The sequence below is a fragment of the Saccostrea cucullata genome, unplaced genomic scaffold (assembly GCF_032062105.1).
Source record: "Saccostrea cucullata isolate Sc308-1 unplaced genomic scaffold, CSIRO_AGI_Scuc_v1 ctg2013, whole genome shotgun sequence".
In the NCBI taxonomy this organism is placed as follows: Eukaryota; Metazoa; Mollusca; class Bivalvia; order Ostreida; family Ostreidae; genus Saccostrea; species Saccostrea cuccullata.
The window spans coordinates 103,056-175,144 of record NW_026926512.1 but is presented as its reverse complement, the minus strand read 5'-3'; the positions used below and the strand labels follow the sequence as shown (position 1 = coordinate 175,144).

Below are 72,089 nucleotides of genomic sequence, written 5' to 3'. Positions count from 1 at the left end.
TTTGAGAAATAATTGAAACCCATTTAGGAAAGGTCGTATCACAAATCGAATTGAAATGCCACAACTGATCATGAGCTGATTAGCACTGGTTCTCTGCCCTTGATTCCAGTCGCTGCCGCTAGGAATTACAAGGACAGGTAACCTCCGCCGCCATGACAGTGGAAAAACTCACTGCTTGCTTCGCGCATGGTACTGCGCATTCCAAAAATAAATAGCATCAATGCTTGCAGAGAAGAATGTTAGGTGGATCCAGCAATTTAAATAACAGAGAAAACAAAGCGTAGGATATATTTCTTGATGAATAGAGCAATTGAATACGGTGAAATTATTCAAACAACATAGTAAGGACTTTATTAACTGTGTATATCATTAACTTACAATATATTGTCACAATGAGCTTTCAAATGTTCCTTAGTGTTAAACATTGTAATCCTCCCTGGTACATACCATAACACATGGAGTTAGAGAGACGAGTTATAGCATTCCCCGTAAACTTTAGAACATAAATAATGATAAAGAACAAGTGTTATAACTAAATCGATGATTTAATTATCATATCAGTGGTAAATATGTAGGTAAATTAATCATGCAATAGATCTTGATTTGAATTATTTTGGTAGGATATGCATATGGGACCTGTGATATCGCTTTACATTTAATGGTTTTTGAGGCAGCACTTCTTTATGGTTTTATAGATGCTTAAAATCCGTCTACTTTCTTTGTTAACAGCCGTGTAGAGTGCAGAGAGAAGGGTTTATTTACTTCAGCACTTCTGGATTTACGCTAGTCTAAATATAGATTTTTTCATCAGTGCTGTTTCCTGTGACGCGATAAAATGGCAGTGGTTACCTGTCGTTGGTTTTTTAGGGCGCTTGCGCCCGTTAACCAATGTCAGGGTACCAGTCTAATGAGCTGATTAGTCTAATAATTAACCTCATGCATAGCATTCGATACTCCATTTTTTAATACCAGGGATCGAATACAACAATACCATCTAATATTTTAATAACAGAAATTTTTTTCACACAAAGTGTTGTTGTCATAATATCTAATATTTCAGTAATGATCTGTAAATCGTCCCGCCCCTAATAATGAAAAATGAGTATTTAGTTGTTCTGCTCAATGCACAGATTGTATATAATTTTTTTTAAATATGTGAAGCTAAAGCTATTTTAGACGCCTTGTAACCCTCATCTTCCTAAAAATGTTTCTAAGGACAGTCCACCTCAGTCCGAAAAGAAAAACAGAAATGTCTTGACAAACAAATAAAAGAAAAACTCCTTCCCCAAATGTGTAATGTACATTAATAAAACCAGGTTAAGAACACTTCCTAGATGATGATATATGATCCATCGGATCTATCCATCCCTTTCAGGCGACCGAAATTCCTCCAACTTTTTATATCTTATTTTCGCACGTGTAGCTGCCCCGTGGGGATCCGGGTTAAAATAGGTCCTCAGTACCCCCTTGCTTGTCGTAAAAGGCGACTAAATGGGGCGGACTTCGGATGAAACCGTATAAACCTAGGCCCCGTGTCACAGCAGGTGTGGCACGATGAAGATCCCTCCCTGCTCAAAGGCCGTAAGTGCCGAGCATAGGCCTAAATTTGCAGCCCTTCACCGGCAATGGTGGTCTCCATATCAGTGAAATATTCTGGAGAGGGACGTTAAACAATATACAATCAATCAATCGGACGTGTAGCTCAGTCGGTAAGGCGCCGGCTTTGTGAACGGGAGGTCGTGAGTTCGAATCCCGGCCGCGACTGACCTAAGTCGATAAAAAGTGGGTAGAAACTGTTCCTTCGCCATGCACTCGGCACTTAGAAGTGAAAGTTGCGGGTCCTTCGAATGAGACCTTAAAAACCGAAGCCCCGTGTCAGCGGAGGCGCTGGCACGATATAGACCCCTCACTGCTCAATGGCCCTGAGTGCCGAGTAAAGATCAAAATTTGAAGCCCTTCACCGGCATACGGTGACGTCTCCATATGAGTGAAAAATTCTCGAGAGGGACGTTAAACAAAAATATACAATTATTCCCAGACAACAATCTGTTCATTATTACTGATCACAGGTAGCCTTTAACATAATACCCCCTTCGAAATAGAACCTTAGCATGATGAATTCGAAGAGTAACCGCCTTTCAAACCGATTTACACCTTGCGTACTTTTGACGGAAATCTACAGCGACCGGTTAGTGCAATATTTATATCCGAATATATTTAATTCAATATTGCATTGTCCATTTCATATGTATATTTAAATAATAAATAAGTTTATGATTTCTTTGGCCTTCACAGGATTTTATAACGTGACCGACCAACTTCAATTCCCATTGAAGTTTATAAACTTATTTATTTCTTAATTTAAGGAATTTTTTTCTTTGTTTATTTTTGTGGGGTTTACAATTTTCTGTCTCGAAAAAGGCATTGGGTGTTTTAAAAATGAAAATAATTCAGTATTCAACAATTTTGTATTAAAATACAATTATCAATCATACTTCATGGTATGCTTTTTTTCAGGATGAGGCTATTAAAGTAGTTCGAGCCGGATAACAAGAGACAAAAATAGGAACTTTCTGCTTAAAGGAGCAATGACACTCCATGGAGGTCACACTGTGGAGAGACTTCACTGAGTCAGACATCAAAGTCGGGGATTTCCTTGAGTTGACCCACTGCCTTGTCACAGAATGCCAGAAGAAAAAAGCCTTAAATACAACAAGGAATACTGTCATCAAGGTACACATCATCTTTGTGCTTCTGAAAGGCAGTTTACATTTCAGGTATTAAATATTTGTTGAACATTGAATTAAAATTTATTTCATGTCATACGAAGTATCAAATGTTATAATGAGCTTTTTATTTGAACTTACAACTAGATTATTAATTTTGAATAGCAATGCGTTTTAATTATCGATACAAATACTGCAGTCGCCCGCGTGGCGCAGTGGTTAGAGCGTCAGCTCTAGAGTCGCTAAGTAAGGAGTCAATCCTTACGTCGCGGGTTCGAATCCCACTGTGGGACGTGGAGACCGGTCCTTCGGATGAGACCGTATAAACCGAGGTCCCGTGTCGCAGTAGGTGCTGGCACGAAAAAGATCCCTCACTGCTCAAAGGCCCTGAGTGCCGAGCATAAGACAAAATTTGCAGCCCTCCACCGGCAAGTGGTGGCGTCTCCATATAAGTGAAAAATTCTCGAGAGGGAAGTTAAACAACATACAATCAATCAATCTATACTGCAGATTAAGAAATGTCTGGTGGAGTGCTGATACTCTAAATCCCCCTAACATGTCCGTTGGAATATTTGCTTATTTGAACTGGCTTGCAGATCCAACTCTCAATGAGGACAAGGATGCATACCTACCTTTTACTGCACTGTATGGTAAGTAGACAACAGAACGTGATCATCCTGGTGGCGGAAGGTGGCACAGATAAAGAAAACAAGGATATTCTCGTTAGTGTACAATATAAAAGTACATGTAACCTTTTTTGTTTCCATGCACCAATCTTAAATCTACACTATTATAATGTCAATAGAATTGGTCATGGCTTTGCTGTTCTCCACTACCTGAGGATGCTTATTCGTTTCATTTTTGCTCATTGTCAGATCTTGAGAAGAAGATTTTCAAATGTCCCCACCAAATTATTACAGTCACTATTTCCTAATTATCCCCCCTTTGAAAAAAAAACTGTTGCCTTTTGTTTGAACAAACTTGAATTTACTTCACCCTAGGATGCAAAGTTTGGAGGGTATTGGTTCAGTGATTCTGGAAAAGAAGATAAAATTGAACACACTTTAGAATAACGATAAGAACGACAGACAATGGATGAATCTTAGTCAAAAAAGCCCTATTGATCGAGCCTTCGGTTTAGGTGTGCGAGAAAGCTGAACACTTTCATATTGTATACACCTGAACATTTTTCACAGATTTCTTTTCCACAGACAAGATGGCAAACTGTGTCCTGAGTTGCATGTTCAAAAAAGAAGTCTAAAAGCCACTGTGTATGTTCTTTCTGACTGATTTATTTTTCCTTTTTCCAGTAGATCATAGCTGAAGTATACTGGGAAATTTTCGCCCCTTTCGCCCTAATCTCATTTGGGCGAATTATTAACGGGGCGAATTCAAAGAATACAGTATAACTTAAACAAAATTATGATGGGGCAATTTTAAAACGGGGCAAAATTGTTTGCAAGTGTGAAAGGGCGAAAATAACCCTGTATACAGTATATATTTCAATTCATAAAATGTTTTAAATACAAGTGTTGAATCCTTTCTCATATTAATTCATAGAAATAGAGATATAATGAATAAACGAAAGAGAGATTTTATTTACCAAAAAGGCCTACCTTGAAAGTCTAGAGATGCAATTTTTAGGACATGCTTTCCGCCTTCATTCAATTCGATGATGAATGCATTAGGAAAATGGAATTCTTCATATTTTCTCCAAAAATGAACTTTCTCTCATTGATGATAAAATCTCAATACTTTAAATATAACGTAATCTAATGACTTAATAACTACATATAAGTACTATGTACTTTTGGTTTACAATCTTCATTGTATCTAAATAATTTATCTATGCAAGTTTCTTTATGTTTCTCACTTGTTCCTTGATCATCATCATCATCTTCATCATTTGGAAACGGTTCGATTTCTTCTTTATTGTCAGTATATAGTTCGATTTCTTCTTCACTGTCAGGAAATGGTTCTACTTCTGTTTCCATGTCATCTTTTTTGCTTTTGCTTGAAATAAAAGCCATATCTAAGAAATTACGAGAATTAATTTTGTACCACCTTGTAGATGTGTGAACATATAACGACTGCAAAATAATATGCATATATACATATAACCCAAACTATTTTTTATAGATAAAAAATCTAAAATATGTATGTATATGACACTAACCTGTATTCCGATAAGAAAGAGTATGGTTTCTTTAGGATTCCTTTTCAAGCTACCAACTGTTAATGGTCATGTTTATGTTTACACTTTCAAAAAGTAAATCAGTTCATTGTACACATTTTCTTAAGCATGGACACGTTAATCATCCAGATCAAGAATAAGCCTAACTTTGGTTAACGTTCCAACGGAAATCGTTCATAAAAGTCTAAATTCTGATGAGAATATTTCGCGGATTTCTCTAAAACTATGAAAAAATGACGTCAGGGTACAATGCGCGTTTCAGTATTCGTAAGGGTTATTTTGGAGAATTCTGTAGCCAGACAAGATGTGGGCAATAGAGGAAAAGGAAAATGTTTACTATGTTATGAAAATTAATACCAGAATGCGGTTTTCCAGAAGAAAACACCTGTGTCCTCCTTTGGAACGACTAGATTTACCATGTACGGAAGATCTGCGGTCGAAGCTTATAAACTGTGATCCCTAGAAAGCCCTTATTTTAAGTACAATCCAGAGATAATTAAGATAATCAGCAACTGACTTTATTCTATGAAAAATTTGTGTTCACGGTTGTTTGCAACACAGATTACGTCACAGCTTGTGGTAACACGAGTTAAAATTTACAACCGTGCCGCACTTTTCTTTCCAAAAAATTCCACGTATTGGCCCTAATAGTTTGACGTTATTTATTTCATCTAATATATGCAGGTTTAATAGAAATTTAAAGTTCAAAATTTTAATACATTAAACATATTGAATGGTGTTGACAGAATACAATTTCTAACTTTCATTCCGGCTTTGCACGTACCGTTTATATCAAACCAGCCAATAACACATATAGGAAAAGGGGTTTTCCAAAGTACAGACTCGTTCAAAAGTACACATATTTATCTAAAAATGCTTTTAAGTAGGCCTACATTTTTCCATCGTGAACAGGTGGAAGAAGTGTTGAATCGCCCGGAACCTAACGAACTGGCACACATACAGGAAGCTGAAGCTGATTTAGAAATTGAAACAGAGGTACCATCTAAAGCTGAAATACTCAAAGCAGTAACAGCCCTTAAGAACAACAAAGCACCTGGAAATGACCAACTGCCAGCAGAGCTATTCAAAGCAGATCCAAACCTTGCAGCAGACATCTTACACTCATTATTCACCAAGATCTGGAATAGAAATACAATACCAACGACATGGTCCAAAGGAAATATCATTAAAGTGCCAAAGAAAGGAGATCTTACCAACTGCGATAACTGGAGGGGCATCACATTACTATCAATACATAGTAAGATATTCAGCAGAATAATTATCGACAGAATTAAAACTGCAATAGATGCCAAAATAAGACAAGAGCAAGCAGGTTTTAGGGAAGGGAAAAGTTGTTGCGACCAGGTGTTTACCCTACGAAATATTACAGAGCAATGTACAGAGTGGCAAAGGCAGCTTATAATAAACTTTATAGATTTCGAAAAAGCCTTTGACAGTATCCACAGGGAAAGTCTATGGAAGATCTTAAGACATTATGGAATACCATCAAAGATAGTAGAACTGATAAAAGCTTTTTACGTGGAGTTTAATTGCTCTATAGGCAGATCATCAGATGCATGCTTCCTAGTAAAATCTGGCGTGAGGCAGGGGTGTGTTATGTCAGCTATCCTATTTATTCTAGCAATTGACTGGGTAATGAAATCAACCTTAAATTGAAATAACACAGGAATAAGATGGACACTCTTTACCAATCTTGAAGACTTAGACTATGCAGATGACTTGGCCCTACTATCACATCTGGAAATGCATATGCAAAGTAAAACAACAAAATTACAGAGAAATGCAGAAAAAATTGGATTAAAAATCAATACCAGGAAAACAGAAGTTATATCATTAAACACCAAACAACCAGCAAGAATACAGGTTAATGGACTCAACAACATTTACCTATCTTGGCAGCATAGTAACATCGGATGGGGGCGCAGACAAAGATATAAAGGCCAGATTAAGTAAAGCCAGAGGTGCCTTCATCAGCCTGAAGAACATATGGAAAACAAATGACATAAGTAGAAGGACAAAATTAAGAATATATAACAGTTGCGTACTGTCTGTCCTACTCTATGGGTCAGAATGCTGGAGAATGACAGAAGGAGACATATGCAAACTCTCTAGTTTCCACAATGGATGCCTCAGAAAGATCATGAGGATTTTCTGGCCAAACAAAATCACAAATGTGGAACTACATGAGAAGGCCAACACAGACAATATGCGAACTTTGTTGACAAAACAGAGATGGCGATGGATAGGGCATGTGTTGAGGAAGCCAGCCGACAACATCACCAAAGTAGCCCTTAGATAGACACCAGAGGGGAAGAGGAAACCTGGTCGGCCAAAAACCACCTAGCGAAGGACAGTTGAGAAGGAAATGAGGTACCACAGGCTAACGTGGGGAGAGTTAGAAAAAGTGGCTAAAGATAGAGAGAAGTGGAGAAATCTAGTCCTTGCCCTATGTGCCCACGGGCATAACAAGGACTAGGTAGGTACATTTTTCCATCGATTCTATAATGTGCATTGCTGAGAATATATTTTCCTTAAGAATGTATATTACAGTGCATTATTTAAAATTGGAATTATTTTGATTATTGAAATTTGGGGTTTTCAAGAAAAAATCCCTTAGTTAGACTCACTTAGACAGCTAACAAGAATTTCTATTATTTGTTGTATTTAGGGCGACTAGACAACTTACATGATTTTTTTTCATAAAAATTGAGTTAGTCCTTACTATCTTAGACAATATTTTGTGTTTAATATGTACTTATTGCCTTAGTTAAAACGCAAGGAAAGATTTCAACGTCCCTGTTATCATATTTTTTTTTATTTAAAGTCATTTATTTAAACTTTTGAATACAATTTATTTTTTTTTTCATCATATTTTATGTTGTTGATTGTGCAGGTGTTCTTTTTTATGTATTTTATTTTGTTTTGTGGTCTTCTGTCCCAGGGGTTAGTCAGGCTCTCTCCGTTTTAGCAGGGTTAGTTGGCGCACGCGTAATGGGGGGGGGGGGGGGGGGGGTTAGTCATGACTGGCACAACTAACCCTACCGCACCATCAATATTTCTCGATGATCCAATATAAAGAACGCACCAAAGTCGATAAATGTGCCTTTCACCATTACTGTTCAAGCATTGTACTCCCATGGATTACACAAACTAGGCCTAGCCGCGTAATTTTTTTAGCTCCTTCATTGATTTCTACAGGCTAACCCTACGAGGATAATCTCTGGCATTTCTAAAACATCGATATTTTCCTTAACCTTTCTGTTTTCTTTATAGAATTACCAATCACCGCATCGACAAAAATCTCTGAATAAAATCTTTAAGCGCTCGACGATAAATTACTTTTCGGAGATAAACAATGACAGCGTCCTTCTCTGATCTTTCTCTATGCACTGCAGACGATCCAATCGTCACTTCCGTTGTGACGTCAGATTCACTCCGGTCACGCTCGTCCTTCTCCGTAACCAAACGAAGTAATTTTGCGGTTACGGAAAAGGACGAGTAGCTCCGAATCGAACTTTAACATAGAAGTGGGTCGTACAAACAAGTTACTGGGTATATGTACGGAGCATTTCATGTCTCTAAAATGTGAAAACATTAAGACTTGCACTGAATATATATTTCAAGGACATGAAAATGGACTGAAAAATACACCCGTACTCTGTAGATTTAATACGAAATGCTATTAAACGTTTACCTTTGTTTTTCAGATTAGAACACAGGTATATCCCTTTTATTCGTTTTCTTCTCCGTTTGTTAACTCGGCCATTGTTCAGTTGTTAGTTTTTTCTGCTTGTGTCGGATTTCTTTTTTAAAACCAGTTAAATTAAGAAGATTGCAAGGCATTTATTTCAAATTTTACTGCACAAGAATGAAATTCTGGATATACAGTGAGGCACTCCATTAAGACAGTAAACGGGTATTACAAGAGTGGTATGTTACTATCATCTTTTGATGCCGAAAAAGACAGGTTAAGAAATGGAAATATGCAACTTCTTCATTCCTTTCACTGGCAATTTAGCGTGCAAATCCCGAGGTTTGGTATCAAAAGTGACGTTTAATCTACTGTTACGTCATCAAGTCGCTAGAAGGTAATCTTTGTATAAAATAATATTGCTATACTCATTTACAGATTGAAACAGATTACAAATATAAAAGATTTAAGTTATAGATGTGCTACAGAGTAAGAATGACATAATTTCCCAGGTCTCAAAGGATATGTTATTAATGTACTTCCAATTCTACAGAAAGATTAAATGCTGAATTAATAGTTTCTACCTATAAATTGATAAAAACAATACTTTACTAAGGTACTGTTTAGTAACTTGATTTTCCTTTTATCTTTCTTTAATGTAACAATTTGTTCTATTTATTTCTATTGGAAGACAGCAGAATATTTAACTGACAAGACTGGGAAGTACTCTTTACGTCGGAATCTAATTATTGTGAAAAGTAAAAATATTTGATAGACAATGACATGCGTGGATGTCTGAGAAAGCAAACAATGGAATGGATTGGAAAACTGATCAACACTTTTCAAACGATCCGGGATTTGAAAATATTTGCCATTTTGAACTGAACATTGCGTAAGAAAACAGATAACGTATATTAGGTAGGTTGAAGATCAACTTGAAACTTTCAACGTACAGTTTATTGTTGGCATTGTCTTATATATCGAATGCATTTTATATAACACATTCCAATCATTACCCCGAAAAATATTGTTTTCTATCTCTATATGAAATATTTTATACCACTTTCAAAAATTTATAAAAATAGAATATAACCATTCGTGTTTTATTTGAAATATACACAGACACAAGACCAGTTTCAAAACATATTAACGACATGTTTAGTCCCCACTATTAAAAAACCGATTCGATCACCCGGGGAACAAACAGGAAAAAAAAACGAACTTCAAATGAAGTCTTACAGCCAAAAGTAATTCATTAACTCTCCATACTGCACACTAAAGAGTTCTGTTTCTAAGGTATTTTTCTGTAGTTAGAGTGATCTGCCATAAGATCTTAATTCTAAAAGATAGAAATTTACAATACATGTATATAACTCAAATTTTAATTAATTCAATTATTCTTATCATTTTAAAAGGCCAAGATAAATTAACTGAACGTCTTATTCACATGTATTTTCTCTATTGAAGTAATTTACAGTGATTTCTATTCATTGATACTGTGTTGTCTTTGAACAGCTTTCCGGGAGGTAAATGCCACGCACCATATAATGAAAATTAATTAAATGAGCACAATATTAACTCTTTATACAATATATTTTTCTCAATGTCCAAAATTCAATATGCACTTGTGTAGAGAGCGTCCTTAAGCAATGATTACATAAACATGGTAACTAGTCGTAATAAGTATCAATAATTTCCTTAATATTCCTTGGGATGTTCCCAGATGATGTAAGAGAAAAAGAAATAATAAAATGATCAGTGGAAACAGTTTCCACCCAATCCTCCCGCCTTCCCTTCCCTCCTGGCACTGCCCTCCTGCACCCTTTCCATGACTTTAATTTGCTCCCCGCATACCAATGGATGCAAATGGTGTTATTAGCAACTGACACAACTTTCCCTATTTGAGGCCACTCCTCCGCATATTTAGGGACATCCATGAGGGTCATGCAACCAGATGAAATACTCCTTAGGTTTTCCTTCGTCGATTTCTTCTTTCCAATGTTAACCTGTAAATAAAGGAAATAATATCTTAAGATAAGCTAATTATAATTTTTTTGTAAGAAAAATATCTCAAGACACATAAATGTAACTATAAATCTGACTGACTGACTTCGAAGAATCAATTGTATAGCAAATGAGGTCCTCTGTATCTTCGATTGCGGTGACTTCAGCTGGCTCTTGTCTTTTTTAGGTCACCTGAGTCACTCAGGTGACCTATTGCTATCTGTTTTTGTCCGTCGTCGTCCGTCGTTCGTCGTACGTCGTTCGTCGTTCGTCGTCAATCGGTCGTAAACTTTTGAACATTTTCAGCTTCTTCTCTGCAACCACTGAACCAATTTCAACCAAATTTGGCACAAAGCATCTATGGGTGAAGGGGAACAAAAATTGTGAATTTCATGATCCCTGCCCCCCTGGGGCCTGGGGGGTGGGGCCAAAACCACTAAAATTAATGCAATCTTCAAAAATCTTCTTCTTTACTCCTGGACATCAAGCAGTCAAACTGTTTGTGTGATTGTAATCAGCGTTGAGTCCTTTACCAAAATTGTGAAATTCATGGCCCTGGGGTCAGGGGTTCTAGTGCTAGGGCGGGGCTAAATAAGTATATAGTGAAAATGCATTATTTCTTTCAAAATCTTCTTCTCTGCTCCTGGGTATTAAATAAACTAACTAAGTACATAGTTATGATGAGCAAGAGTGCCTCTACCAAAATTGTGAATTTTATGGCCCCAGGATCAGGGGTTCTGGTGTCAGGGCGGGGCTCTATTGATTATATAGAGAAAATACATGAATTCTTTGAAAATCTTCTTCTCTGCTCCTGGGTATTAAATAAACTAACTAAGTATATAGTTATGATGAGCAAGAGTGCCTCTACCAAAATTGTGAAATTCATGGCCCCAGGGTCAGGGGTTCTGGTGTTAGGGCGGGGCTCTATTGATTATGTAGTGAAAATACATGAATTCTTTGAAAATCTTCTTCTCTGCTCCTAGATTTTATATAATTTAACTAAGTACATAGTTATGATGAGCAAGAGTGCCTCTACCAAAATTGTGAATTTTATGGCCCCAGGGTCAGGGGTTCTGGGTTTAGGGCGGGGCTCTATTGATTATATAGTGAAAATACATGAATTCTTTGAAAATCTTCTTCTCTGCTCCTAGGTTTTATATAAACTAACTAAGTACATAGTTATGATGAGCAAGAGTGCCACTACCAAAATTGTGAATTTTATGGCCCCAGGGTCAGGGGTTCTGGTGTCAGGGTGGGGCTCTATTGATTATATAGAGAAAATACATTAATTCTTTGAAAATCTTCTTCTTTACTCCTGTGTATCAAATAAACTAACAAAGTACATAGTTATGATGAACAAGAGTGCCTCTGCCAAAATTGTGAATTTTATGGCCCCAGGGTCAGGGATTCTGGTGTTAGGGCGGGGCTGTATTGATTATACATGTATAGTGAAAAAACATTAAATCTTTGAATATTTTCTTCTTTGCTCCTAGGTTTTAAGCAGATGAATTACCTATATAGTTATGAGCAATCCCTAATCTTCAAGAATGGTAAATTTAAAGCCCCCAGGGTCAGTTGTACCATAGTGGGGGGGGGGGAGGAGGGAGGCTGTACTTATGTACTGAAAATGAATGAATTGTTTGAAATGTGCTCCTTGGTATTAATCAAATATTTTTGAAAAGCAAGTATGCCTTTCCAAAAATAGTGCAATGTGTGGATCTAGGCCTAAGAGTCAAGGGTTCATGTGTGGTAGCGGCACTACTGATTATTGCTGAATATTACTGATTAGTTGAAATGCATATGGGTATAAAGTAACCAAACTAAGGAACTGCTAAGTGTATAGTTATGATGACCAGATTGTAAATGCTATAGCATCTGGCTTAAAACATGGATCAAATTCAGTCACTGGGAAGTTGTTGAATAATGCTCAGGTGACCTATAAGGCCCAGGGGCCTCTTGTTTATTGCTAAGCTCTGTGACGATTTCCTCTTCCTCGGATTCATATATTGTCAGTGTCTGAAATCGGAAGAACATAATATATCAATCTATGTTTATTTTAAGTACATCATAAATAATGCAAGGATCTAGAGGTGGTTCGGAATCTGGACAGTTATATATCATTATATGAACATGTAATCAATCAACTAAAATGAGCCTTAGATCCCCCTCCTGTTAGAAAACGCGGGCCCTGTAAGTAAAAATTGTTGTGAATCATACATCGTATCTCCCACAGGAAGAAAGAAGACCTTTCAGTTAATATATAGTCATCATAATTCTCCTTTTTTTCTTTGATTTTAGAAAGGAAACTGCTCTATCAGGACATGTTAAAGTCATCGTCGATCTCACAGTGCTGGGAGGGGTAGGACTGATTGTGCTGGGGGTTGCGGCCAAGGCAGGAGAAGTGTGTCATCAAGTTGATTCCTAGACCAGCTGTCTATGGGATAAATGTTTGATTCAATTTTGCAAATGGTAGCTAGCACAAGATACAGGGGTTGAAGTTGGTTCTGGAGGTACGGAGGGGTACCAGAGGTTCCACTTTGCCATGTTACCATGCTAGCTTTCCTACAAATATTTGACAAAAAATAACACACACCCTAACATACTTTTGCAAAACTTGTAGCATTATTAACACGCAGATTCTATGTGAAAGTTGAAACATTACAAAGACATAATCATTGTCACCAAATATGCAAATGGTCTAAAAGGCTTATACTATATAATTAATTTACTTTTACTAACTAATCTTACCAAATATGAAAATCGCTTAAAAGGCTTGTAAAAGGCTCAAAATGAATTTACTAGAATTATATAGCACATGGGATGTGGCTTGATATGTCGTTAGTATACTATATATAATCAACTCATCACACCATTTACCTCTGACATTGCATATATTAAGGATGCAAATGAACTAAAAGGCACGCATCGTTTCTTCTTACAGATTGTTCAATATTATGTAGTGTCAAAGTTGGGAGAAGACTCTTTAGCTTCAGTTAATGGAAGCAACAGCTAAAAAATCGTTTTAAAAAAGCAAAACCGTTAAAACTTTTCGCTTCTTGAATTCAAATGCAACTAGATATAAAAATTTACTAAATTTCACATGTAAGTCATCAAAATACATTATAATAGTAACACATTCACATTGTTTTTTTAATTTCTGGAATTGGACCAGAATACTGTTTTGAGGGAAATGTATCTTGGTACTCGTCATCCCAATTCTCCCCATTTGTGGTTTCAAAATCTTCGAATTTGAGAAGGGAGGTATCGCCCTTCTTTACATATTTTTTACTTCCTGCATCTCCTGCATCTCTTTATCTACACAGCAGGAATAATGCTTCTCCAGAGATCCTTTAGGAACTTTATGTGAAAAATTAAATTCACATCCAATAAATCTCCTGGAACCAGCAGAAGATTTTTCACATTTTATCAGATGATAGACTAATCTATGTCTTCGAATAACAAGTGTTTTGTCATATGGGCAAATCACTAAGTCACTTGAATCTAAGTATTGAGCCATTTTTCTATTTTTCCTTCCCAAAACTATGCAAATTATTGATGGGTTCTTCCCTATATATAGTTTGTAGGTATATAAATATATGAATAAATTTCCAAGTTAATTAATTACCTTATTGTTTAATGTCATTGTTTATGTCAAATTATGTATGCATATATCAAATATTTGAAATGATTAATGATCCCCAGACTCTAATTATTTTGATGCCTCATTGCACCTCATAATCTGTAAAGGCAATGGCATCAGCTGTTTTATGATATCAGATATGGTCTTCACCAAATCAGATCCTGATTAATTATTAAATGCAAAACATTGAAAACATACAAACATCTCTATTTTTTATTCATAAAACCTCTTGCTTAAAAAACAAAAATATAAAATATAAAACAAATCAGTTATAAACACAATATTATATAAAAAGAATTTTTAAAATTAGAACTGACTTCTTGCTTCAAAGAAAACAATATAAAATAAATGAAATATAAAACAAATCAGTAATAATCACAATATTACATACAAAGATTTTTTATATTAGAATTGACTTCTCGCTTCAAAGAAAACAATACAAAATATATTAAATATAAAACAAATCAGTGATAATCACAATATTACATAAAAAGTTTTTTTAATTAGAATTAACTTTTTGCTTCAAAAAAACATTATAAATATATGAATTTTAGAACAAATCAGTAATTATCACAATATTACATAAAAAGATTTTTTAATTAGAATTGGAAAAGAATTAACTATAACAACAATCTGAATTATCAATGGCTCACAGTTAAATAAAAATCAAAGTTTAGAAAAAAATATTTGACATATAATTACACAGTTAAAGTTAATATTTATTGAAATCCAACATCTGGCTTGTAAAAAAGCTTAATTCTGGAAGACTGGAGAAATATCTCTTAAATTTTACTTATCTACAGTTCATAACAAGAGGCCCAAGGGCCTTGAATCGCTCTTCTGATAAATTGTGTAACCTATCACTTGTATTTGAAGCCTCTAACCCTAAGTATCCTAAGACCCAAGTTGCATCAACTGACAAAGTTTGATGATTCTTAGCCAATTCGGACTGAAGATATTTTAATAAAGCTATAAAAAAACCATGAGTAGTTAACAGTGACCTACTTTAAGATTGAAGTTTCCTGAGGACTAAAGATGCATTTATAGACAAACTAAGATTGAATATTCTAAGCCAGTAAGTATTTGAGATATTCAAAAGTAGGTAACCCTGACCTACTTTTTGGTCGACATTCTGGGAAAATTCAAGAGGCATCAACTGACAAACTTTGATTATTCTAAACCGATGAGTACCAGAGATACATAAATATAGCCAAAAAATGTCAAAAGTAGGTTATCGTGACCTACATTTTGGTTGACATTTTTTTAGAGTCCCAAGATGCATCTGTTGACTACGTTTGATACTTCAAAGCCAATAAATACCTGAGATATTTAAAAGTGGGTCACCGTGACCTACATTTTGGTCGACATTCTCTGAAAAACCAAGAGGCATCAACAAACAAAGTTAAATGATTCAACCGATAAGTACTAAAGCTACTTAAATAAAGCAATAAAATGTCAAAAGTAGGTCACCGTGACCTACTTTTCGGTCAACATTCTCCGAAAACCCAAAATGCATCAACTGACATAGTTTGACGATTCTAAACCGATAAGTACCAGAGTACTTAAATATAGCCATAAAACGTCGAAAGTAGGTCATCGTGACCTACATTTTGGTTGACATTTTTCAGAGTCCCAAGATGCATATGCTGACCAAGTTTGGTAATTCTAAGCCAATAAATACCTGAGATATTCAAAAGTAGGTCACCCTGACCTACTTTTGGTCGACATTCTGCGAAAACCCAAGAGACATCAACTTACAAAGTTTGATGATTCTAAACTGATAAGAACATAAGATACTTAAATATATCCATAAACTGTCAAAAGTAGGTCACCGTGACCTACTTTTTGGTCGACATTCTCCGAAAACCCAAGATGCATCAACTGACAAAGTTTGATGATTCTAAGCCAGTAAGTACCGCAAAGAATCATCTGCTGACCAAGTTTGATGATCGTAGGTCTGAAGGTAATCAAAATATGCCTTATAAACAATTTGAAAACAAATGCCTGCAAAATTCTAAAAGTAGGTCACAGTGACCTACTTTTTCTAAAATATCTTTTAAGGTCCCAAGATGCAGCAACTTACAAGATTTGATGATTCTAACTCTCTCAGTGTCTGAAATAATAGGATTAAATTTTTTAAAAAGGATAAGTCATAAAGTTCAAAAAGTAGGTAACAGTGACCTACTTTTATGTTGACGTTGTTCAAGGACCCAAGATGCATCAACTGACAAAGTTTGATGATCATAGGCCTTAAAGTGTCCAAAATATGCCTTCAAATCAATTTGAAAACAAATGCCCGCAAAATTTAAAAAGTAGGTCACCGTGACCTAGTGTTGAGTTAACATGATGTGAAGCCCTAAGATGCATTAACTTACAAGATTTGATGGTCCTAGTCCTTATAGTAAGCAAAATATAAACATTTTTATTAATTGTAAATTTAGGTCAAATTTGAAGTGACCTTGAGACCACGTCCTTTGCCCCAGGGTAATTCCCCGTGCAAATTTTAATATTCGACATATCCTGATCCATGTATGCAAGTTTGGTCAAAATCTGCCCGGTGGTTCTGGAGAAAAGATTTTTTAGCAACCAGTACTTTTGGTTTTGTTTTCCTGATTATCTCCCCTTGTTTTAGGGTTCCAACCCTTATTTTAGTATGAATGGTAGCCCTTGGGCCAAGGATACCCTGTGACAAATTTGACACTGATTGGCCAAGGGGTTCTTGAGTTATGGCCCATATTCTAATAATTTAACGCACACCGCACAAATGGCCATAGCATTAGCTCTTTGAGCCTTTGGCTCAGAAGAGCTAAAATGAACTAATACTGTAATACCTAATCCTCAATGAACAAATAATATAACTGATTTCTGGATTTATTTTCAAAGAAATTATTAAGAAGTTATATCTGGAAAGTTAATTGTCTATAGATAAACATCAGTAAGCAAAAGTTGGCACCACATCAATAAACATCATGATGATGGCAGACACATGCGAAGAATATAAAATTTGGCACCAATGAATAAAAATCACAGTATTTACATAAATTGAGTATTCATTGAAAGGTAAAATGATAAATGATTTAAACAAATCAGATATGAAAGCTTACATTACATTGAGATGGTGTTAAATCTCTACTTACACATCAAGTCCTTCACCATTTCTTCTTCTTGCACCTTTTTAATCTAAACCTCAATGTATTAACTTAGAATGTGTGAACTACTTTCTCAATTTAAATATTTGTTAACATGAAATGATATATTTACACATCAAATCTACAATATTTCAAAACCTGTACTTCACTAGCTGAATCCTATCCTCAATGTATTAACTTAAGACATCTATCTGAACTACTTTCTAATTTTCCATATTTGTTAACATGAAATGATGTATTTACACATCAAATCCTAGTCTATTTCTCCTGTACCGTTCTAGCTCAATCCTATCCTCAGTGTAATAACTCAGAAAATCTGAACTATTTTGGACATGCAATTTACGATAACATGAAATGATACATACAGAGATAATACATAGAAAGACGATACATGAAGATGCTGAAAGAGAAAAGAATAGTGGTATAAAAGTGCTATGCAAAGCTAAAGCAATAGAGATACATTCATTACTGCACTGTGAAATAAAGCAAATAAAATTGTATTACAGACTTTTACAGCATTGTGCATACACTATATACATGCATAAAGTTAATCATTACTAGCATGCCAGGGGTGAACAAATATGCAAAAGTGTCTCAGTAGACATATTCATCAAAGCCATATAGAACTGGTTTCTTTCTCTCCCTTGGTGGCATACTTTTCTAGTAATAATTTCTTTAGTATGTTTTGCTTTTCTTTTTCTTTGACATTTTTTCTTCATATTAAATCCTGATAATTTTTTAACAAATTATTTGATAAACAAAGTTGCTTCTTGCAGGAGATTGTATATGTCTATAACTTTTCTTTTAATGGCTACTATCTGTTTACACAGAAATGTAAGTATTCCAATTCAGCCAAGAAAATAAGAAGGAAAAAAAATGTTCAAAGAATAGAATCTTCTTGCAGGATGTCTTCTTCAGTGGCGTCATAAAATATATTATGATCAGTATTTAGATTCCCCCTTAATCTTGATTTTTGGTATTTCCAAAGGAGAAAGATGAAACAGCTTATGCAGGAAGATGCGGACAAGCTAGTAGAAATAATTAAAAGAAAAACATTCATTTTTCAAGCAATTCAAATTTTATAATGGGGATCCAAAATTGCAGAAATGATAAAGCACTATTATATGAGCTTCCATTACTCGTGCATCAACCATAAATAGTATTTATTGATGTATGGATTTTAATTTCATATAATTAGACAAAAATGGAAGTGTTTCGTGGAAGTTCACTAAATAATAAATTTAAGCTTCAGTGATATAAAGAATTATAATTCTATAGTAGATGATTTTTAAATTCTCCACCGCAATTGTTTCTCAGTCTTTGACACAGCGGATTCAAATATTTGTTTTATTGCATTTGATATGTCTGTTGATGTCTTTTGCTTCAATGCTACAATCAAAGAATGCAAGTTACTTTTGAATTGGTCATGCAGATATTGTCATTGTAGTTAGATTTTCAAATATCATTCAGAATCCGTAATTTTGAAGGATTATTAAAAGATTGAAGAGCTTCACAATAATTCACATTGTTACCTAGATGTATTAAGTAAGAAGCATATAGATTTCTAAATAAATAAACTTACTGATTAAGATAGTGCTTATACTCAAGTTGCTGTTGCTGTCATCATCTGTTGATGGTGGAGTTGTCAATTCAGGATTCTACAATGAAAGTGAAATTTTGAAACAAATATAAGTTTTCATTGAAAATTTTTTTGTCAAAATTTAAGCATGCTATAAACAATGCATTGAATATTAAACGCAAATTACTACTTTGTGATAATTAGTTTATCACTTACATGAGCTGGTGTAGGGGATGCATCGGTTGTGGAGGATCTGCCACCCTGCTGAAACAAATGTACATATTTTTCAAAGCGATGAAGCTGAGTCCGACTGATACTTGACTTTCACATTTAATCAGGTTGTAAACAATGCATTGAATAGCATATATAAAATATTATTTTCAGATAGTAAGAATGGTGGTAAGTTAATTACTTACACGAGTTGAAGTAGGGAGAAAATCATGTGTGGATGGTTGAGGCCGAGAGGCAATGTCACCCTGCTGAAATGATGATAAGTAACACATGTATTTAAACAATATTTATTCAGTAAACTGAATAGATTGGGCAACAGGCTTTACCCTATAAATACCCTGAGCCCTCTCTATACAACAGGTCAAGGTTACAATACGATGAACAGAGTATATATACAATGTTTATTTAGATATGAGTGCTCACATACACATTCACACACACCCTCACACACAACCACACCCTGACTCGCACAGATCCTGATCTTGAATCAATCTTCAAAACACTTTTTAAAAAACTTTTCCGACGCAACACTTAAAGCCATATATGGCGTTACTGGTCAAAAATTATATTTTTGAAAAATACAAAATTTAGTAAAGAAATATAGTTAATACATTTAAATTAAAACTTTTCATACAATTCTGAACGCGGGGAACACCTCGTTTCAACTAATAATACGATTTTATCTTCTCTGTAATGTATTATTTAAATCTTTTGTATTTTCTTCCGAGTCGGAGAAATTTCCGAGAATCCATATTGAATTGTGGTATCTTTTTAACGCAATTGACTTAGATTTTGTAATTTACGGAAAAGTTCTATCTTTATACAAAGTAATGATACAAATAATAAGTTCTTATAATTTTACTCTAATAATTTTTAGTGTATATACGCCTTATATGACTGTAAAGGAAAATTTTTCTTTAACAGAAAAAAGGACTACCAGTATTGAAGTTGAGATTCTGCCATAATTTCTAGGGTTTTTTTTTTCAAAAGCGCTCGAATTGACGATGAGTATAGGAAGGGGTAGAGGATTGAATACGGTACGGGTGTGGGAAAACAACGCCTATCAAATGTTCTTGTCTTTTTGTCTTGAAATGTTATCAATTCTACACTGATCACTTTTCTGACAAATTTGAATTTCTTATCAGAATGCACTCGCTTCTTTTTGTTTAATCATGTTCATTGACTTTTCAACAGGGAGGGCTGGGTGGGATTTAGTAAAAGAATTATCATAAATGAAGTTTAAAAATGTATTTGTATATTTATGTTGTCATTAAATCAAATAAGAATAGCTACAATCAAATGCTGATTTAAAAACAAACAAAACAAAATAATGTGCCCCGCCACAGCATGATACGCACGTCAAATACTGTTCAATAATCATAAATTGGTTAGGACGAAGAAAATCAGGTAGCCTTGATTAACAGATTGACACAGATTTCAATGATTTAATTTCCATTTCTTATATATTTTTAAGAGACTTGCAGTGTAGGGATTGATTTATAACTAATACATCATATAACTCTAAACTGGTTGTGTTAGAGCATAACAAATATCCATCTTCAGCTTACTTAAACTGAAATTGTTTATTGTATATTTTACGAATTAATAGAAATGCTACAGTTTAATAAAAAAAAAATCAAACATAAATTATAATTTCTTCAGACTATAAAATTCTAAGTGAGACATGACTGCAATTTGTTGCAAATATATAAAAATTGAAATATATTTTTTTTTCAATGAAAACATGTATAATTAGTTTTATTTAATTATATTATACAATACTAATTTAGTTTTAATCATACACTGTAACATAAATTTGTTTTAATTACATTACACCAATTGGAAGATCTTTATCTGGACTAGCCATCAAGAACTCTTAATTAACAAAAGCAACTATGAGGCCATTTCTTTTTGCCCAACTCCAAAAGAGATAAATTAAGATAACAGCTGCATCAGATCTAGAGATGCTCTTAGCTCCTGACAATAAACTTATTAATTTCTCTCTAATTTGACGTGCAAGTTTCTGCTATCAAAATTCTTTTTGACCAGTGCTTGAGAATTATGCCCATGGGACAAACTGAATTCCCCTCAAAGCATAAACATTTGTTACAGATTGATGTAAAGTATATAGTGAAAAAAAGTTTTTACTTAATTTAACATTTTTTAATAAGGATACAACTATATTTTTACATTTTTTAGGATTATGAAATTTAAAAGACTTAGTTTAAAAAAAAAATCACTTAAAGGTCACAGTGACCTTGAAATAGGCCGCGACACACCTTCTACTTTAGCTGTATACTTTTGCCAAGTTTGAAAGCTTTAGGTCTCATAGTTTTCTAGTTATGAGCCGGACAGGATTTTTCCATTTTTGGCTATAGCATCTTTATTTAAGGTCAGAGTGACCTACTTTTTGTACGACACACCTTCTACCCAAGATGTGTCAGCTGACAAAGTTTGATACCTGTAGGCCTTATAGTATTAAAGTTATGAGCCGGACACGAGAAAAGCGAACAGACGGACGGACACGAAGCCTATAACATAATACGTCCCGTCTTAAGACTGGCGTACCAAAAAAAAACCACACACACACACACAAACAAATAAACAAACTCAAAAAAATAAAGTATGAATCATCTTTAGCTGGACATTCTCTGCGTCTTGGGTGGTTTCAGTGATTTTCTAAATTGACATCATTCAGTGTGTGATTTTGATTAGAAAGGATTGTTTTACATGTATGTTCACATCCAGCAATAAATCATGCAAGCTCTATCTCTATTGAATTATATCTTTCACCAAATGACCCAGATGATATGTCATTTATCAAATGATTTTTTTTCATGCTTTCATTCTGTAATAATGTACAGATGACACGAAAATGAAGCACTCGGGAGTGCCGGAATAAAAAAGGTCATGCGTCAACAGACCTGTTTACCCATATTGTTGTCTCTCAGTATTTTTGATTAGAGATATCCGTGAGATTTGGCATTTGCCAGTGAGATTTCATTTTCAATCGATTCTACATATATTAATAGAGAATGACTGCTTTCTGATTACAAAAAAATGGTTAAGCAACTTGGTCTTATTCATTTTATAATACCACAGCGTTTTGGCAACCCGACATCACTTATGTATTTAAAACCCTTCTCTTTTTTTTTTTACCAAGTCAAAAGCTTGAAACTAAGACTGACCATAACGAAAATTAACAGCTGATTTCCAAAAGAACGAAATTCCTGTTTCCGTATTATCATTATAGCATAACGTGAGACGTATTTTAAGCTAAAAATCCGTACAAAATACGGCGAAGTCGTAAGAGTAAACAGGTCTGCGTCAAGTTTTATTGTTTATGTAGTGCACAGAAGCCCGCGAACATTTCACGTGAAAAAAAATGGTGTCACAGGGACGTTGGGCTGTGAGAATTTGGGTTGTAGGCCTTACTGTGCTAATAATGTACTGTACGGCCTAGCCTAGTGCAAATTTATACGAAAAATGTTACGTGCGAAATAGTGTCGGAATGTGTTCCAAATTATTTCCACCATGTATTTTGGTAATGGAAGTTACAGATGGGACCGTTGTGTATGTGAAGAACTGTGACCTGCGAGTTTTATTGATGCCCTCCGACAGTAATGTTGTCATTAGAACCAGATCACGAATATGCGGTAAGTATTAAGATTTTTGGAAAGAATATTAATATCCGTAACACATTGACATAAATATAGGTCATTAGAGATGACATAACTACGGCATGAGTTACTGTTTTGGCGCATTGCATGACGGGAAGGAAAAGTCTCGTTCTAGGGTTCTCCCAGACTGATGACTGAGTTATCTGATAGCTTCAATTAAATGCTAATTTAAATGTAGAGGAAAATGTATATGATGAATAAAAATATGACTGAAAGTTATGCTTTTTTTTTATCTCTAGACAAGAAATCCAGCCCTGCCATCACGTCGGTCTCCAGTACTAGAACCACGTCGCCCCCCAGTCCTGCGACCACGTCTGATCATTTTTTCTAATAATTCAAATGAAAGAAAAAGTATAATATGGAAGTACTAAATTCAGAGCAAAATAAAGATTGTGAAAAGTATTTCTTTAAAAAAAATACTGTCTTTGCAAACAGTATCAAAACATGCTCAGTGTATTCTGTAAATAAAATTAAAATGTCCCGTTTTCGGGAATGACCTGTCCGGTAGCAAAATGCGTTGGGGGGGGGGGGTCTTTTCCAGATATGGCCAGCTATTTGATCACTGGATAGACATCCATAAAGAGAAAAGACGTCTGTTCAAATGTAAGTCGTGCAAAAGGTGTTTTAAAATGAAGTCCCAAGCAAGGAGACATGTTGCTACGATTCATCGTAGAGAACAGCTTGATGGCCTACTGATGGAAATAGATGTAGATGTACATAACAGGAAGTTCGTTTATCAAGGTAAGCACTGCTACTGAGAAGGATGACTACTGGCGAGGAGAGAGAATGTCAGAGAAAGGTGGATAAGGTTAGGAATACGGGAAGGGAGTGAGAGTTATCTGGAGAGGCTGGTCAGAACAAATGCTCCCATAAATAGGGATGGAGTGATGGCATTTGATGAAGAAGGAAATGCTTGCCGATTGCACCTCTTTTTAAAGCGAAAGAACGAACTGTGATTATAATTTTTAAAAAAAATGGACATCAATTGTTAAAACCTTTCTCTTATAATAATTTAGGATTTTTCCTATATATTTCTATGTAAAACTGGTATTCCCTATTGTGAACCCACCCTACCCCGTAGATCATGAGTTAAACAATATAGTTTCTACACTACCCAAACATGCTTCAACAGAAGTTTCAGCTTATTTTGGCTCTGCGATTTTTTTTTAGCTCTACTGGTCAGAGACGAGAAGAGCTTATGCAATAGTAATGCGTCCGGCGTCCGTCCGTCTGTAAACAATTTTTCAAAATGCTACTCCTCCTACAGTTTTGGTCCGATTTCAATATAACTTGGCACACAAGTAGACTACACTAAGATACATAATCCTGTATATCGGTTTTTGATTTTGATGAACGGTGTTGTCGTGGTTACTAAAAATAGAAATTTATGTGGAATTCTCTTAAAATGCTAATCCAAATACAGTTTTTGTCTGATTATATTATAATGTGGCATGCAAGTAGCCTACACTAAGAACTTGCAGAGACTTAATCAAGGATCATTATTCTACTTATTGCTGTTATAAAGTTCTAATTCCCAACTGTTTAAGTACTTTTCTCTCCCGTTGCTATAAGTAGAAACCAGTAGAGCTTCAGTCTCGATAGAGACTTTTGGTTTTTGTAGTTGGTGATTATTTTGGTGAAATCGTTCTTTAGTGTATTGGTGCTGTCGCCATTCATGGTTCGCTTGCCGTAGGTTAATGTGGTGATGTTGTTTTCTCCACTGATAATGACTTTGACTATTATTATGATGTTCACTTTGTGGTACAGATGATTTTGTGATTTAGGCCTTTGGTATTGGCTGTATGGCTTCATACCCAAATGAGGGTTAAGGTGTTTTATCATGATGACCAGATTTTTTCTTCCTACTTTAATAAAATGCACTAAACCCCTTGTGTAATTTTGAGGATTTTCTGATGTTATTTTGATGAAGTTTACACAATTTTCCTCGCATTATTCCATTAGTTTCCTATTGATCACTTCAACTTTTTTGGTTGTATGGACTGTCTCCGTATCTTTCAAAAATGGGTAAAATGTGCAAGACACAATATTTTTGATTTTTCATGATATTTTTTTTAAATCTGAGTGAGACTTCTGGGTTTTTGTTCGACAGGTCATTACATCCAACTCCTTCGACTAAGTGTTTTTGAGATGTTATATTCTGAATATGTTCCATTGCCCCCGTAATGTTCTTTTTCCCTGCACCTAGTACTGTTATCCTTAAATCTTTGTTCTTGTACATCCCAGAATTTAACAAACAAGCAACTTCAAACGTCTTTTACAAAATTGTTCAATCAACTAAAATGTTTGGTTCGAAGTCGCAAGTTCTTTAGTAAGTACAATATCTTGTGTTTATAGAGAAATAGTTGTCTCTGTCATTTCTTTATTCCAAAGAAACTATTTGTACCTAAAAAGTAATAACAAACTTGTTACTTTGAAATTCATTCAAGGTACTTAAACCATTTATAATAATTAATTTGTGTAACATTTTAGAGGGACGATCTGTACTCAAACTCACTGATATTAAGAACAGATGCACTTTCTGTCATGCTACTTTTAATTACTGTATGCACTGAGCTACTATGTGAAAGGATGGAAGTAAAAATTGAACATCAGAGTAGTTGAAAAGGTTGTTCAGCAGTAGCATTACACTAAAGTACTATGTAACAATATCCCATTTTAATAAACAATTATGTAATCAATATAAATGTTGAGTACTAAATCAAATCAAAATGCACAACATATTAACATGTGCTCAGAAATTTTTATAAAGGATTTCTTTGTACACGGACAAGACTTCAGGCATACATTACAGCATGTGCATTTCAAACAAGAGCAAGGTTCTGTACAGGTTTCATGCGAGTCACTGGTTGATGGTACTGTTCTTTCAATAATTCCTTTAAATTTAAAAGTCTTCAAAACTTCTTTCCTAATGCAATGGACAAGAGCACTTTTACTTATTTAGATCATTTTAACAGTTTACATATTTTTAAATTTTCAGTCCGTCGGATTGGACATTAAATGGTACCCCATTTCAAGGATAACAACCCCCTTGGCACGGAAAAGATCGTTTCTCTGGAGTTCAGAAAAGAGTAGGCTCATTTGGGGCTGCCAGAGAAACCAAGAATTTTCAGAAAACCGGTCTATAAACAAACTTGTCGGCCGAAATAAGGCTGAAATATTGCCGACTCGGCGTTCAACAATATAAAATCAATCAATCTAAAGCAATGGGTTGGGGCTTCTTTTTCCAGCATTGACTTTAATTCCTCATGGTTACATTTTGTAATGCTCCTTTTGTATACATAGCACACAGCATAACGATCTCGATCATCCCTAACACAGCGGCCAATCTCCTTCCAATAAGAAAGCGATGATGGTGGGATCCCCCCAGTGCAGGACTTAGTCAACATCCTTGATGTTGATCCCCATTCGGAATGCCACAGTTGAGATGAGGAGTTTTAATTTCCCATTGGGGAGATGAAGCTCTCCATTATTCTTTATTTGGATTCCTCTTCAACATAACTTTGTACTTGGTTAGTTTATTAAATGCCCAGGAGCAGAGAAGATCGGTGGCTTCCCCATCGGTTTCATGCTCCATCTGTTGACAGCATCCAATTCCATTGGAATGTTTTCCTGAAGTTGTTTAAATCCCTCATTGTCACCTTGTATGGGGGTGTCAAATCCATTAAATGGATCATCACTTTCATCCCCGACTGGAATAATTATCATCTTCTGTGCCATCGAGGTTTTTGGCAATTATTTTTAACTTTCTGTAAATTCCAATGAGTGAGTCATTTATTGCTTCTATATAATTTTATTCAGTCTTCTGTTGATTCTCGTCTATTTGTCATCTCTCACGAGAGATGACACATTAATTTTGCTTTCCGGATGTGAAGTCCCAGTGTAAGCTGCAATTTATCAATCGACAATCCTTGGCTGACTCCACTACGTTCCATACAAAAAGTGTAAACAACCAGCGATTATTGATAGGAAAATAAGCTGCAAAGAAATCATAGAAAGTCACACACAATCGCCTGGATGACGGGGGTTCTTCAAAATATACACTGTATGTTCCTGCTTTGTGAGAAACACCTTATCCTGATTATTAAAATTTTATATCACGATATTTAGTAGGCCCTGAGGGGTATTCTTTGATTATATAAAATATCACAATTTTCTTGCTTTACATAATTAGCCAACGTCTGTAATTTTTATTATTATAGATGTCCTTTTTATTGTTATTAACAATGTCTTTTAAACTTTGTATATTGACTTATTTATTGTCCTATATTTTCAATAATTTGTATACTACATTCGATTATGAAGTTATAAAATGAACTTATCATTTTCATGTACATTGTATATATGTTTGATTGTACCATTTTATGTATATTGTTTGAAATGTAGAAGGCCCCGGGGAAGAATAGTACTTTGTACTAATCGGGTTACCTTCTTTAAATAAAGCATTATTATTATTATTATTCTAGTATTGATTTTTTTTTCTCCTTGATAGAATTATTGGGGTTGTTTAGAAATATTTAATCACCCCTAGTCCCTGACTATTACCCTAATGTTATATACTGTGACATGTCACAATATGAAAGCAGGGATAAGAGTTGGAGGAATATCGGATAACCATATGAAAAATCTTTTAAAGAGGAAGCTAGTTCTTCCCAAAAAATCATAAAGATTTGTAGAGGTCATTTCAGACATTAAAAAAAAATACACCTGGAAAAAAAAGCTGCGTGTAGGAAAAGAGTGATCACGTTCCCTAGCATCGAAAAAAAAATGTTAGACTTGGAAAAGGTTTGTAAAATTTCAGCGAATAAGAGACAAAAAAGCTACCAGTAACGAAAACCGCCATTTTCCCCTTTCTGACTTTCAAAGTCCGATACAAATCTTCTCAATGTTTTAATATAGTTTTCCATGGATTCTGATTTTGACATGTTCCTGTTCCATAGTGTTTTCTTCACAAGCCATATTGGAATTTTATTTCTAAAGTAAACATTTCCTTCACTGGTGAGGTGTGGACAGCCTTGATCAGACAGATATATAGGGTGACCAAAAAAAAAGATTGGCTTGCCGAAATTAAATTATCAAGTTAAAGATGTACTCTGACATTTTGTTAACATAACTATTTGAATACTCTGAACAAAATCAAATATTAGATGCATTACAAATTTTAATGCAAAAGATTTAATCATTGATGCCTCTTATTTTTGGTTCGCCTGCGAAGCAGAGCGGCACTAACGGATCACTTTATCTAATTATATACAAGAAGGATTTTTTGTATAAATGCTGAAATTGGTCAATTTCTGTATCTTTATTCAGCTTCTTAGAAATTTCAACCCAGAGAACGGGTTACTGAGAGAGAATGAAATGCTGAACACAGCGGCAAAAGAATGGAGACGACAGACACAGCTTTAAATGTTCAGGAAGTATGTGACATGTTAGAATTTTGATGTTTTTTCTTGGTGATAAAATGTGTAATATTTAGCTACGGTCTAGCAAATAACTTATTTCATCTTTAATAAGATGGAATCAATAAACTTAATTGGTAAATTCATAAATGATATTTTTTAACAATTTTTCTTAATATTGTCTGTTGATATTACTTTAAATCTATCCTCAGGGTCATCTTAGAGCTCTGCTGAAGGAGGCAATAGGAGTAACTTGCCCCAGTCAGCGATGTTTTCTGTGGGCACAATCTGTAAGCAAGGTTTAAGCTGCATGGAAGTTAAAAAACCAAGGGAACAATAAAGGCAACAGGATGTTCTTTATGCAGTTCCCTGAGGCGACAGTATTTTATCTGCTGCAGTCATTTCGGAGTGTGGAGCTTACCAAGCTGGAATTCAATGAGAAGCTAAAGGAAGCAAAGGTGAGTGATTTTTTTTTTCAATAAAAAAAATTGCAATGTAATGGTATATAATATAAAATAAATTGAAAGTGTGATGTCATTTCTAATCTTGTGAAAAAAGCAAATAAAACAAAAGTGTATTTCAATATATATTTGTTTAATGGACTTTTGAGCTTTAATACTATCCATCTTCTTAATTATATAATTGTAAAAACAAAAGCCTTGAATGACATACCGCAGTTTATTGTATACACAATACAAATATATAATCTTTCTGCATTTATGTTATGAATTTTGTGTCTTTGCTTTTATTTTCGGTACACACAGTACTACATAGTACCTACACCTCTGGTAAGCCCTGAAACACTTGTTTTGAATATATTTTACTAAATGGATCAAAATGATTGGAAATATATAAAATATGAAATGAAATCTTCCTGCTCACCTCGATTTTCTGAAAGGTTATTACTATGAAAAAAATTGTACGCTTGTTTTTAAAAGTAATTAATTCCTGTTACTAACACAGGATAACAGGTGCACAGGTCACTTTATTAAAAAAAAATCCTAATTTATGAGTCTGTAATTGAGAAAGAGGAAAACAGACTCTTTTTGCTGATTAATTATAAATATAGACTGTTACATTATGTACGACTTATCTAAAATGTGATTGGAACTCTTTTGTTGTTAAAGTTAGTTTTAGTTGTTAATAAATGGAATGAAAAAGCACATGGTGTTTTCCATCAAACAAAAGACAAAACATGGTGTCAGAAAGTCAAAAATATCCTAGACATTAACATGGATAAGCTGCACCCACCAAAAGGACTGTCACTGACAGGAAATGTTGCCGATAACTGGATTAAATTCAAACAAAGGTTTGAACTTTACATTCAAGCGACTGGGTTAGAGGCAGACAAAGAAAAGCCCACCCAGAAAGCATGTTTGTTTCTTCATTTGATCGGTGAAGATGCACTAGAAGTCTATAACAATTTTCAGTTCGCACAAAATGAAGATGAGAAAAAGTTAGACAAGATAATTGAGAAGTTTGAAGCATATTGTATGCCAAAGAAAAACACAACCTATGAGCGGCACAAGTTTTTCACACTGATGCAAAAACCGGACGAAACCATGGACCAGTACGTTACTGAGCTTCGCACCAAAGCAAAAAACTGTGAACTTGGTGATTTAACTGATTCATTGATAAGAGACCGCATCATATGTGGTGTTCCAGATGATTCACAGCGAGAACGTTTGCTCAGAGTACAAGATCTTACACTAGATGGGGCCATACGTATGTGCAGGACTACAGAAGCTACAAAGGAACGAATGAAAGAACTAAAACCAGAAGACAAGGAGGTACATGCTGTTAAAAGTAAACACAATCCAAAACCCTTCAAACAAAAACAGATAAACAAAGCTTTTTTAAACAAAGGATACCAAAAGAAAAATCATGAACAATGTAAAAGATGTGGGGGAAACCATGGAAAGGATTGTCCGGCAGTAGGACAAGTATGCAAGAAATGTGGTAAACAAAACCACTACGCTAAAATGTGTTTCACTAGTAAAAAGAAAGTCCATGAGATAAACGAATTCAATGACAGTGAAAGTGAGGCAGGTGAATTCTTTGTGTATACGGTGGAGAATACCAAAGCAGAAGAAACTGATGAATGGTTCACACATCTGAAGACAAATGGAACAGAAATAAAGTACAAACTAGATACAGGAAGCCAGGTTAACATCATAACAGAGGAACTATTCAACAAATTGAAATCCAAACCAAGATTCACACATCAAAAATCAAGCTAACTTCCTACAGTGGAAATTCCATCCCTATTAAAGGAACATGTGTGTGTGATGAGAAAACAACAAGTCTACAAACTGCACTTTGTCATAGTAACAGAGTCACGCACACCAATCATTGGAGTTAGTGCATGCAGCAGACTAGGACTTGTCCAGAGAGTTTACATGGTAACCAAAAATGAGGAACCAAAACAAAAGGAAGTCTCAGCTGTCAAAAATCTTGTGTAAAACTATGATGATGTATTCCAGGGACTGGGATGTTTGCCGGGCGAGCACAAAATTCAGCTTGACAAAAACGTTCCACCAGTGATACATCCGTGCAGAAAAGTACCCTTTACGTTACATGACAAACTGAAACAGGAGCTCGACAGAATGGAAAAAGCTAATGTCATATGTAAGGTGGAGGTTAGCTCGATCGTTTTACCCGTAAAGAAAAATGGAGCACTCACAGTATGCTTAGATCCGAGAGACCTAAACAAGGCCATTAAGCGAGAGCACTTCAAGCTACCATCAAGGGAAGAAGTAATGTCAAAATTCAAGGATGCGAAGTATTTCAGCAAGCCCGACGCCTCGTCAGGATTTTGGCAAATGAAACTTGACAAACAGTCTTCCATGTATACATGTTTCAATACACCTTTTGGGAGATACAGATTCCTACGCTTACCATTTGGCATATCCTCCGCACCGGAAGTATATCATAAAGCAGTACACATGATACTGGAGCATCTCAAGGGGACATCATCATTCATGGATGACATCATAGTCTGGGGAGCAAACCTTGAAGAACACAATGAGAGAATAAAACAAGTTCTGGAGACTGTTAGAGGAGCAAATTTAAAGCTCAACAAATCAAAATGTGAATTCGGAGTGCAGGAATTGACATTTTTAGGAGATGTAATCTCAGACAAAGGGATCAAACCAGACCCTGAAAAAATATGGGCAATTGAACAGTTTCCAACCCCGACGAATAAGCAAGATGTCCAAAGATTTCTGGGAATGGTCAATTACCAAGGGAAGTATATCCCAGACCTTTCTACCAAAACACACACACTCCGACGCCTTCTGGAAGAGAAAAATGTGTTTCAGTGGACGCAAGAGGAAAAAGAATCCTTTGAAGAACTGAAGAAAGTTTTGACTTCAGCACCAGTTCTACAATTTTACGACCCAAATGCAGAGACAAGAATCTCTTCAGATGCATCTAAGACAGGCCTAGGGGCGGTTCTTCTTCAAAAACATGATGACAAATGGATGCCTGTTGCGTATGCCTCGAGAGCTATGACAACAGCAGAAAAGAACTATGCCCAAATAGAGAAAGAAATGTTGGCAATTACCTTCGCTTGTGAACGATTCCATCAATTCATATACGGACAAGCCGTGCAAGTCGAAACTGATCACAAGCCCTTGGAAACCATCTTTAAGAAATCCTTGAGCGATTGTCCTATTCGGATTCAAAGACTGATGCTCCGACTGCAGAAATATACACTAGTGGTATTTTATACACCAGGAAAGTTCATGCACACAGCTGATGCATTGTCAAGAGCCTATTTACAGACAGCGTGTAGTGGAGATTTGTCAGGAGAAGAAGAAGTTCAAGTTTACGTGGATTCAGTAATTACAAACCTTTCAGTGTCAGACAGAAAATTAAAAGAAATACGTCAAGAAACGGTTAAGGATGAGCAGCTTCAAAAACTGGAGCAGACCATCAGGGACGGATTTCCTAAACAGAAATGGGACTTACCCTCCTCGATACAAGAATACTGGAATTTCAGGAGTGAACTCAGCTACGCAGATGGCCTTATACTCAAAGGTACCAAAATAGTCATTCCAAACTCCCTTAGGAAGGAAATGTTGCAGAAAATTCACACAGGACACCTGGGAATTGAAAAATGCAGACAAAGAGCCCGACAAATCATGTATTGGCCAGGAATGAATCAGAGTATTGAAGAAAAGGTCAAATCATGCTCCGAGTGTCTGAAACACAGAGCAAAACAAACAGCAGAACCATTGCTTTCACACGAAACAGCAAATTACCCGTGGGCAAAAATTGGAGTGGATTTGTGCGTGTGCAACAACAAAAATTATCTTGTCATGTGTGAGTACTACTCGAATTACCCTGAAGTTTGTCCACTAAAGAAGACGACAAGTACAGCGGTAATCAAAGCCATGAAGTTCATATTTGCAGGACACGGCATTCCTAAGATCATCATCTAGAATAATGGACCGCAGTTCACCTCGGAAGAATTTCGAAAATTTGGAGAAAACTACAGCACAAAACATCAAGTCCTCGACACCCACAGTTTAATGGATTAGCAGAGAAAACTGTCGGTATCATCAAGAATCTACTCAAGAAATCAGAAGAGGATTTTTACCTTAGTCTCCTTGCTTACCGTGCAACACCGTTATCCTGTGGAAAATCACCAGCTGAAATTCTGTACAACCGAAAACTTAGGACCGACTTACCTATGTTAGAAGAACATCTATATACATCTAACAGAGAAGATGTCATCAAACAGAGAAAAGCTAGTCAAGGCAGACAAAAGTATTACTACGACAGATCAACTCATCAATTACCAAAATTAGAGGAAGGAGACGTGGTCAGATTAAGGAATCTGGACGATACAGCATGGACCGAACGGGGAACAATCCAAAAACAAATCGATCCAAGATCATATATTGTGTCAACCGGAAATGCAGAATATCGCAGAAATCGAAAAGACATTCTAAGGACTTGCGAAAATCCGACCAGTTATCTGCGCATTGAACCAGAACCGAGTGATCATGAAGTAGAAGCGACTGGAGACGAAAATATCCGAACGCGTGATGATCAAAATGGTGAAACAGTGCGTCCTAAGAGACAATGTGGCCCTCCGAAAAGACTCACTGAGGAATGTTAAATAACTGTAGACACTTTTGCATGCATAGATTACATGTATATATCTAGTCATTTATCAGTCTAGTCAAAGACATTTCCAATTTGTGTTCTGAAATTTAGACCAAATAGTGAAAAAACTGTCTCATAAATGCTATGTGATGTTAATTGACTTTAATGATTTATATAATCAAGTTTTTTCTTTCTTTAAGTAATTGAGTGAATTACACTTTTTTTTAAGGGGGGGGGGGGGGGGGGGGAGATTTTACATTATGTACGACGTATCTAAAATGTGATTGGAACTCTTTTGTTGTTAAAGTTAGTTTTAGTTGTTAATAAATGGAATGAAAAAGCACATGGTGTTTTCCATCAAACAAAAGACAAAACAAGACTATGATGATAAATACTTTGAATTAAAGGAATTACGTTTACCAGAAACTTCATTTTGAGCATGTATTTGTTTGGTATTGTACAGAAGCGCAACAGACAAACTAGCTAGTCTCCAAGGAAAAGGACCCCAATTAAGAGTCCATAAAAAGAGAAGACTAGGAAGGGGGCTTGGTCCCATGCAGAACTGTGATCCCTGGTGGAATTTGTTGCTTTACATAAAGACATAAATGTACTGGTTGGAGGAAACTAGTGAGAAACATGACATTACTTACAAATGTAAATTCACATGAATGTAATGCATTACAAAAAAATAAACATAAATAAATTTACAGAATATGACAGACAGTTGACCTTTTCATTATTAAGATTTATAGCAGATTACACTCATAATTAACTCATGAATAAATATATAATATGCTTTCATAAAAATCCAATCAGGGCCACAATGCATAAGTTTAAAGTCAAGATCACCATCGACCACAGTGATACTGTACAACCTAACCAAAAAATCAATATACCTATGTTACCTCTAATTGTAGTTGTAAACAATAACAAAAGTATATCTCGTAAAATAAATTTAAACTTCTTCATAACAAAATCCTATTAAACATCACTAGAAGAAGGATATGGAGATAACGAACAGGATTCAATCTCAAAGTCCATTAAACAATATACAAAATCAGAGCAGAGCAAACACGGACCTCCGAAACATCAGAGGTGGGATCAGGTGCCATGGAGGAGTGAGCATCCCCTGCCGACCGGTCACACCCGCCGTGTGCTCCAAAAAACAAACGAACCTTTAAGGGCTTTTCCTAATTCGGAATATGCGACCTTACAGCCTGTTGTTCCCACCATCTCATGCGGTTCAAAAAAGCCATTGATCATCAGCTTGAAGGCACAAGATTTCGTTTTTCCTTTAAAAGCGCCATGTATATCACTTAACCAAGTGACTGGAACGAACAGCTGGTGTCCCTTCACCAGCTGTGTGTATCCAACAGGGACTGTTGCATTGTTGTCCAGAAATTTCTGCAATGATAATAGCTAAGATTAAGATTTTTCTTTAAAATATACCCAAAAACTGTGCCGATTCCTTATTTTGTCTTTGAAATCGCATAAAACTATATACATATATTGGAACATATTATCATAAATGCATTTTCTTATTTATTTAAGGTATAAAGATTACTTACATAGTGACACTTATTAATTTTTGTCCCCCCTTTTCTGCATAGGGTGGTCTGAACTTTCCCCTGCTCCTCTTCCTGTCTCAGTAAGTCTTTAAAATAAAATAAAGTCTTTATAACACTACATTCTATCAGTAAATTTAGAAACTGAAATTTGCAGATACTTCATTATAACCAATAACAAAAATTCAATACAAAATTCTTTTACTTAAAATTGTTAAACCTGCTAAAAAAAAAATAGAAATTAACCTAGCTCAGCCTTTAATCTGCTGGCCTCAGTCCTCCAGAAATCTAAATCTCTTTCGAGTCTGCAAACGACTGAAGGTTTTTGAAGTTTTGTTCCTTCAACTCGCAACTCCCACATTGTACGATGTTATCTAATGGGTGGGGAGAATTCGAAGTTAATAAAGAAAAGTTTTGTAATTGGTTCGAGGCACTACTTGAGTGATAAGAAGGTGGAGTAAACTGAGATTGAAAAGAAGAAACTGTGCTATGAGGGGAGGTTTTGGTAGGTAGACATTGGTATGTTGTCAGAATTAGAAGGAAATGAGGATTGGTGTTGAAAAGAAGATGATGTTACCCAATTAGTGCCAGCGTTGGAGCTGGGCAATGGAGGACGCGGAGGAGCAATAGATACAGGTGGTTTGTCAGAAGGAATTGAAGGTGGGGTTGAGTATACAGGCATGCATGTCATGTTGAAGGGATGAGCCGATGGTGGTTGATAAGTAAAGGGTGTTTTAGTAGGTGGCAGTGTGGATGGATAAATAGGCAGTGGTGTCATGTTAGGGGGAAATGCAGATGGTGTTGGATGAGTTGAAAGAGGAGTCATGCTGGGGGAACATTCGAGTGTGGATTGGTAAGTAGACAAAGGTGTTGTGTTAAGGGAAATTGTGGACGGATGGGTTAACAGAGGGATTGTATTAGGAGGAAATGTGGGTGTGGATGGAAGGGTAGACAGAGAAGTCAAGCTGGGGGAAGATGTGGCTCGGACAGTAGACAGGGATGTATTAGTTGAACTAGAACTCACGTCATTAATTTCATTCCTCCATCATGATTTGAAGAGCTCTTATGCATTTTTCATTGCTGTTTCTGCCTTCTTCTGAGTTTCTTTTTTCTTCTTTTCTGTCATCTCTAAATGATAAATATATATTTCAAAACACAAACAGATAATGAACGTTGAATGCACATACATGTAGATTTATTTTGCTGACTGCTTTTAAACAAACAGTTGTCATCACCTTAATATTAAATTACTCAAACTACTGTACTTGCAATTTTTTAAAATCAAAATCTGTAACTTTATTTTCTTGACACTCTGTAACAATCAAATGTTTGTGAAATGCAGAGCAACAGAGCAGAATTGTAATTTTCACCTTTTTTTCGTTTGTCTTCGGCCTTCCTTTTCCTGGATTCTTTTTTTCTGAGGCTTTATATTTCAAGCACTTTTCTTTGTCCTCTGAAATGACTCAGTCCCTCCTTACAGCAGAGCAGGTGTCGCCAACCTTGAATGTACGCTCTTCATCCGTGTTTCAATCCTTATCCTCTATATCATCTACCGATATGGGGTCACTTAGTTGGTTGTCCATGCTAAATAGAATTGGACAACATAGCTAAATAAAATTGAAAACAATACATTACACAGAAATAAAAAAACAAAACATGCATGAAACACATGTAAAATTCGAAAATAAAAAGATTCATTATTGGGCATGATCCGCTTGACAACAATAAAGATCGACCTATGGTGCACCAGCAGACACTTTTTTGAGAAATACTCAATAAAATTAAAAAGGGCAAGGCTCTATGATCATAACAAGGTTAAGGACTAGCTTATTAGTAGTGGGACAATCCGCCGGTGCACAGATGCATCACAGTATTCACTTTTACGATTTACGGATCGATTTTCCTTATTTTATTTAGTATCATTATACCTACCACACTTATTTTTTAATGTCCAAAATGTCTTTGGTTTTAGAATTCGAAATTTTTAGTCTGTATCATCAAGACGTATAAACAATCAAAAAAATTAAAACATTAAAATTTCTCAGTTTTGCACATAGATTATCAAATGAGACAAGGAAAAGTAACTTGTACTTTATTACGATAAAATGTTTCACGAGACCTTATGCTCAATACATGCAATCAATGTATTGCTGTATTGTTAACCTCTTAAACTAATACATGTATGCATAATTACATTTGATAGATGTGTGATTTACATCCAAGCAGGTACATACTTTCCTGTTATCTTGTGAACAAGTGTCAGTCTGAATTTGAAATCAAGTACTTTCCAATTTTTTTAGCAGTCCCCACACCAGAAAAGAAAAAGAAACTTGACAATCTTGGAAGTCCGGCCCAGATCATATGTGAAAAGTATCATTACTTGCTACAATCAACCAACTGTTCACTTAAACACAGATTCTGAGAAACATGAGGACTTTCCTTCCAACCAACAATTGCCCATAAGAAAACAGTTTTATGAAATTGTTTAAGAATTAATAGTGAGCAGTGTTGTTACAGTGAAGGGGATGATTTTTCATTTGAGAACTTCATTCAAGATAGTGAGAGTCATGTTATTGAGGACAAAGATGAAGATCCATTAATAGGACAAGATGAAGAAACTCTGGCCAGTGACCCTGAAGAAATTCTTCCAAAAGATTTCCCAATTTACCCAGGTCATTTTATGAGTGTACATCATAGTATGGTATTAATTCTTCTTTTTGCTATTTGCCATTCTATCAGTGGATCGAGCTCACCTAGCAGATACACTTAGTCTTGTAAGCCTACACTGCTTACATTCACATCCAGGTCTAAAGAGCATTAATGCTTTTAAAAGGTATTTTGAAAATAGGCATTCTCTAATAGTTAAACATTGTTTTTGTAAGCAGTGCATGGCAAGTGTGAAAGAATATAATACTAATTGTCCATCTAAAGACTGTGGAATACAATTAGGAGTTAAAAACAAAAGTAGACTATTTCATACAATTACCATTGGAAGAACAGTTAAAGAAAATATTTTTTTATTCATTACCTATTCTTCAAGATATTTTATCTGGGAAATACTTGTTGCATTTTGCTTGTTTCGTTGAAGGTATTTTTTTTTATTGTGTACAGATAGTGTAACTTCTACAGAGATAGAGAAGAGCTCTAAGCTATTGTCATATTTTGTGCACATGTTTCCTTCCTTGTATGAGGAAAGATACCTTACTTTAAATATGCATTCACTACTGCATTTACCACAATGTGTAACACAATTAGGACCTCATTGGGTCTGTTCGTGTTTTCTGTTTGATTTGATGTGGTTTAAATGTTCTTCAGAATATGTCAAGTATGATTGAAGAATTTAATGATCAGAGACTTCTAGAATTTGCAAACAGACTAAGTCATAAACGCCATTGTATTAAATTTGTATTAGGAACATCATCAGGATCTTTTCCTATTGGCATGAGTAAAACTGTTTATTTACAGACAATATGTTTAGCAAAATTTTTAAGAATGCAAATTTTAACGCTAAAGCTATTAACATATAAAAGAATATCACTTAGAGAAATAATAATACATTCTATGGAATATACCAAGGTTTATATGAGAAATACATTTACTGTTAGTTATTTTGACACGGTAGATAAAAGAATACACTTTGGTCAAATAGAGAGTTATGTATTTGCAAAAGCTTGCGATTGCACTGAAGACTTCTGTCTATGTAATTCAGTATTGTTAGCCATTGTTCATGAATTAAAATGTAAAGAAAAATCAATTATTGAAAACAACTTCTTTCAGGCTGATGATCAAATTGGCAATGAAAACAGATATTATTCAAGTTGTAAATGTGTCAAAAATTTTGAACATTCTTGTATATATGAGTTTGACAGACAAATTAAAAAGAGAAAATTTTTCTCTGCAATTTTCCAAATGTTGTAGAATCTGACCGAAATCGCACAGTGTTCATGTAAATCCTGTTTATGAAACCTATCAAGGGTTCCAAATTCTTAAATTATTATATTTTTAAATTGATGTGTCCATTTCACAACTTTGTTTCATAAAGCAGGATGAATGTTATCAAAACATTAGTTTTGAAGCACATTATGAATGTTTCATGACAGTTTATTTGATATGGGTGAATAAAGTCTATACTTCTCATGAGGATATATCATAATTTTTATATGTCTTTCTGTTTTGAATTTGCGTTTACAAATTCAGATATATTACTGTCTTTTTTTTATGGATTTAATTTAGTTTACATATTAAAGGTCTGATGCTAGTTCAACAAATATGATACTACACAAGCTGTGTCTGAAATTTTGCGATTCAGTTTTCTTTTATGCATTGACAGACATATAAGCTTGAATACTTATACATGTATATCTTCCAAATGAAAAATGTGTAAGTTCCCCGACATTGGAATTTCAGCTTTTGATAAAAGTGTTTTGCTTGAAATGAGCTGATGCTCAAACTTATTTTATCATAGTAGGATTAGCCTTGTATAATGTGTATTTAATAAATAAATTAAGGTGGTATGGGACACCTTGAGAAAAATACGTTATAATGAATATCTTCAAAGAAGTATATATGATAAGAGCCAATTTTGGCCCCTTAAAAATCAACATTTTAAAATGACATTCAAATATGTTTGATATTTTTTTGTAGAGGAGATTATATTAGAAATATTTCCAATATATTTTTCACATTTATATGCACTCACTACATGTAAATGGCACGAGAAGTAATGCTATTTTTGCTATCTAACAAAAAAACACACAAAAATATGCCTTTTTCTTGATGTTCTTTCTTATGGGAAACATAGAGCGCAGTGTAGAACATACATAATTTTTCTGTCACTAATTAGTACTAGATAGCTACATCTTTGGTAAAAAGAAGGCTGCGCTCTATATTTTCTGGAAGAAAAACTGCTTGAAAATAAGCAGTTTTATACAAAATATGTTAAAATGGCGGGAAAACGTTATTTTTATGATGTCATATTTCTAAAATAACAGCATTTTGATCAAAATGAAAATAACCAATAAAGGTCGCATATATAGCTGTACAAATTAAAGCTACATATGAAGTAAAATTACGATATTCATTTTATTAAGGGGCCAATTGGGACACTTACCATATATCGCTCTTTTACAATATTTTTAAAATTCTTGAAAAGGTAAAATTTATAACATTCTCAGCGGGTTACGAATTCATGACTTGCAGATCCATAGGTAACAGTTAGACCTACTGCGCCACGCTGTTAAGCATCAAGAATGAGAAGGATAAAAATATACATGTAATATAGTTAACTTTATTGTTTATTTCGATAGAAAGTACGTCCCAATATGGAGGTGTCCCATGCTCCTTGAGAGGCATAATTTATTGTTGCCTTCTATAATGTTTGAAAAATTTTGCTCCAACCAAACAGATTGCATGTGACAATAAACTAACTCCTCCCCCAACAAAATAAAATGGTGGAGGGTTACATCATTGCAGCTAATTCTGTAAGAGAATAAGAGGGAATTATGATAAAATTGCATACTAACCAGCTGCTTATTGCATGACATAACTACCTTTGAATGTGTAAATATTCTGAGTGCACTGTGCACCAAGAGAATGCACAACATGCTACAACAACTTACCAGGGCAGGGGGATATATTGTAAATACGTCCACTATGGATACTCTCATTTTTTAGTATCCACGGTGAGTGAGGTCATCAGAGAGACCAAAGTCCTCATAAGCTGTAACTCTCACTTCGTTACCATTGAGTGAAAAATTCTCAAGAGGGACGTTAAACAATATACAATCAATCAATCAATCGTTACCATTGAGATAACATATTATTTGAAGGGGAGATATCGTTAAAAATGCTATAGGAATAAGCATTCTAGCATAATAAAATGTGCGTGGCATCAGTGGATTCGTTCGTTCCCACAAAGAAGGATCCTAAAGTCTGTACTCGCAGTTACGGCGAAACTAGACAGAGATTTCTACAACCCGAAATTCTGAGACATCTTCATGCATGACAGTTTGAAAAAGAGAAAACATAGGCTCGTGCAGGGTCAGAATGAACACAGATATTGCATCGATGATATCTTGCATGGACTTTACAACAAATAATCAAAAGGAACCACTACTTCAAGACTAACACCCATCCCAAATTGACCGTGGCAACTAGAAGGATCTGATTTATTTACTTTGAAAATGATGATTATTTGGTCATAGTAGATCATTCCTCCATCAATCAGCATTTGCCCGACGTGGTATCCCATTTGTAGTGATCAGCGATAAGACCACGATTTCATGATTTTTCTCTGCTACATGCTCCTTGACGCTTATACTGTGCCTTTTTTGACGCCACCTTGTATTAGTTACGTAATACATTTACCGTTTACAGACTTAAAATTTAATCAACTTCTTCCCGTGAGAGACTTCATCCAATGGCAAGCAAGGATATCGTCGAAAAATCAATAAAAGTAAAATTATTAAAGAGCTAAAGCAACGAACCATCGAAATACGCTTTAACTTAATCTATATTATAAAGCATGCATTATTTTCACATTTTCATTTCCATGTTATTTCATATTATTTCAGTTGGGTAAATGAATGTCGGAACTTGTTTGTACATTTACGGAACACCAGCTTTAGCTATTGTTACACAGTACAACAATGATCAACAAATCTTCCTTAAATTAAACCGTCAAAAATAAAACGTTCTCCCCATTTACATTATCTTAACGTCGTAATTAATAAAAAATATTATACATATTTGTGCAATATATAATTATTTAATCAAATTGGGAAAATCGTAGATTGTGAAACATTTAAAGAACTGATTTGCAAAGCCAACGGCCAGGCCCACAGATTGGTAATGATCATAGGAGCTATATTCAAAGCTCAAGATGTCCGTGATATTTCGTGAGGCGAACCCTGATATGATTTACGAGGAATCAAAACACTGAAGGAGTATTTTGGGGGTAAAGATCCAGAATAGGACTCTTAGTCCTCCACCAAACAGAGCATTGCTTTAAATGCCCACTTCCTGGTTCAGAAGAACTCTTGCTAGATAAAGCAAGAAAATCAACAGTAAATCTGAGTTGCTGAACGCAAATCAATCTCTGGCCCTGTAAAGCTCCTTTTTTTGGTCTGCCTTTCTTCAGCATGATCCTTTTGAGCCAGCAGTTGCTGAATCCGATTTTAGTTCCGATATCGCACAGTACGGGATAGTCTTGTATAGAGGCTATTAGGGATGATTTGAAATCTAGGTTTACAGATAGGGGCCATGCTTTGATTTTGTCAGCTTTGAGTAGGTTTTTAGAAACTCAAACAGTCGCTGATAGGACTCCCCCTTCTGAGGACATCTTTCTGTATGCAAGGTAGCCAAGGTGGGGGATTATGAAGAGTTCTGAAGGTCGAGTCATGGTAGGGTGTAGTTGGTAGACATTTGTCAAGTAGCATTGAGAGGTACAGAAATGTTTCTCATTGAGGCGCCTGCTGCTAAGCGCCTACTCACTGCTCCTGTCAGCACAGCAGACTGTGAAGAAGGTTTTAGCAAGCTGATCCCTAGCAAGCAGATCCTAAATGTAAATGTAAGAAAATCACTGAAAATCTCAACATTGGAAAACCTAATAAGACTTTCAATTTCCAGCATATTAGACGAAATGAACTTTGAATAGAGATGTACCAAATACAGGAGGTTTTTCTAAGTGACATTTAAGTGACTATGATATAGTGATGTTCAATGAAACATAGAACTTTTGGAATTTGAAATCGCAAGATTTTACTAAAATTAGAAGCTTGAAAACTTAGGAATTTTCAACTTTATACACAACCATTCCCCGCGATAAATTAAAGTCCAGGCTTGTTGATATCATTGAAAGCGGCTTTTCAATAAAAATGGAACATGTAAATTTACTTACCTTGTCATTGGTCATTTGCAAAATTATTTTGTTTAAACACATTTTTAATGCACATATAAGTACTCTGGAGTTGACATCAAAATATGCTTGAGTTTCTGATTGACAATGTCTATATGGTTTTTGGAGACAAGGTATTCAAACATTTTATTGGAAATACCGAGGGTACCAATTGTGCTCCATCATTAGCAAACCTCTTTATATTCATATACGGAGTATATATATCTCAGTTGATTCCATACGCCAGAGCATGCTTGGCGTATAAATTTCAAAAACGAGGTTAATTTCCAGATAGCAGGATGTAATTGGACCTTTGCCGGGCAAAACATTACTCCTTATATTGGGCCACCGTATGCACTTAACATTGGGCCGACGGTAATTTGCTCATCGGCCCTTTATCAGACCAACTTGTTGGCTTATTGTTGGGCCAATGTAACAGTGAATATTGGGCCACTGTATTCTTGTGATATTGAGCAAACGTCTTTTTGTACAGATGAGCCATCGATATGACAAAAGTTCGAAAATGCTATTTTTTTTAGCTTATATGTCAGTCCAGGTCACAAGATCATTTGAAAGAACTTTAAATTAGTGGAGTAAAATACTATAAATTGAAGTCTCTATCTTTCATGGTCCAAAGTTAAGGCAGAGGTTAAAGTTAACAGACAGATAAAGAGATAGACATGACAAAAACAATATGTGCCCTCGATCTATCGAGCCGGGCGCTTATAAACAGCCTTCTGGGCCAATTGGAAAAAAAAATTATCTTTTAACACAAAAAAGTTAGGCACTGCCACTTTCCCTCTCCCGAGTCTCATCTTCCCTTCTTTTCTTGTCTGTTCTTTTTTTCGCCCCCAATCTCTGTCTTTAGCATATCTCAGCCATTCTTCAATTGTTGTTTTTATTTCTTTGTTTGTGGAATCTGTTGTTGCTTTGTTTTTTCGCATACTCTCTTAACTTAAATACATTAGTTCCTTTTCTCAATATAGAGTAAACGTACATCTATATATTTAAGCTGTCAATTAAGGAATAACCGTCTAATTTTTTGTTTCATGATGAGATTGAGCGATTAGTTTGCGTGATGATTTGCATTATCACTGAAAGCATTAATGCATAAAATTATCGCAGAATACAATCGCTTGATCATCATCAGAAAAAACAAACAAGTGGCCCAGGGGCCCCATTATCGCTCACCTGAGCTACTAGCCAATTAAAAGGGGGGGGGGTTGAACAAATTTATTTTATTTTTATGATTTTATAATGAAGATCAATTATACTAATAGCTTTGTTGTTCTTAAGGAAATTTTAAGAGCATTTTCCTATGTATACTTGCATAAAACCTAGGAATGTCAACTTATGACAGCTCAGGTCAGAGTACTTTATAGCACTGTAAAAACACAAACATCAGTAGAACGTTCTCTGCAGCAACTAAACAGGACTGGGTTGGAAGGGGATGGAGAGTGATGGAATGGCCCGGCTTCCTCAGGCAGGGTCTCCTGTGTCTGCTCAACAACATTACACGTCTTCCTCTTTGCCTCCCTGTGGGTTGCCGAGTCCTTCCTGTTCAGAGGTACGTAGTCAGCCATAGTGAACTTATAAGGATGGTCACTTTTCTGGAGGTAGTGTTCGTCGCATATGGATCAAAGATATTGACAGTAACAAAGTTTCATTATAACAATTATTCGATATAAATAATTTAATAAAATAATCGCCATCCCGATTTTTAATACATTTTTAATTACAAAATTGCGTACCTTACACTTAACTGTTCTGCGTAGTCAATCACTTGTATTTTCAGGACTTGTTTAAAGAATAGGCATGGTATCTTGGATGTCCAAAAAAAAGTTAGAATCTCACAGAGATGTAGAGCGATTTATGCAAACACAAAATTCATAGCACTTAAAAAATGTGTAATAATGTAAACATTCTTTACTAAATGAGCAATCATTAAAACTTTTATATTTTGTTGTGCTGAACATTAAAACAACATGTAATAAAGCAGTATTATGGCATAGATTGTGACTAGATTGAATGGCTGGTACATGTATCATACTGATCTTTCGTGTATCTATAGGATTTTTAGCAACTGTTCAAGAAGCTCTTTCATCTGAGATTCCTTCGATGTTTGTTCTTCAACGTTTTGGTTCTGCGGTTTTTTTTTTGTAGTTGATTATTTTGGTGGAATCGTTCTTTAGTGTATTGGTACTGTTGCCATTCATGGTTCGCTTGCCATTGGGTAATGTGGTGATATTGTTTTCTCTGTTGATAATGACTTTGACTATTTTGGTGATGTTCTCTTTTGTGGTACAGATGATTTTGTGATTCAGGCCTTTGGTGATGGCTTCATACCCAAATGTGGATAAAGGTGTAGTTTTATCATGACGACCAGATTTTTTCTTCGTACATTACTAAAATGCATCCCATCCCTTGTGTAGTTTTGAGGTTCATTTTGATGAAGTTTACACCATTTTCCTCGCATAACTCCCTTAGTTTCCTGTTGGTCTCTGCAACGTTTTGGTTGTATCTCTCAAATATGGGTAAAATGTGAAAGACACAATTTTTTTGATTTTTCATGATCATTTCTTTAAATCTTAGCGAGACTTCTTCTGGGTTTTCGTTCGACAGGCCATTACATCCAACTCCTATGACTAAGTGTTTGGGAGATGTTATATTCTGAATGTGTTCCATTGCTCCCTTACTGTTTTTTTCCCTGCGCCTAGTACTGTTATCCTTAAATCTTTGTTCTTGTACATCCAATTTGCGTCTAGCCATTTTCCATGGGAGTCCATGATGATTTCGATGGGCAGATCTTGTTTGTTTTTTCGTGTTTCACATGGTAAATCTGACCTTGTTTGGTGCATTGCGTCTGATTCTTCAACATCAGGTGAGAGGGCTTCATATCTATTGGCAGTTGGAATTAGACATTTAACATTTGTACTGGTATTCTCATCCAACATCACATCCACTTCTGAATCATTGAATTTCTCTTAAATTTTCTTTTCCTTCCGTGGCTCTTTTTTAAAATATCTTTTTCCTCGGCTTCTTTGAGCCTGCTCATTTCTTCTCCGAGTTCCTTGATTTCATTTTCCTTTTTCTTCATTTCTGCCAGTAAGTGATTTACTTTACTTTCTAGTTCTTTATTTCTATTTTCTTATCACTATGATTTACTTCGTTCTCGGTTCGTTCTCAGAATGGTTTCTTCTAATGTGTTTATTTTTTCTATAATATTGTTATTCAACGTATCAATCTTTTAGTCGAGGGTGCTAAACCTTGAACTAAAACTTGATTCTATGCTTTGTAAGTGATTTGGTGAGTGTTTTGGTAAGCTGGCAGTATTTGGTGAGACGATTCTCGGAGTTGAAAATGCTTTTTCGTTATTACAAATAAATGATTGAAACTGGTCATACTCGGCGGACACATCAAACAATTTTTTTTAATTTTCGTTTCCGAGTTGTCGTTTGTGGACATATTTTCCACAACAGATTTTTAGTGTGGAAATTCGTCACCTACCCAATGGAGGTAGTTGTTTCCCTTCACAGTGATCAAGTGGGTAGAGAAGTATACATTGATAGTGATGATTTTTTTCCATCTCATCGCCTTTATGTCAACAGATGACAATGTCGTGTATCCTGAAGGACACCATTTTTGCGTTTGGTTTGTATAGGTTTTTGTCTATACGTTTTAGTTCAGCATGAGCTGCTTTTCCAGTGGGCAATTTTTGGTGAATCTTGAAATTGATAATGTGCCGTATTTAGGACGGAGTTACAATAGAAAGAGTTCATGATCAAGTCTTGGTCAGCTTTGTTGACTTAACTGAAAACCGACATTTTTGCCGCCGATTTGTACTAATTTTGTTTCGTCGTTTTCTCAATTCTTTTGGCTAATTTGGGTCGTATAGTCGGTTTTTATACGTATAAGTTATTCTATCTTCTCCTACATTTAAGATATTGTCACTGTCATCTTATCAGTTGATTTAACATTTTTGGAGTATTATTTAACACAGATTTTTGGCGCGTTTCTTCTCGGAATTCCCATCCCGAGGGATAGATCGGGATAACCTATCCTGCGGGATAGGTTAATAAAATAATTTCTCTGTCGACATTATGTAGTCTGAACTTCATTGTTGGAAATAACATTTCATTTGGTAATTTTTTTACACGCTACTTGTACAAATCCCCCTCTTCCACAGAAAAACATGTTATAAAATAAAACGTAGTATAAATGAATAAAGAAAGATGTTATTACAAATAAATTGTGTTCAGTAAATTCATCTTCACCATGATTTAAAAGACATTGAGCTTCATGGTCTTTTAGAGATAGATTACCAAGAGAAAGAATTTATGTTATATATATATATATATATATATATATATATATATATATATGTATCATTATTGATTTCTTTGCACTTGATGAATTTAAGCAAACCAGTCAGGCGAGCTTTTGTTATGATTATGTTTTATAAGGGTTTCTAAATGACCAATTATTAATTATGAATATATTTTTTATATAATTGTTTATTTCTTTTTGGTCTTGTTTGACATCTGTAGTTGAAAGTTAATTGTTTTCATTTGATGTTTAGGAAAGGCATTTTTGCTCGTTACCAATATCTAATTCTTGACATCTCATTCCTGCCTCACGATATCAATGTCATTTACTCATACTTGTTATCAACTTTATGGTTAGATCTTAGGATCGTGTTTTTTGAATTTGTTATGCTTTGTCCTACCTAATTTCAGTGTTGTAAATTTATGTCATACAGATTCCCACTGTTCTTGCAATTTTCTATCCTTAATTTAATTGGCTGGTCAGTGGGCGAAGTTGTATAAGATTAGATGTGAGTGAGTTTGTTTGCGAGTCAATTTTGGACAATTCTTTGTTAAACTCAATTTGTGAAATTTTAGGAAATTTTTTTGTTAAATTCAGTTGTTTGTGAAATTCATATTTCTGGACTTACAATAAATTCTAAACTTTAAACCTGACTTATCAATTGACAATTTATTACATGGTGGAGAATCTAAAAATTTTCATTAGTGATTTTGAACTAAACTCTGGATAAACTGAATTCACTTTTTCTGGGTATTCGGACTATATAAACTTACGAAAATGTATAGACCAGAAAAGTACGTGTCTCCAGCACCAACAGATATCCACTCAACAGAAGGAAACAGGGATGATTGGGAGGAAATTGTGCAAGAACAAACTCTGGTGCAACCAAAATTTTATTGCTCCTCGTAGAGGGTGAAAACTGTAACAAACAATGACAATGTGTTACAATAAGCTCAAGATTCAAGACAGAAATATAACAGCTGACACATATCAGATAGACTGACAATCCAAAATTTACACTATGCCATTTTCCAAGATTAAATGAAAAACTCAGTTTTACACAGTAGAAATTTAACAGACTTAACAGCTTACATCTGCTCTTCTTTAAGTTAAAGCTAGATTGTATTTATATACTTAATATAGCATAATTCATTAGCATTCCTAAGATATAACATACATCATAGGATAATCCATATTTTACGATAGGCCTACCTAGCCACAAACTTGTTAGCATTTCAAAAATATAAGAAAATACAAGTTAAATGCAGAAAATATCGAAGCTAAATGGTAATACAATGGTGCCGCTTAATGCATACATAATTATAACAATGATTACTTACTCCTATGGTGTTCTATGGCACAAAACACTTGAATTTAACAATGCACTTGTAAGTACATGGAAGTACGTGATTTACAGTAAAAGTAAAACCGGAGAATGTAAATTTCCGGGAAGTAGCACTACACTCCCCTCCTGATTTTCTAGAAAATCACCATCTTATTAATCTACCATAGGTGTAAATGAAAATTTACAAAATAGTTTCTACAATGTGAACTAAACCACATAATTAAATGACAATACCCTGTCAAATAAACAAACAATGCAAAATATTATCATACAATGAAGTAAATTCTGATATCAACACATTAATCTGATGCAAAATAAATTTGTACAAATACTGAGTTCTGTGTTTCAATGTGTCACTTTACTTCAATCAGATGGATCAGTTGAGATATTGGTCTCACATAGGGTGTTCGTTTACCATCCCGTATCACAACAACTTTCACTTTGCGAACGAAACTGTCATCACTGGGAAATGTCTCTTCAATGATACCAAGCGGCCATCGGTTCCTTGACAGAACACTCTCCTTCATGAGAACTATGTCCCCAACACTGAATGTTACACCTCCTGATTCCCACTTCTGTCGCTTCTGAAGATTTTGTAAGTAATCTGAACTCCATCGGGTCCAGAACTCATCCGCAAGATGCTGAACAAACTTCCATTGGCTTTTCAATGCGTCCTTAAGCTCAAACTCTGGTAGTTGAGGGTCCCATGATGACGGTTTTTGAGTAAGTAACAGCGAAGGTGAGAGAACTTCAGGTTCCTCTGGGTCTGATGAAACCGGCACCAATGGACGTGCATTCAAGATGGCACATACCTCTAGCATAAGTGTTGACAATACTTCATGGGTAAGGTCATGTTTGTTTTGTAGTAGCATGGCATCCAAGATCTTCCGGCACGCACCAATCATTCTCTCCCATGCACCACCGAAGTGAGATGCATGGGGAGGGTTGAACAACCAAGAAGCTCCATTCTCAGCTAAGTACTGTCCGACTTCTCCAGATTCTACAAAATGGGCGTCAATGTTAAGTTCCTTTGCCGCACCCACAAAGTTTGTGCCTCTATCAGACCGATACTGCTTCACTGGCCCCCGGACAGCTACAAATCTCCTCAATGCGTTTATAAATGAAGAGCTACTGAGTTCCTCCACAAGTTCTACATGTACCGCTCTTGAGACCAAACAAGTGAACATGATGGCCCATCGATTTTGATTGCTTTGGCCACCCCTCGTTCTGCGGAAGACTATAGGCCATGGACCGAATGTGTCAATTCCTACGAAAGTGAAGGGAGGGCCTGGTTCCATCCTGTCAATGGGAAGATCTGCCATCTGACACCAACCAGTCTGTCCTCTGAGCTTCTTACAAGTTACGCAATCCCGTATGACAGTGGAGACGAGTCTCTTCCCTCCTATAATCCAATATCCTGCTGACCTAATTGCCCCTTCTGTGAGATGACGTCCTTGATGGTGTATGGAAGCATGGTAGTGACGAACAAGTAGAAGTGCAATCTGGTGTCCCTTTGGAATTATTTTAGGGTGACAGGTGATGGCCTTTGTGTAGTCATTCTGTTTTTTACCTCTCATCCTTTGAATCCGCCCTCCTACACGTAATACTCCATGTTCATCTAAGATTGGTTTCAACGGAAGTGGTGGGCTTCTCCCCTCCGTGATTGCCGCAATCTCTTCTGGAAATATCATGCTCTGAACCTTTCTGATGATGACAATCTCAGCCATTGAGACAGATACTTCAGTCTTAGATTTCTTGTACTTTCTCGCAAGTCTCTTTACGTTCATGACTGCTCTTACTAAATGTTTCCAACTTGAAAACCTTGAGAACCTCTCCCAATCTAAAGTCTGTTCTACCGTAGTCTTCATGCACATTACATCTTCCTTCTTCACTTCTTTGTCCTCTTCTGTATCAATGAGAGGAAACCCTTCAGATCTGTTCTCTGAGTCTTCATCACTAACATGATCCTCTTTAAGAAAAGAAGGTCCATGAATCCACATGCTATACGGTAAATCACTAGCATGAAACTCTCGAGTTGCCAAGTCCGCTGGGTTACAGTCAGTCGGAATATGGTTCCACTGGCAAGGTTTACTGAAGGATCGAATTCTACCAACTCTGTTAGCTACGTACACATGAAAACGTCTACTGTCATTTGAAATATACCCTAAGACGATGCGACTGTCCGTGTAGAAATGAAAGGCTTCTCTGTCAATGTCCATTTGCTCATTGATGGTTTCCGCTAGATCTACTGCCATGACTGCAGCGCAGAGCTCAAGGCGAGGTATGGTATGGCCGTGTACTGGGACTACCTTTCCTTTTCCCAATAGGAATCCCGAATCATGTGAACCACTTTCAGTGAAGACTTTAAGGTATGCTACGGCAGCTATAGCTTCTTTGGACGCATCTGAACAGATGTGAACTTCACACTTGGAGGAAAAAGTAACAGATAACTTGCAATACATCCTAGGAATCTTTAGTAGCTCAAGCTGTTGAAGTGAGATGACCCAGTCTTGCCAACGCCTTTGGAAAGTAGGCTGCAAGGGTTCGTCCCAATCTAACGGGCCCGAGAAGGATGACATCATTTCTCGAAGAAGGAGTTTGCCTTGGAGTGTAACTGGTGCTGTGAATCCCAACGGGTCATAAAGACTGTTAATTACGGACAAGACTCCTCGACGGGTGAATGGTCTTTGGTCAGTAGATACACGGAACACAATGTTGTCTGATTCAATGTCCCAAGACACACCAAGACTCCTCTGCACTGGAAGAGTATCCTGTCCTAAGTCTAAATCTTTGAGATCCTTTGCCAGATCATCTGAGTCACACATCTGCAGAACAGCCTTTGAGTTAGAGGCTACCTTGTGGAGTCTAAGATGCCCACCACTCATCAGGGATTCTTGAGTTCTCTTGAACAGGTTCACGGCTTCTATCTCCGAAGGACAACTGATGAGCCCATCATCCACGTAGAAGTTCCGGTTAACAAAACTTCTGACGTCATCATCTGCATTGGTGACTGATTTGCGGAGTCCGTACGTGGCAACGGCAGGAGACGGACTGTTGCCAAAGACGTGCACCGTCATCCTGTAATCAGTTAGGGGTTTTTCTACATTGTTTTCCTCATGCCATATGAATCTCAGATAGTCTCTGTGTGGCTCACAAACCCTGAAATTATGGAACATCTGTTCTACATCGGCAGTTATTGCAATTTTATCCTTTCGAAAGCGCATTAAGATTCCCTGGAGACTGTTTGAGCTATCAGGCCCCTTGAGTAACACGTCATTGAGAGCCACCCCTTCATGTTTTGCTGACGAATCAAAAACCATTCTGATAGCTTCTGGTTTCTTGGGGTGGTATACCCCGAACATGGGTAAGTACCATCTCTCATTTCCTGCAGGTAAGTGTGGAGCTAATTCTGCATGACCTCTATCAAATATCTTTCTCATGAATTCTTGGACATGCTCACGCTTGAGAGGGTTACGAAGAAGACCGAGATCCAAGGTCTTGGCTCTCCTCAAGGCATGGTCTCTGTTGTCCGGTAGACGAGGTCTGTCCTCTCTGAAAGGAAGAGGAGCAGTCCAGTGGCCATCTGTATCTTTCTTGAAGCCTGAATCCATGATCTGTAAGAATGCTTTGTCTTCAATAGACAGTCCGAGCTTCTCGTCCTGGCTCGTTCTCAAAAACGGGTCTTCCTTTAAGCTTAACTTGCTCTCACAAGGCTCCAATAGTGATGGTCTCCCGTTTGGTAGGATGAAGGTCTTCTTCACATTCACAGAGTCAGTAAGGTGTGCGTTACCAAGGCATACGGGACCTAGGATAACCCATCCTAAAGGTAATCTTTGTGCGTAAGGTGAATGGTCGACGCTGATCCGCTGATCAAGCACATGATGCGCCATGATAAGGTCTCGGCCAATCAAAAGTTCTATCTCTACATCTTCATTCACTGGTAAAATGAAAGGTGCAATATCATGTAGATATTGATATTGTAACGCAACTTCTGGGGATGGGATCTCATCCCTATTGTTAGGTATGTCAGAACACTCAACCAGAGTAGGGAGTTTCAAGACAGTGGATCCATCCAATGATTCGACAATGTAACCTGTTCCCCTTCTTCCTGATGTCATTTTGCGGCCAGCACAGGAAATAATACAATAGTCATAAACAGGCCTATTATCCTGGAATGAGTCAAGGAAGGTAGGTGTAGCTAAGGAATGGTCACTTTGGTCATCGATCACAGCGTAGATAAGACGTGATTGGTCTTGATGTCCCTCTGGATACACTTTGACAGAAAGTATCTTAGCACACGATTTACTCTTGCCGTTTGTAGTCTTACAGACTTGGGTGCATGCTGATATCACTTCCTTTATTTGCTGATATCACTTCCTTCATTTACCAAAAATGTGTTTCGTTACGGAGGTTATTGTGAATATTTACAAACCGAATTTTAGACTTCCTATTGGCTTTACAAACTTATGTCGCTCAGCATTACTAAGGGCCAATCAACTTAGTCAAATAATTATTAATATATTGTTTTTTTTTAACTGCAAATGTGAAAGTGAAGATTTAAACTTCTATAACCTCCGTTACAAAATATACAACCTTCGTTTCGAAGAATCGGTGTGAATGCGTCTACTTATTGTGAATTTAAATAAAAAACAATTAGAAAACAATATTTATTTGAAAAAAAAGGATAAAAAATATTTGTTTTAACGTTTTTAGGCAAATACATTTAAAACAAATAATTTTAACCTCCGTTACGAAATACCTTACTGAAACTTGTAATAATGAAGTGATATATTGAATCATTGTTAAGTGACTGTCATACATCAACAAAATATTTAAGAAAACTTACTTTACATCATAATATATGAAAAATTCACTTAAAAACACAAAAATCCTTTTTTTGCACAAAAACCCAACCTCCGTAACATCGCTGGTTTTACGTATAAACGAGTATAATTTCCCTGTACACCGCTAATAGTTCACATAAGGGTGACCTTTTTGTGCCCATACGCATTACGGAATTCTAGACATTTACAAAACGAAAAAAATTTTTATTTGTAATATGCAAAAACATCTACGTAAAGGTCATTTTAACCATAATATTTTCAAAAATACCTTTATTTTATGCTTTAAACGCATTATGATTTTCATATTCCATTTTGTTGTCAACTTAAAGAGTAAACTTCCAGCATTATCTGGTAGATTAAAACACCTGAAATGTTGCACACGTCAGATTTTGTTGATTTTCTGTTGTGTAGGTTAGAGGTTACGGAGGTTAGAACCATTTATAATTTCTTTATTTCTATATTGTTGTTTATCTTTCCTTACATTTGCTTTTTGTTTACTAGACATGCCCATTGGTGTCAATCAACTGCCTTGAAATAGTACTTCACATAGCCTCTGTTTCTTCACAATCACTGTCACGTAGGTTACGTTCTTATATGCGGCATTATAAAAAATCCATATTTTTAAAAATTTTGAACACGGTTTTATTGATTTGACTTAAAAAAGATTCTGTGCTAAAATTTTAATATATATTAGACACAAAAACACAGTTTTGGCTGTACTAACGATATATTGTATTATCTTAACAAGAGGCCCCTGGGCCTTATAGGTCACCTGAGCATTATTCAACAACTTCTCAGTGACTGAATTTGATCCATGTTTTAAGCCAGATGCTATAGCATTTACAATCTGGTCATCATAACTATACACTTAGCAGTTCCTTAGTTTGGTTACTTTATACCCATAGGCAGGGTAGGGGAACAAAAAATGCATTTCAACTAATCAGTAATATTCAGCAATAATCAGTAGTGCCGCTACCACACATGAACCCTTGACTCTTAGGCCTAGATCCACACATTGCACTATTTTTGGAAAGGCATACTTGCTTTTCAAAAATATTTGATTAATACCAAGGAGCACATTTCAAACAATCCATTCATTTTCAGTACATAAGTACAGCCTCCCCCCCCCACAATGGTACAACTGACCCTGGGGCCTTGAAATTTACAATTCTTGAAGATTAGGGATTGCTCATAACTATATAGGTAATTCATCTGCTTAAAACCTAGGAGCAAAGAAGAAAATATTCAAAAATTTAATGTTTTTTCACTATACATGTATAATCAATACAGCCCCGCCCTAACACCAGAATCCCTGACCCTGGGGCCATAAAGTTCACAATTTTGGCAGAGGCACTCTTGTTCATCATAACTATGTACTTAGTTAGTTTATATAATACCCAGGAGTAAAGAAGAAGATTTTCAAAGAATTCATGTATTTCCTCTATATAATCAATAGAGCCCCGCCCTGACACCAGAACCCCTGACCCTGGGGCCATAAAATTCACAATTTTGGTAGTCGCACTCTTGCTCATCATAACTATGTACTTAGTTAGTTTATATAAAACCTAGGAGCAGAGAAGAAGATTTTCAAAGAATTCATGTATTTTCACTATATAATCAATAGAGCCCCGCCCTAAAACCAGAACCCCTGACCCTGGGGCCATAAAATTCACAATTTTGGTAGAGGCACTCTTGCTCATCATAACTATGTACTTAGTTAAATTATATAAAATCTAGGAGCAGAGAAGATTTTCAAAGAATTCATGTATTTTCACTACATAATCAATAGAGCCCCGCCCTAAAACCAGAACCCCTGACCCTGGGGCCATAAAATTCACAATTTTGGTAGTCGCACTCTTGCTCATCATAACTATGTACTTAGTTAGTTTATATAAAACCTAGGAGCAGAGAAGAAGATTTTCAAAGAATTCATGTATTTTCACTATATAATCAATAGAGCCCCGCCCTAAAACCAGAACCCCTGACCCTGGGGCCATAAAATTCACAATTTTGGTAGAGGCACTCTTGCTCATCATAACTATGTACTTAGTTAGTTTATTTAATACCCAGGAGCAGAGAAGAAGATTTTCAAAGAAATAATGCATTTTCAATATATACTTATTTAGCCCAGCCCTAGTACAAGAACCCCTGACCCCTGGGCCATGAATTTCACAATTTTGGTAAAGGACTCAATGCTGATTACAATCATGCAAACAGTTTGACTGCTTGATGTCCAGGAGTAAAGAAGAAGATTTTTGAAGATTGCATTAATTTTAGTGGTTTTGGCCCCACCCCCCAGGCCCCAGGGGGGCAGGGATCATGAAATTCACAATTTTTGTTCCCCTTCACCCATAGATGCTTTGTGCCAAATTTGGTTGAAATTGGTTCAGTGGTTGCAGAGAAGAAGCTGAAAATGTTCAAAAGTTTACGACCGATTGACGACGAACGACGAACGACGTACGACGAACGACGGACGACGACGGACAAAAACAGATAGCAATAGGTCACCTGAGTGACTCAGGTGACCTAAAAAAATATTCAAACACTGTTAGGGTAGGTTAGGTGAAATTTGAAACAGCGATGATCAAAGGTTTGTTTAAAATTCGTTATTCATTTATCAATGAAAGTTTCATTTATATTTATATTTACTTTTCAAGGGATACGACGGACAATTCATTTTCAATCACCTGGTACATTCCGCCCCCCTGAAACCTAACGTCATCATGAACGACAGTAAGATCTTGTACATGGAAATTTGCGGACTGAAATTCATCGACTCGTATAATTTCTTACCGTTTGCTTTGGCCAAGATGCCCTCCGCTTTCGGATTCAACGAATTGAGAAAGGCTATTTCCCTCACTTTTTTTAATACGGAACAGAACCAGAATTACGTGGGGCCTTATCCACTGGCAGATAAATACAAACCGGATGAAATGTCTACCAATGGACGACAGGCTTTTTTCCAATGGTACGACCAACAGAGGGGAAAAGTGTTTGATTTCCAGAAGGAGTTTGTAAAGTATTGTATCTCGGACGTCGACATTTTACGACGATGCTGTGCACAGTTTAGAACCACCCTCAAGACTTTGGTCAAAGTGGACCCTTTCCAGGAATCCATCACGTTTCCCAGTGCTGTAATTTAGCCTACCGTCGACAATTCATGCCTAAAGACACCATTGCCATCATTCCGAACCTCGGGTATCAACCGGCACGACAATATTCGGCCAAAGCCTGTCGGTGGCTCACCTGGATCAGTCAGCAGACCGAATGTCACATACGCCATGCCAGAAACTGGGGCGAAGTCAAGATCGGAAATTATACCGTCGACGTATACCAGGAAGCGACTCGTACCGTCTACGAATTTTACGGGTGTTATTGGCAAGGATGCCCCACCATTTCAATCCGTGGATGTGTCTTCCATTGGACACAGGCATTATGAAGACGCTTGCAGGAACTTGGAATTACTGCCACAAAGACAACTCACTTGTTCATCAAGCAGTTAATGGCACTTCAAATTCTGCCTTCAAATGACATCAACCCCACATTCCAGGCAATGCGAGAAAACTTTCAGGAATCTTCCTCTGTAAAGTCTCTCAAGAATGCATGGAAAGATAGTGGGTTAACAACGCTGTATTTCCTATACCAGCCTGGTCAATCTACAAGCAGGAGATTCGTACCAACAACGATACCGAAGGTAATTTTTTTTTTCATTCGAGCCTTCAATACTTACCGGTAACCTGCTCTCCCTTTAACATTAGTGACTTGCCTTTTCTTTAACCAGAAGTCTCTGTCGAGACTGAAGCTCTACTGGTTTGTACTTATAGCAAAGGAAGAGAAAAGTACTTCAGCAGTTGGGAATTGAAACTTAACAACAGCAATAGAAAGAATAATGATCCTTGATAAAGTCTCTTTATGTTCTTAGTGTAGTCTACAAGTTTGCGAAGTTATATTGAAATCAGACCAAAACTGTAGGAGGAGTAGCATTTTAAAGGAATTTCGCAGAAATTTCTATTTTTAGTTACCACGGCAAAACCGTTTACTGAAATCAAAAGCTGATAAAGAGAATTATGTAGCTTAGTGTAGTCTACTTGTGTGCCAAGTTATATTGAAATCAGACCAAAACTGTAGGAGGAGTAGCATTTTGAAAGAATTTCACAGAAATGTCTATTTTTAGTAACCACAGCAACAACGTTCATCGAAATCAAAAACAGATAGAGAAAATTATGTATCTTAGTGTAGTTTACTTGTGTGCCAAGTTATATTGAAATCAGACCAAAACTGTATGTGGAGTAGCAATTTAAAGGAATTTCACAGAAATTTCTATTTTTAGTAACCACGGCAACAACGTTCATCGAAATCAAAAACCGATACACAGAATTTTGTATCTTAGTGTAGTCTGCTAGTGTGCTAAGTTATATTGAAATCAGACCAAAACTGAAGGAGGAGTAGCATTTTAAAGGAATTTCACAGAAATTTCTAGTTTTAATAACCACGGCAACACCGTTCATCGAAATGAAAAACTGATAAATAGAATTATGTATCTTAGTGTAGTCTTCTTGTGTGCCAAGTTATATTGAAGTCAGACCAAAACTGTAGGAGGAGTAGAATTTTAAAGGAATTTCACAGAAATTTCTATTTTTAGTAACCACGGCAACAACGTTCATCGAAATCAAAAACCGATACACAGAATTATGTATCTTGGTGTTGTTTACTTGTGTGCCAAGTTAAATGGAAATCAGACCAAAACTGTAGGAAGAGTAGCATTTTAAAGGAATTTCACAGAAATTTCTATTTTTAGTTACCACGGCAACACCATTTATCAAAATCAAAAACCAATACACAGAATTATGTATCTTAGTGTAGTCTACTTGTGTGCCAAGTTATATTGAAATCAGACCAAAACTGTAGGAGGAGTAGCATTTTGAAAGAATTTCACAGAAATTTCTATTTTTAGTAACCACGGCAACAACGTTCATCGAAATCAAAAACCGATACACAGAATTATGTATCTTAGTGTAGTCTACTTGTGTGCCAAGTTATATTGAAATCAGACCAAAACTGTAGGAGGAGTAGCATTTTAAAGAAATTTCACAGAAATTTCTATTTTTAGTTACCACGGCAACACCGTTTATCAAAATCAAAAACCGATACACAGAATTATGTATCTTAGTGTAGTCTACTTGTGTGCCAAGTTATATTGAAATCAGATCAAAATTGTAAAAGGAGTAGCATTTTGAAAAATTGTTTACAGACAGACGGACAGACAGACGGACGGACGCCGGACGCATTACTATCGCATAAGCTCTTCTGGTCTCTGACCAGTAGAGCTAAAAATTACCTAGGATGGCACAATCGTCTCAATGGCAAAGCTGGGCACGGAAACATTGGGTTCTACCGTTTGATTCCTCTGCTACAGAAGGAGGCTGAAATTGTGCATATCTAGGTTTCCGCACAGGACCTGTCTCCTGATGCCAGAATAACCAGCACAAGGGTGGAGAAGAAAATTCGGCAAGCTTTGTCCGACTAAGACGATGAGATGATCACAACAAGCCATTTCTTGCGAATTTGTGGAGGTGTATAAGGCGACACGGAGTAAGTAAGTATGATAACAAGGACATCACTCAAGTCTAACACATTACAATAAGCAAGGGTATTTTTACCATTTTTTTTTAAATACTTGGGCAACATTCGTCTATCAGTTAATTTTGTTTTATACTTCTATGTATCCTTTACAGTGTTGTATAATACTCAGGTGACCTTGAAGTCCTTGTGCCTCTTGTTTTACATCATTATCCCTTTGGAAGGATTTAGTTAAAGTATTAGCTTTCTGGTTTGAAAGATTTAGATAGACGTTTTATTGTGGTAGTAGTAAAACAATCAGTCGATAAGTGTGTGTGACAGTTGTCACTTTCTATATACATGTCCTAGTGTTGATTTCGACAGGTCTACAGTTGACATTTGATACTATAATTTCCATATTCATCGATTGATTTTGAATATCATGGAGATTCACCACATATGCACAATACTTGGTTAAAAGTATCAAATCTATCCCCATTAGGTCTTCCAGAAAAAATACCATGGAACTATCAACTGTAACAGATATCAGCCCTTTGTGAGATTATCGCGTTTAAATGAAGAAATGGTGAGTACATTAAGTACCCGTGATATCCTATTCAATTGAAGAAATGATGAGTACATTAAGTACCCGTGATATCCTATTCAATTGAAGAAATGGTGAGTACATTAAGTACCCGTGATATCCTATTCAATTGAATCATTTTTTTACCTTTCTCTTTGACTTAGATCTCACATTTTCTTAATTAGTGATTATCTCAGTTTCACATATTATTGTCAAACCTCATATGCTACATACATATAAATGAGGGATGTTTATCTGGATCAACATTTTATTTATCTTTCCTTTGTTAATTTTCTTAAATTAGTGTTCAGCTTATGTTTAGAGAAACCTTGACTTTAACTTACCGATATTTTTATTAGACTTTATTTGTTCATAAATGTTGATCTATTCATTTTTACCACATTTAAATGACCCTCCATAAATATGCAAATACCTTTTATCAAGTCCGTCATTCATCCTTCCATCCTGCTGTCCTTCAATCTGTCCCTCTGTCATGTACATTATGCATTTATCTTAGTTTCAAAAAACTATTCAAGATATTTATATGAGACAACATATGATGACACATGTTGATGTTGGTTATTCAACTCCATCAGCATTTTTACCTTGACTTTCCATTCGCCCTCGACTACAAATTTGTATGTAAAAAATTTTGAAAAAGTAATCAAGATATTTTTATTTAACTTCACATGCCAATACAATTCTTGAGAATTATTCAATTGGATCAACATTTTTGGTAAATGCTAACAGCGACGTCATTAACAGGTGCAATTTTCGGTATTTTCTTTAAAAGTTGCAGAAGCCATCAATTATCCTTTTCTTTCAGATAATATAAAGCACATGCATCACCCACAAAAGATTTTGAGAAATATGATTTTGAAAGGATTTTACACAACATATATTTGAAAAATAAAGAGGGCTGCAGACGTTGTTTTCTTAAGGGAAATAACCCTTGAAATGAGTCATTTTTGAGGGTTTTTTTTCTGTTTAAAATTTAGAAATGTATCAAGTTAATGATGTCATATTTCCAGAATGGTCCTTCTTCATGCCATATTCTTTCATGATTTATCACATTCATACACTCAACTCATAATTTTTAAGGCACCGTAAAGGCTTACATGTAACTTTACCTACGTCTTTGTGTTTTTCTAAGTTTCAAAGAAACAAATCTCGATATTTTTATCGAACTTCATATGTTGATACATGTTGAGGAGAGCAAAAAATGGTTTTTTTTTTTGTGTTTAGCCCACATTCAAAAAACTATTCTAGATATTTTACATTCAAAAAACTATTCTAGATATTTTTTATGTACGCTTGTGCACTGATGATATTTGGTGATAATTTATCCACCGTGTCCAAATTTGGTTACATTGTCCTTCACGATAACCTTTGACTTTACTATTCCTTTGATGTTTAAAACTTCAAACATTGATACAGATTTTCAAAATCACAAGATTTTGTCAGACCTAAAATATCATCTCTTTACTAAATCACTACTTTGAAATTTTCGAAAATATTTCATCATGGAACAAACTTTCTTACACCCCTTACAATACCTGAAGTTACTTCTGAAGAAATATATCCAATCTTGTTATTCCTGTTCTTGAAAAGAGGATTCTTTGAAGATTTTCCTTTTATATTCCCATGAAAAACGTTTATACCGCCTTGTAACCCGTTAAGCAAGGATCATGATTTGAACAAATTTGAATCTACACTAGATGAGGATGCTTCTGTACTAATTTGACTAGTCTTTGAATCGCTGTTCTTGAGAATAATTTTCTTTAAAAATCTGTTTATTTCTATGTGAAACAATTTCCAGTTGTGACCTTAACCTACGACTTCAAAGAAATGAAATCTACATTACCCGACTATGTCTCCATATCAAAGTAACAAATCATGGCGTAAACCAATGCTGTTGGTAAGATTTTTTTCCTACTTTTTTTTCCTTTACAAAACCTTCTCCCTTGTGTTGCCCCACCCTTGACCCGGGGGTCATAATTTAAACCAGCTTGAATTTACCTACATAAAGATGCTTTTTAATTAACCTAACGAGTCATTTTATAACTGTTTTTTAAAAGCTTTTGAAAGAATTTTTTTCCAAAACATTCCTATATAAAACGTTGATCCCCTATTGTCCCCCCCCCCCCCAATAACAATTATTTGAACAAATTCCTTTAATCTTCCCTACGAGGGGTGATCAAAAAAGTTTGCGAACTATCTCTATATATTCAAAGCCACAATTCAGATCAGAATGAAACTTGGCACACATATAGTCATACACGTGTTCTATGTATAGCAGTTTTATATAATGTTTTGCTCCATGTTTGAGACATCACTATGTGAAAATGGCGTCATTAGATAGGTTACTTGTGACAAAAATGATTGATTCAGTCGTATTCGAACAACGAACGGTTGTAAAGTTTAATCCGTATCTTGGAAATTCCTTTGCAGTAGCATATAATACACTGTACAAAGTTTAAGAAGACAATAGACTTGCCAGGAATTCAATCATTAATTGGATTGAATGTTTTAGTGAAAGCAGGGAGATGGTTAAAAATGATGTTTGTTCTGTTGGCCAGTTAAAGCAAGCTGGGGAAGAGATGTGTCCTTAGTTGAACAATTTGATATTAAAGACCGCCAAGTTACAGTTTGAAAAATAGTTGAAAATCTTAACAATAGTGCAGTTATCAAATCCCTAAAATATCATTTACTTTAGACTTTGATCATATCAGATATGATAAAAAGAAGGCACCATGCCTTATATCCACATTGGATAAACAACGCTCACAAGACAGAAGACTCCGGTTGTGATGGTCACCATGCTCATTACGGGAAAGGATATCCTTATCCACCCATCTTATTGCCGAGATTTGGCCATTTTTGACAAGTTGACTGTTCTTGTTATAAAAAAAAAACTTGCATGGTAAGAAATATAAGACTCGGAAATATCTTTTACATCCTGTAAACGGAACGCTTCGGAGCATGGCAGGTGACCGCCTGATCAAGTGATTCGCGCATGGACAGAACGGTGGCAGATGTGCATTTAAATTGGAGATGACTTCTTTAAAAAATAATGAACACTTAAACCTTATTTCATTTCTTTTATGGAAGTTATTCAAGTTGTTTGCGAACTTTTTTGATCACCCCTCGTACATGAGAATGATTCTGAATCAAAATTGTATCAACTTGATAACACTACTGGCTTTCAAAAACCCCTGTCCGTATAAAAATCCCCTGTATAAGGAATGGTTTTGTTATTCTTGAAAAGATTTTTATTAAAAAGATTTTTTTCTCTTTATATTCCTATGTAAAACTTTGATTCCCATTTGCAGCTCTTTCAATGGTGAAATATTTCTTCAGATATCGCGTTTTTACTGCCTCGAAACCCTGACATTTTATGTACGAATTGACAATAATCATTTGTGGGCAAGATTGACAGAGAACCTTTGCATTTACCACTCTCAGTATTTACATACTTGTGTAGAGTATAAAAAGATGAATCCTATTCATTTTCAAGTTCATTCTTAAAATATTTTGCAGATATCGCGTTTTCAGTGTATCGAACCCCCTGACATTTTATGTACGAGTTGACAATAATCATTTCCGCTCTATGGTGGCAGAGGATAGTTTCGAATAAAGTACCGGTCAAAAAATAGAAAAAATGGAGAAACCTGAGGTTTGAATGCATATTATAGGTAATTTTATAGCTAGAATATTTTATGTGTGTATTTGGAGGGAATTGTTGGCCTTGTGTATTTTATTGAAATATGACACTTTAGTGTCACTACTACTGTATATGATATGGACTAGAAATACGAAACTAAGCTCAAAACGTCGCTCTACCGGTATTTCACCAGAAAAGCGGGGTGGGTTCACAGGATGAATTGTAGCTTGAAAACGAGGTGGTTGAGCCATTATCTCTTGCTGTTCATTGGAATGTACAAATGTTATTCTGCAATTTGTGTGGTAGCTTAGGTCAGGTGCACGGGCCTGGAAGCAGATGCGGCTGCGGCGAAATAGTGAAAATAGGCTTGATTCGCATGAAATTTTGAGATTGTCCCTGCACCATCTTTAGGGCTCATTGTGTAAGTTGTACATGTTTTATTCCTAAAAGCTTCAAATTTCTCAAGAGACTACATCATACTATTATTACATGTATAGGGAATTTAAAATTTTTCAATGCACATTTTTAAAGCAGCTCAATATTAAGTAAACCGTCAGTCAAACGTTTTGATTGCAAAAAAAACTATTTTCTGCCACCTTCAAGAATGCATCAATTTTTAGAAATGTGAATTTTAGTCTGAATTTTATACAAAAGGGTTTATTTATGTAAGTCAGTTTAAAAAAATACTTTGTTTCTGTTATTTAAAATCTGTACAGTTAGGTATATTCACTAAAAAGCAAGGGGGGTTACTCTTTTCCAGCATACATTTTTAAAGACTTGGAACCATCAGCATAATCAATCATATAAGATTCAGGCATTTTTTGCCAGAGAATAGATTAATTGCTTGAATTTGATACTTTGGGTATTATCGCATAATTAAAATCATGTCTTGCTTTAATGAATTAAATCTAATTAAAATTTAAGTGTATTATTTAGTGCGATATCACTGAAATTACATATATTTGCCATTTTTTCAACCTAATTTACTAAATATAATTATTTTGAAAATAAAAATCAGTCAGCATACCTAAATGTCACTAAACCTAACCATATATAGCACAAAAAACTGTTTTTGCTTTATTTTTCTAAATTTAACTTATTCTGTTATTGATATTTTCATGAAATATGCCCCCCCCTTTCAAATTTTAAATTTATCTATATTTAAATGTGACAGAATCTAAATTTTTCAATGGTTTGCTATAAAATGACTTTTTTTCTTTGAATAATAACATAACAAAGAGTTTATATTGCATATTTAATGAAGTAATATCAATAAAATGTGCATTCTCATGTAATTATTGAGTTCTGCTAGGCCTATATAATCTGCCCACAATTGCCCAGGATGGACAGAATAATCACTTTTAGTAATCAGGAGAATGAAATGTATGATTTGATTACTCATAACTGTTAAAAGTAAATATCAGACACTTAGAAAGAATTCAGCTAGGAAAAACACATTTTTACAGTGCATTTTCATTACACTGAAGAAATGGCTGCAAGGTTAGGGTGTTGAACAGCCATTTCCTGGAAACTTTTTCTTTAGTATATGATGCAAGAGGGTTTTTTGCATATCATGATAAATATCTTGAAAGTTGAAAGGGGTTTTAACTTTGCAAAGAAGTTATAGGTATATAAAACCAAGTGAAAAAGAGATAAAATGGAATTTCATAGAACATGAAAAATAGGGGAGTATGTGATACATGTGAGTACATTTCACCAAGATGTGCCCTTTATATTTGACTTTTTACATGTAAATGTATTTGAAATAGATTAAAATTACCATTTAACACTTTTTTGCTGGTATATTTGTCATCTGGAGTTGTAAGAATTGCATTTGTTTTATGTGTAAGAAACAATATGGGGTTAAGGTGGTTGACCGAGAATTGGTGAGGTCTCTTATTTGGCCATAACGTTTTATTTTTCAATGAATCAAGACATATTTGGTATATTTTTACTCAGAATTGCATGTTCTTTTTGAATTGAGCAAGGTTTATTACTTGCAAGACAAACTTTGAAAGTTAAAGGTGGCAGAGGATAGTTTCGAATAAAGTACCGGTCAAAAAATAGAGAAACCTGAGGTTTGAATGCATATTATAGGTAATTTTATAGCTAGAATATTTTATGTGTGTATTTGGAGGGAATTGGTGGCCTTGTGTATTTTATTGAAATATGACACTTTAGTGTCACTACTACTGTATATGATATGGACTAGAAATACGAAACTAAGCTCAAAACTCGCTCTACCGGTATTTCACCAGAAAAGCGGGGTGGGTTCACAGGATGAATTGTAGCTTGAAAACGAGGTGGTTGAGCCATTATCTCTTGCTGTTCATTGGAATGTACAAATGTTATTCTGCAATTTGTGTGGTAGCTTAGGTCAGGTGCACGGGCCTGGAAGCAGATGCGGCTGCGGCGAAATAGTGAAAATAGGCTTGATTCGCATGAAATTTTGAGATTGTCCCTGCACCATCTTTAGGGCTCATTGTGTAAGTTGTACATGTTTTATTCCTAAAAGCTTCAAATTTCTCAAGAGACTACATCATACTATTATTACATGTATAGGGAATTTAAAATTTTTCAATGCACATTTTTAAAGCAGCTCAATATTAAGTAAACCGTCAGTCAAACGTTTTGATTGCAAAAAAAACTATTTTCTGCCACCTTAGAGAATGCATCAATTTTTAGAAATGTGAATTTTAGTCTGAATTTTATACAAAAGGGTTTATTTATGTAAGTCAGTTTAAAAAAATACTTTGTTTCTTTTATTTAAAATCTGTACAGTTAGGTATATTCACTAAAAAGCAAGGGGGGTTACTCTTTTCCAGCATACATTTTTAAAGACTTGGAACCATCAGCATAATAAATCATATAAGATTCAGGCATTTTTTGCCAGAGAATAAATTAATTGTTTGAATTTGATACTTTGGGTATTATCGCATAATTAAAATCATGTCTTGCTTTAATGAATTAAATCTAATTAAAATTTAAGTGTATTATTTAGTGCGATATCACTGAAATTACATATATTTGCCATTTTTTCAACCTAATTTACTAAATATAATTATTTTGAAAATAAAAATCAGTCAGCATACCTAAATGTCACTAAACCTAACCATATATAGCACAAAAAACTGTTTTTGCTTTATTTTTCTAAATTTAACTTATTCTGTTATTGATATTTTCATGAAATATGCCCCCCCCCCTTTCAAATTTTAAATTTATCTTTATTTAAATGTGACAGAATCTAAATTTTTCAATGGTTTGCTATAAAATGACTATTTTTCTTTGAATAATAACAATACAAAGAGTTTATATTGCATATTTAATGAAGTAATATCAATAAAATGTGCATTCTCATGTAATTATTGATTTCTGCTAGGCCCATATAATCTGCCTACAATTGCCCAGGATGGACAGAATAATCACTTTTAGTATTCAGGAGAATGAAATGTATGATTTGATTACTCATAACTGTTAAAAGTAAATATCAGACACTTAGAAAGAATTCAGCTAGGAAAAACACATTTTTACAGTGCATTTTCATTACACTGAAGAAATGGCTGCAGGGTTAGGGTGTTGAACAGCCATTTCCTGGAAACTTTTTCTTTAGTATATGATGCAAGAGGGTTTTTTGCATATCATGATAAATATCTTGAAAGTTGAAAGGGGTTTTAACTTTGCAAAGAAGTTATAGGTATATAAAACCAAGTGAACAAGAGATAAAATGGAATTTCATAGAACATGAAAAGTAGGGGAGTATGTGATACATGTGAGTACATTTCACCAAGATGTGCCCTTTATATTTGACTTTTTACATGTAAATGTATTTGAAATAGATTAAAATTACCATTTAACACTTTTTTGCTGGTATATTTGTCATCTGGAGTTGTAAGAATTGCATTTGTTTTATGTGTAAGAAACAATATGGGGTTAAGGTGGTTGACCGAGAATTGGTGAGGTCTCTTATTTGGCCATAACGTTTTATTTTTCAATGAATCAAGACATATTTGGTATATTTTTACTCAGAATTGCATGTTCTTTTTGAATTGAGCAAGGTTTATTACTTGCAAGGCAAACTTTGAAAGTTAAAGGTGGCAGAGGATAGTTTCGAATAAAGTACCGGTCAAAAAATAGAGAAACCTGAGGTTTGAATGCATATTATAGGTAATTTTATAGCTAGAATATTTTATGTGTGCATTTGGAGGGAATTGGTGGCCTTGTGTATTTTATTGAAATATGACACTTTAGTGTCACTACTACTGTATATGGGATATGGACTAGAAATACGAAACTAAGCTCAAAACTCGCTCTACCGGTATTTCACCAGAAAAGCGGGGTGGGTTCACAGGATGAATTGTAGCTTGAAAACGAGGTGGTTGAGCCATTATCTCTTGCTGTTCATTGGAATGTACAAATGTTATTCTGCAATTTGTGTGGTAGCTTAGGTCAGGTGCACGGGCCTGGAAGCAGATGCGGCTGCGGCGAAATAGTGAAAATAGGCTTGATTCGCATGAAATTTTGAGATTGTCCCTGCACCATCTTTAGGGCTCATTGTGTAAGTTGTACATGTTTTATTCCTAAAAGCTTCAAATTTCTCAAGGGACTACATCATACTATTATTACATGTATAGGGAATTTAAAATTTTTCAATGCACATTTTTAAAGCAGCTCAATATTAAGTAAACCGTCAGTCAAACGTTTTGATTGCAACAAAAACTATCCTCTGCCACCTATAGAGAGCCAGCTTTAAATTTTAAAAGGCGTGTTGAGTCTGTGGGACCCAAATTAAAAGACTTTGATGAACGTCGCAGTTTTATTACCAAATTCCGACAGATGTCTAAGAATTTAGTGTGCACGTTAATCCTGAAAGCTGTAAATACAATCTACAAGTTCAGTTAACCTCTCATTTTTCACTAAACTCGAAAAAAATGCATATTGCCTGGAACCGTGTATACTTAGGTAGATAAATCATTAAAATTACTGAAACATACATATAACATACGTGATATGCTTCTGCTAGGCATAAAGGAAACTGCCCAATTACGTATGCACATTATCCATCCCCCCAATTGTTCCCACTTAAATGCTATGCAATTTGATTTTTGTTAAATGACATCCTCCACCGCCGATTATTTGTTTCAAAAATAACTACATGTAGTGCTGAAAAACAATTGAATATATTATATTCAACTTAACAACCCCAAATTAGGTATCCATGTTATCCCCCCAGCCAAGACGCTATGCACTTTGCATTTTGTAAAAAATTGATCATCAACAATATCCCACTAATAATTTTGTCCAAAGTAAGGGAGTTGATCTTAATGTCGCAGGTTTGAATCCCTTTGTGGGACGTGGAGACTGGTCATTCGAATGAAACCGTGTAAACCAAGGGCGGGTGTCCTTATAGATGCTGGCACAAAAAGATCCCTCACTGCCCAATGGTCATAAGTTCCTATTATAGGAAAGAATGTGCAGCTCTCCACCGGCAAGCCTTCATTTGAGCAAAAAAATCCTGAGAGGGTCATTAAACAATATGCATTGTACCATCAATCTTTAACATGTTTAACATGCTTAACGTCCCTCGAGAGAATTTATCTCTCATGAGATTTTGCCATAACCACTGAAGTTCCTGTCGCGAGGGGATGCTCCGCTTAGCGGTGCCCTTGTTCAATATCTGTCTTCTGTTTACTTACTTTCACATCTAACTCTATTACATGTACATGTACTATGTCATAATTGTGCTAATTTGATCCAAATCCGGCATAAAGGAAACGCATCTTCTCCAACATGGTCAAGATACTAATAAAGATAATTTGTGTAATAACACTTGCGGAGTGCATACTCAAACTTGATCAGATCCTATTTGATTTCAAAAGATGAGAATGTATCTAAGATCAAGAGGAGACGAGCTATATATATATATATATATATATATATATATATATATATATATATATATATATATATATATATATATATATAAATTTTAGAGTCATGCATGTTCAGATATGTTTTAGAAGTGTTCAGAAATGTTTTAATCTATTTCAACTTCTTTTTAATTTTAGCTTCCAACCTGAACCTGAACCAGAATTTGAACAGATGAGGGGAAAACATTTGACATCTACAGTAAGACAGAGCTGTTACTTATTTTTATTGAATGGTTCTGCATGAAATCATGCCAAAAGTAAATGTTTGAAAATGTTTAACTAAACAACACAAGTATTCATAAACAGATCATAGTTATTGATGATACAGAAACTTTGGGTATATGTATGACAATGCAAAAAAATAGGTCAAATTGATAAGGCCATTGACTTCTATTTATAATCAGTTCATGTTGAATGTATAAATGCTATCAGACCTACTGTGCGAAATAAAATCGCTAAAGGGTAACCCCAAACATGGACCTCTCTTCAGATATTTTGTCATTTCTGTAGGAGTTCCTCCTATTTTACGAAAACTTACGTACAGATTGTAGTCCAGATGGACCACGGAGGCATCTAAATATAAAGTGTTACATGATGTGCCATATCCACCGAGGAAGACTTACCTTTACAAACCCGATCCGTGCCCTGAAATTTTGGTTTTAATTGGAAGGGATCTTTTGGAGGCTCATCATACTCAATCTTAGAGACTAGGACCAAAGAACTCACCTTTTGCTCTACGGCTTAGACTAGGTTGGGTAGTAATTGGAGATGTATGCCTTAACAAGCCACACAGGCCTTAGAATGCAAGTGAGCCGGAGTCAGTCGGAAAATGTGGTCTATTCATAGGTCCTGATAATGAATTTATTTTCAGAGGACTGTAAGATTATATGTATTTTGTATTCATATCCTATTTAATTTAAGATAAATAATGTATTATTCTAGGTAGAATATTTTTAAAAGTAATCAAATTGCTGCACAAACCCTATGCTCTTCTTCAAACAATAAAAATTTTACTACACTTAGACTGGACTGTATTTTTATCCTGTTTCAATTCAGTACTGTACTGTAATGAGTAATGAATAAGGCAATGGGCCTATACCATTCATACGCTTGTGTGACCTGGACTAATGGAACAGTCCAGGAGCCTGTTCACCCCTGTTTGAATGGTATAGCCCTTGCTATATAAAGGGCTGCAGATGCACTCTCGACCTTTCTGATAGCTGTAAAAGAACCGTGAAGAAGTCAGAAATAGGAAGTGTCAAAAGAATGGGTTGTAAATCAAGTGAAAATAGTAATAGAAATAAAAAAGCCAGGGTCGAAGAAGAAGCACAAGTGAAAGGTGAACCAGGGGATAGGGAGATACGAGGTGCAGTAATCCTAAATAAAGGTGAGACACCGAGTACTCTTAGAAAATGGTTGTGGAACACTGCGCAAGGTACCCAGCCAGCCCAAAGTTATTCAGGGGGATAGGTAGATACGAGGTGTAGTAATCCTGAATAAGGGTGTGACACCGAGCACTCTTCAGACTTGGTCGTGGAACACGGTGATGGATACCCAGCCAGCCGAAGGTTATTCAGTAAAGAGAACCTCGGCTTGCACCCCATTATGTAAAAAAAAAAAAACAAGAGGCCAACGGGCCTTATAGGTCACCTGAGTATCATGTAACAACTTTCCAGCGATTGTATTTGGTTCGTGTTTTAATCCAAAAGCCATGAAATTCACAAATTTTGAAAGAGGCACCATTGCTTATCAAAGGGCAGATTTCAAAGCATTAAGAACAAGGTATGGTTTCCATACAAATTTTGCCCTGTGATTTTCTAAAATATGAAACTGGTGTAAAAGTTGAAAACTCATGCTTTTTAAATAATTGAAATTCAATGCAGAAAAATCATACAAGTCATTTTTCTCACATGTGTTTTTAAATGCTAATTATGACGTCATAAACATGTGCATTTTCCCGTATTTTCTTAAAAAGTTGCAGAAGATACAAATTTTCAATTGAATTTTCTTTCAAATAACAGTGTCCACAGGCATCGCCCACAAAGATCTTGAGATATGTGACTTGTTATTGAATTTTGCACAAAATCTTAAAAGATTAACGTGGGCGACGGCTGTGGACACTGTTTTTAAAAGGAAAATCACCCTTGAAATCTGCCATTTTGAGGCTTTTTCTGTTGAAAATAGAGAAATGCTTCACATTAATAAAGTCATATTTGCAGAATGGTAATCCTTCATGCCATATTCTTTCCTGATTTATCAGAGTTATTTATTTTATATTTAAGCCAGTTTCAAATCATTTTGATGTCATTACATTTTTAGGGCGCAATAAAGCTAAAACCATACCTTCTTCTTTATTTTTAGTCAAAGTACCCCCCTGGTACCACTGACCCAGCGGCCCTGAAATTATCTATTTTGAAAGAGGCCCCTTTCTTCATTATAAAGCCAGCATTTTTTTTTTTTATGTTTAAGTTTAGTTATGAACATGAGAATAAAAAAGTCCCGAAGGAGAAGGAACTAAAAAAATTTTGATAAATCAATTATTAACATTTGCACATTCCTTTTTTATGCTATTCTAATAGGTTCCTTACCACTGGACACATAATGCTTACAAATAGGAAAGTAGAACATCTAATTGCTTATTTCATCATTTGCCAGTTTAGGCCAGTTATATTAATTTTGTGATGTTGGTCAAAATATATTTTAAAAAATCAATTCTTTAAAAGTCTTTTAATATATCTTCATTTTTTAGCTCACCTGAGCCGAAGGCTCAAGTGAGCTTTTCTGATCAAAATTTGTCCGTTGTCTGTCGTTGTAGTCGTTGTCGTCGTCGTAAACTTTTCACATTTTCATCTTCTTCTCAAGAACCATTGGGCCAATTTTAACCAAACTTGGCACAAAGTATCCTTGGGTGAAGGGGAATCAAGTTTGTTCAAAT

At 35.4% G+C, this 72,089-nt stretch overlaps 2 protein-coding genes and 1 pseudogene across 2 annotated transcripts; 1 reads left to right on the top strand and 2 right to left on the bottom strand.

Moving 5' to 3' along the window:
• Positions 1 to 28,314: 28,314 nt before the first annotated feature.
• Positions 28,315 to 33,460, top strand: LOC134271904 (uncharacterized). Its single transcript, XM_062754128.1, has 7 exons — positions 28,315 to 28,350; positions 28,545 to 28,622; positions 28,731 to 28,790; positions 29,460 to 30,497; positions 30,606 to 30,734; positions 30,816 to 32,717; positions 32,864 to 33,460. Exons 1-7 carry the CDS (start codon positions 28,315 to 28,317, stop codon positions 33,458 to 33,460), a joined length of 3,840 nt encoding a protein of 1,279 aa, XP_062610112.1.
• Positions 33,461 to 33,503: 43 nt separating this feature from the next.
• Positions 33,504 to 44,489, bottom strand: LOC134271903 (uncharacterized; annotated as a pseudogene).
• Positions 44,490 to 48,930: 4,441 nt separating this feature from the next.
• Positions 48,931 to 52,695, bottom strand: LOC134271902 (uncharacterized). The gene has a single exon (XM_062754126.1). The coding sequence runs from the start codon at positions 52,693 to 52,695 to the stop codon at positions 48,931 to 48,933; it is 3,765 nt and encodes a 1,254-aa protein (XP_062610110.1).
• Positions 52,696 to 72,089: the final 19,394 nt, after the last annotated feature.

What these genes read in the sequence shown, in the direction of transcription:
- LOC134271904 (XM_062754128.1), top strand. Translation starts at nt 28,315, where the DNA reads ATGGAGACGACAGACACAGCTTTAAATGTTCAGGAA. An exon ending in CAGCTTTAAATGTTCAGGAA is followed by an intron (nt 28,351 to 28,544) that starts GTATGTGACATG and finishes ATCTATCCTCAG; the next exon opens with GGTCATCTTAGAGCTCTGCT. An exon ending in AACTAGATACAGGAAGCCAG is followed by an intron (nt 30,498 to 30,605) that starts GTTAACATCATA and finishes TCCCTATTAAAG; the next exon opens with GAACATGTGTGTGTGATGAG.
- LOC134271902 (XM_062754126.1), bottom strand. Translation starts at nt 52,695, where the DNA reads ATGACATCAGGAAGAAGGGGAACAGGTTACATTGTCGAATCATTGGAT.